The sequence below is a fragment of the Canis lupus genome, chromosome 11 (genome assembly GCF_003254725.2).
Source record: "Canis lupus dingo isolate Sandy chromosome 11, ASM325472v2, whole genome shotgun sequence".
In the NCBI taxonomy this organism is placed as follows: Eukaryota; Metazoa; Chordata; class Mammalia; order Carnivora; family Canidae; genus Canis; species Canis lupus.
In genome coordinates, this window is record NC_064253.1 from 23,157,587 (window position 1) to 23,229,675 (window position 72,089).

The 72,089-nt window shown below is 38.7% G+C and overlaps 3 protein-coding genes across 4 annotated transcripts; 1 reads left to right on the forward strand and 2 right to left on the reverse strand.

Annotated features, from left to right (window-relative positions):
- Positions 1-4,121: 4,121 nt before the first annotated feature.
- LOC112650201 (F-box/LRR-repeat protein 21) lies at positions 4,122-32,647 on the forward strand. 2 transcript variants are annotated; one of them, XM_049091807.1, is made up of 7 exons: positions 20,212-20,238; positions 22,392-22,491; positions 23,881-23,967; positions 26,255-26,621; positions 27,084-27,206; positions 30,419-30,590; positions 31,495-32,647. In XM_049091807.1, exons 3-7 carry the CDS (start codon positions 23,894-23,896, stop codon positions 32,139-32,141), a joined length of 1,383 nt encoding a protein of 460 aa, XP_048947764.1. In that variant the 5' UTR covers positions 20,212-20,238; positions 22,392-22,491; positions 23,881-23,893; the 3' UTR covers positions 32,142-32,647. The 2 variants fall into 2 exon arrangements, with proteins under 2 accessions (XP_035552940.1, XP_048947764.1); XM_035697047.2 differs by lacking the exons at positions 20,212-20,238; positions 22,392-22,491 and adding an exon at positions 4,122-4,552.
- Positions 32,648-37,139: 4,492 nt separating this feature from the next.
- On the reverse strand, positions 37,140-46,795 carry LECT2 (leukocyte cell derived chemotaxin 2). The gene is made up of 4 exons (XM_025433088.3): positions 46,542-46,795; positions 44,504-44,600; positions 42,704-42,849; positions 37,140-37,453 (listed from the first exon to the last, which is right to left on the reverse strand). Exons 1-4 carry the CDS (start codon positions 46,585-46,587, stop codon positions 37,287-37,289), a joined length of 456 nt encoding a protein of 151 aa, XP_025288873.1. The 5' UTR covers positions 46,588-46,795; the 3' UTR covers positions 37,140-37,286.
- Positions 46,796-58,382: 11,587 nt separating this feature from the next.
- On the reverse strand, positions 58,383-59,145 carry LOC112650324 (leucine-rich repeat-containing protein 14-like). Its single transcript, XM_025433086.3, has 2 exons — positions 58,877-59,145; positions 58,383-58,787 (listed from the first exon to the last, which is right to left on the reverse strand). Exons 1-2 carry the CDS (start codon positions 59,140-59,142, stop codon positions 58,586-58,588), a joined length of 468 nt encoding a protein of 155 aa, XP_025288871.1. The 5' UTR covers positions 59,143-59,145; the 3' UTR covers positions 58,383-58,585.
- Between the last annotated feature and the right edge of the window lie 12,944 nt (positions 59,146-72,089).

Genomic DNA, 72,089 nt, shown 5'->3' on the forward strand with positions numbered 1-72,089 from the left:
ACCTGCCATTTTACTTAGACCTCCAAGGTCATTCAGCTAGTGAGGAATTCAACACATTCTCTTTGCATTATTATTCTGCCTCAGAGGCCGACCATTAAATAGTTAAAACTCTACACTCAAATGCTATTTCCATCATCTAGATAATCCAGTTTGGTTAATAGGTAAAATGGAATAGAGAAAGAGAACAAAATTCCTACTATGGCCATAGTGATGACTCAAAGTGAGGGTCAAGGTAGGGAAGGTGGGCCCCAGGAATTCAGAACAATGGTGGGTAGATGCAGAAGGATGTGGGCATCGTGCCCACCTCAAAGGTTTATTTCACAGCCCATTTGGTGGAAAAGCAGGCTCCAGCTCTGGTTACAGGTGTGCTGTCTCTAGAGCACCTGGGACACCAGGCAGAGCTCCCAGCAGAGGCCCCACTCACAGACCCATGTACTTTGGTTTGAAAGAATGTGTTTTCCAAATTGATTTCAGAAAAAAGATAAGCAAAGCAAAGAAAGAAACATTGCTCCACTTCTCATGATGTTTCATAAGAAGCAGACCAAAGGATTCTATGGAGTACCTCTAAAGGTTCTCAGTAATAATGGGGGATCTCCAATCACCACTGTTCATTAATTCAATCATCCCAATGGGGTTTCAGTTTGGCTCAAAGAGCACAGCATTCTCTGAATAGAGTGTCATCTTAATTAAGAATGGTGACATAATTTTATGAAGTTTTGTTACCATGGGCCCTTTTAGATAAGGTATTATTTTTTTTAATTTATTGTCTTCATTATCCTTCGAAGGAAGAGTTGAGGGTTTGTGGCAGGGTCAGGGTCAGGATTGGAGTGCCGGTTAGGATCCCATTTCAGTCTTGACCTCCGGGGAACATTTGCTTCCTCTGAGTGCTCCCTTCCTCTGGAAGGGCTCGGCTGGCACCTCCACAGTAAGGATTTTCCCATGTGACCCTATTCATATTGCCATCCTCCCATGCCCTCGATTGAATTACATGTGTTACTTTCTTGATAGTAATTATGAACCCCTAAATCTTCTTTTTCATGTGTTCATTCATGTGTTCCTTGTCTCTCCTCGTTCTCACATGAAAAAAAGCTCCCAAAGTAGGGACCATTTCTGTCTGGTACAACTCTGCTTTCAGAGTCTCAAATAGTGAATGGCACATCTTGGTTGAATAAACCCTTGAATTAAAGAATCGGTGGTGAAAATTGCATGTGGTGCTATTGTAGGCATCTCATAAAAGGACTGCAAATTGCTGACCAGCAAAGCTAAGGTTTGAGTATTTTCCCAAGAGGCAGTATTGTGGCTCTACAGACATAAGTGTGGAAGAACAGACACCGGAAGCCAGTGAAGAGTTTGCTGGATGGCAAATCATGCACTCACATTATAAGTTTTCCAGTGATAAATGACATCAAACGTTGATGTCAGTGCCATCAGAGAATCTTAACAAAATTCATACTTAAGTTTTACAAACATTTCAAAAGTCCAAAAACAGTTACTATAATTTACTCTGCATAGAATAGAAAACTATTGATAGAAAGATCAATAAAACCACCTTATACGTGAGATTCAATCATCTAAGGTTACCATATAAATTAGACTGAACATTTCTTACCTAAAGAAAACTTTATTTTAATAAATAATTCATACAATATTCTATTTTGCTAATTCAGTCAGGGTGATAGTGAAATATCTCCCCCTTTGGTTTTCATAGTGTTTAAATTTCAGCTAAAGATAGCATGATATAAAAGATACCTCTCAGCTTGCATGATTATGATGCTGTGGAATCTTTTGCCTTCCATTACTCAATTTAAAACTAGGAAGGAGCAAGATTTAAAGTGGTGGATTAATTTTACAAGGCCATGAGAAACAGTCTTTTTTTTTTTTTTTTAGAAACACAGTCTTTTGATGGTACTCTTATTTTCTGACTCTGAAACTTTTTTTTCCTATCATTTCTCTATATCCTGTTTGTGGTTTAAAAATTCTGATCACAAAGAATGATAACACACACTAAACAGTAATTCAAACAGAATAATCTTAACATCTATTCATCATCAAGTGTTCAAGTTTCCTAAAACATGATTCACCATGTTACTAAATCCAGGAGGTAGCTACTTTCACACGGTTTGCTCCAAGGTATAGCCCTTTGTAAATGAATATTACTGATTATGACTGAATCTGTTGTAACCAGTTCACGGAACTGCTACAATCAGGGTATTGATCAAGTGTCACTATTGTTAGTTACTTCATTTGCTCCTGATATTCAGTCCTACTAAGACAGACTCATGTTCTGTGGCTCCAGCTTGAGGTTTCTTCTGTTCAATTCAGAAAAGGCAGTGGTTGCATAGTAGACTGGGTTTCATGGACATAGCATAAGATCGCTATAAGACATTATATAAGCTCTGTTGAACAAGAGGAAAACCAGTTAATTTTTGCTTGAAAAGCCCTCTACTTCTCTTTGCCTTTCCTGTTTCTCTTCCTTCTGGTCTCCCTTCCTTCCTTCTCTCCTTCCAGTACCTATTGGATTTCACCTATGCATGAAGCCCACTGTAAGGTAACTACACATGAACACATTGATGGAAGACCCTATTGTCATGCCTAGAACAAAGCAGATTGTCCTATTTGGGGGGAAAATAGAATCAAGTACATGATTTTTACCTTTGATCCTGACATAACTGAATCTTTTATTTGGACCTAACCTAGACACAAGTCAATTAGTCTAAGCTCTCTTCTTGTGTCATAGAATCCTCAATAAATGATTCTCCATCTTTTGTTCAAATGAATGAATGGATTTTGCCATGGTGCAATATGGCATGAAAAAAGATCTGTACTATCATTCAGAAAATGTTGAATAATTCACAAGACAGTATATATAAAGAATAGTGTAGTAGGAAATGCATTGGAATGGAAATAGGCCTGATTTCAAGTCCCAATATTGTCACCAGTGTCCCATGTAACCTTGAGTCAATCACTCCCTTCATATGAATCTTACTTTCCTCATTTGAAAAAATGAGAGGATTTTTTTAATCAAAAGTGACAGAAACCCAACCAAAACTAGTTCAGGCAAAAAGAAAATTTTTTGACTCAAGCATCTTCTGGCATGGCTGGATTCAGGTTATTAGGCCGTATAACAGGAACACTGTCTTTCAGCTGTTTATCTCTTTTTTGGCCTCATGTCCCCTCCAATAGATGGGCTCTGCCATGGGCCCAAGGGAAAGAGTCACTGTAACTTTAAGCTTGCATCATCCTAGGTTATTAGCTCTAGAGAAAAGGAATTTTATTTCCTATGATCTGTATACCAATCTGAGGGGAAAACTTAGATTGGGTCTGCTCTGGTCCTATGTCTATCCTTTGGACCTATTTCCATTGCTAGGGTAGTAGGTACCACTTTCTGGCTGAAGAAAGGAACTAGAAAGTCTTGGGATGGCACAAATGTACTCAGCCTTTCCAGACAGTTGGTTTCTCTAAGTCTCTACTAGGTTAGGAGATACTGAACCAGAGAGGCATTTTACCTTTAAAGCAAAATGATTGCCCATTTGCTTTGCTCATCCAACTGCCCTGTCCTAGCAGATGACAATGAGTTTGAATACTTAGTAGGAGGGTTTCTAAATTTCAAAGAGATGAAGTGCTTGCCCAAAGTGAAATGGCTAACTTATGACAAAATCTGGGCTGAAACTCACATCTGCCTTCTCTGATCCAGCATCCTCTCCATACCACCAGGCTTTTTCTTCGGTCAGTCACATAATACTGATTTACCGTCTATGCCTATGGCCATGGGGCTAGTTTAGAGTCAGATGACAAGTTAGTTCCTCCTGGGTCCCACGTGAAAACTTTATTGTAAAATTTATATTCCTAGAACATGGGCATTTTTAGAGCATCATGGTTGATGAGCTCAGTCAAATATTACTGTGTCAGTCTCAGAGGATGTGCAGAATGACTATGCTGAATTACAGGACCTTTTACAAGAAATGCAGTCCAGTCATTTCCAAGCACACACAAAATCAAGATATGGAATGTGCACTTAGGAGATCACAGGCCAGCAGTTAACTGTTTGGAACCTTAATTTCCTTATCTATAAAATGAGAAAGTTAGATAAAGTGATTTCTGAGGTCCTCCTAAAGTCTGTGAGTACCTGCCTTAAGGCCCATTGAATTTCCTTCAGACTGTAGACCCATGGATACATAATTGGATAGATTATCCAATCCATATTATCCATATCCATAAATGGATAGATAATAATTTTAATTAACTTTAATGTTAGTTAAAAATTACAGTAAATGGAGCAGCTACATGCTCAAAGTATAGGGGCCGTGAGTGTCTGTCTTGCTTGGCTTTATCTCCAGGGCATTGGCAAAATCCTGCCCCCTAATGCAGAGGCTGGGCCTGGCTTGCTGGTTCCTGATACATTCACTTTGCTTCTGGTTCGCATCTCTCCAAAAGGATATATAACAACCTAGCAAGAGGTGGCTTGTTTTAGCTGTGATCAATGGCCTTCTTGTATGTCAGTTTTGAAAGGAAGAAGAGTGAAAGTCCTGGGCTTGTAAAGAAGGGATTGAAGGTATGAGGGGGGCAGGCCATTAGGAGGCCAGGGAACCAAAGCCACTCTCTAAGCAGCTGGCAAATCGGTAGGGGCTCAGTCTCATAAAGAACACCTGTCTTTTCATTGTAAGAGTGGTCAACACAGAGTTCATGTGGCATTCACACTTTGACCTCAGGAAAATACTTTTGGTTAACCGCCAAGAGGGAGCCCTACTTCCTTCTCAGAGCCTTCCCTGACTAATTTGTTCAACTGTGACATGCCCACATAGCCTGGAAGAACTAAGTGAGGTTAGCTGAGGTAACTGACTGGCCCACAGTTCCCATGGCACTCTGTTGACAGTCTACATGTCATTTCACTTCTTTCTTATGCTAATAAGCCAGGCAGTAATAGACTTTCTAAAGCTTAAGTGACGTATTGTAAATGTCAAACTACTTCTTGGGCTCATCTTACATTTTCTGTTCCAGTACAAAGTTGTCAGAAGCTGAAAGATCTTGAATCCACTAAGACTCCTACTGGTACCTGATGTATAATAGAGATATAGAAGTATACGTAATTATGCTACTTTTTTTCTTTTTGGTAACATATTTTAAGATGTTCCAATGAAAGGTGTTATTTAATACTTAATTTCTTAGAAATATAAAATGTGTAATGATTATATGCTGTCCTTAGCCTAAAATGGGAGATTTCTGTCTATAATTCTGTATTGGTGCTTGGGCTGCCTTTCCTGGAAAGGGCCTGGGGGATGATGGTGACCAGGTCATACCAGCCTATCTGTAGGCTTATTTTTATCTATCTGTCCATCCACATCCATCCATCTTCTGTCTACTGGAACAAAATATAATGTAAGATAACAAGATATTTATTTACTCATTCAATTATGCAATAAGCATGTGCTGCATGCTGGACACCACTCTAGGTTGTGCAGATGCACCAGAAAACAAAACAGGCAAAAATCTCTGCCTCCCTGGAGCTTACGTTTTAGTGCAAGTGACAGATAAGCAAAGCATTTAGTATATCATACAGTTGTTGGTGAGAAAGTAAAATGGGTAACATTTGAGTAAGTCCTGAAAGAGAAGAGGGAGTAAGCCCTGTCAATACCTTTGGAAAGAGCATTTGAGACAGAAGGAAAAGTAAGTATGAAGGCCCCAAGACAGGAGAGTACCTGGAGGGCTTGGGGAACAGGGAAGAGGAGGTTCCTGTGACTGGAGCAGAGGGAAGGAGGGAGGGAGCAAGTAGAAGAAGGTGAAGTCAAAGAGAAGCGTAGGCAGAACAGATTAAGGGGAACTTTCTTTTTTTTTTTTTTTTTTTTTTTTTAAGGGGAACTTTCATAGGTGCTGTACAGATTGCCTTTTACTTTGAGGGCAAAGATGCCACTGGATGTTTTGAGCAAAGGAGTGACATAAGCAAACTTCTGAACAGGATGACTCTGGCTAGTATGTGAAGATTGTATTGTAGGAGTAAGAGTGGAGGTAAAGAGGCCAGTTAGGAGGCCATGGCATCTTCCAGATGATAGTGGCTAGGACCAGGATGGTGGCAGCAAAGGTGGTGAGAAGTATTCAGATTCTGGACACATTTTGAAGGTTGAACTGAGAGGATTTACTGACAGACTGTACATAGAATATGAAAGGAAATTCAGGAGTCAAAGATGATTGCAAAGTGTGCCTTAGCAATTCCACACATGGTATTGCTACTTAATGAGATGGGAAAACCACAAAGAAGCAGGTTTTGAAAGAGAAGACCTGGAAGTCACTTTGAGGAAAGTTAAACAGAGAATGGGATATAAAAGTCTGGAGTTCAAGAGAGAGGTCAGGACTGGAGATATACATTTAGGAGTCAGTAACATATAGATTGAGCTAAAAGCCACAGGAAGGGATGACTTCACCCAGAGAATCAGCAGAGGCAGACAGAAGTGTTCCTGAACTGAGCTGGGGGCATGCTAATGCTGAGAGCTTAAGGAGATGATGGGGCACCAGCCAAGGAGTGGAATGGCCAGAGCAACGGGAAAAGACTAGATATTGCATCCAGTCTTTCACCATGGAACAGGAGATAATTAAACAGTGTACTTGAAAGCTCATTTTCCATTATTGTTCTCTTGCTAGAAAAATGTCTGTGATATAGGCTGGGAGTTGGACAAATTAAAACTATAATAGGGTAATATGATGTCATCTGGTCAGAGAAATCTAACTGGGGATGCCTTCCCATTATTTCTTCCTAGTTTATAAGAGGCTGCACAGTGAAGTTTAAAAGTTGAATCATTTGATTTAAAAACCATGTGGGTATATTTTTCTGCCTAATTTAGAAGAAGTCATTAGTATTCTCAACATATTTCTATGGAATAACAGCAAACGGGATCCCTGGGTGGCGAGCGGTTTGGCGCCTGCCTTTGGCCCAGGGCGCGATCCTGGAGACCCGGGATCGAATCCCACATTGGGCTCCCGGTGCATGGAGCCTGCTTCTCCCTCTGCCTGTGTCTCTGCGCCTCTCTCTCTCTCTCTCTGTGACTATCATAAATAAATAAAAATTTAAAAAAAAAAAAAAAGGAGTAACAGCAAACAAAATAAATTTAGGCTACTTGAAAATAGGTTTCAGATAACTTCCAGAATAGAGGGGAATCTGAGTTTGTGAAAAGGAACTTTGATCAAATCCATTGACCTCATGGTTAAATTCACTACCCTTTCTGATTGGATAATGTTCTAGTTCTATACTGAGAACAATTAGGAAAAGTGCTAGAGATGCTATTAATGTTGGAAAAGAAATTCTGAGGTTTATTAATTAATGTTTTTAGCACAATTTTCTAGTTACAGGCATTCCTTGTTTTATTTGCTTCACTTTATTGGGCTCTGCAGATATTGTAGGGGTTTTTTGTTTTGTTTTGTTTTTTAGTTTTTACAAATTGAAGATTTGTGGCAACCCTGTGTCGAGCAAGTCTATGGGTTCCATTTTCCCAACAGCATTTGTTCACTTCATGTCTCTCACTTGTTGGTAATACTTGAAATATTTCAAATGTTTTCATTATTATTATATTTGTTTTGGGGACCTATGATCATTGATCTTTGATATTATTATTGTAATTATTTTGGGGTGCCATGAACAGTGCTCATCTAAGATGGCAGATTTAATGGATAAATGTGTGTGGTCTGATTGTTCCACCAAATGACCGCTTCCTCACCCCTCTCTCTCTCCTTGAGCCTCCCTCTTCCCTAAGGCACAACAATATTGAAATTAGGCCGATTAATAACCCTGTAATGGCCTTGAAATGTTCAAGTTAAAAAAGTCACAAATCTCTTACTTTTTTTTTTTTAAGATTTTATTTATATATTCTTGAGAGAGAGAGAGAGACAGAGACACAAGCAGAGGGAGGAGCAGGCTCCATGCAGGGATCCCGACGTGGGACTTGATCCCAGGACTCCAGGATCATTCTCTGGGCTGAAGACTGGCACTAAACTGCTAAGCCACCCGGGCTGCCCGCACATCTCTTACTTTAAATCAAATACTAGAAATGATTAAGCTTTGTGAGAAAGGCATATTGAAAAATCAGGCAAAAAAACTAGGTTTCTTGCATCAAATAGCCAAATTATGAATGCAAAGGAAAAGTTCCTAAAGGAAAAGTGCTACTCCACTGCATAAAAAATTGATATGAAAACAAAACAGGCTTACTGCTGATATGGAGAAAGCTTTATTGGCCTGGATAGAAAATCAAACCAGCCAGAGCATTCCCTTAAGCCAAAGCCTGCCACAGAGCAAGGCCCTCACTCTTCAATTCTTTGAAGGCTGAGAGAAGTGAGGAAGCTGCAGAAGAAAAGTTTGAAGCTGACAGAGGTTGGTTCATGATAGGTTTAAGGAAAGACGCCATCTCCAGAACATAAAAGTGTAAAGGGAAGCAACAAATGCTGATGGAGAAGCTGCAGCAAGTTATCCAGAAGATCTAGCTAAGATCATTCACCAAACAGCAGGTTTCCAACATAGCTAAAATAGCCTTTTGTTAGGAAAAAAGATGCCATCTAGGACTTTTATAGCTAGAGAGGAGAAGTGAATGCCTGGCTTCAAAGGACAGGCTGACTATCTTGTTAGGGACTAATGCAGCTGTTGATTAAGTTGAAGCTAATGCTCATTTACCACTCCAAAAATCCTATAGCCCTCAAGAAAGATGCCAAATGTACTCTGCCTATAATCTCTAAATGGAACAATTAAGCCTAGATGAGAGTATACCTGTTTACCACATGGCTCACTGAATATTTTAAACCTTCTGTTGAGACATACTGCTTGGAAAAGAAAGATTCCTTTCAAAATATTACTATTCATTGACAGTGTGCCTGAGCACACAAGATCTAGTCTGCAGCCCACGGATCAGAGTCATTTTGGCTTTCAAATATTATTCTTTAAAAAATTCTTTAGCTACCATAGATAATGATTCCTCTGATGGATCTGGGCAAAGCAAATTGAAAACCTTCTGGAAAGTATTCACTATTCCAAATGCCATTAAGAACATTGGTGATTCATGGGAAGAGATTAAACTCTCAACATGCACAGGAGTTTGGAAGAAGTTGGATGACTTTGAGGGTTTCCAGACTTCAGTGGAGAAAACCACTGCAGATGTGGTAGAAATAGAAGTGGAGAGTGAAATGTGACTGAATTGTTGCAATATGATGGTAAAACTTAAATGAATGAAAAGTTGCTTCTCATGAATGTGGAAAGAGAGTAGTTTCTTGAGATAGAATCTATCCATGGTAATGATGCTGTGGAGATTATTGAAATGAAAGAAAGGATTAGAATACTATAGAAACTCAGCTGATAAAGCAGTAGAAGGGTTTGAGAGGACTGACCCCAATATTGAAAAAAGTTCTGCTGTGAGTTAAATACTATCAAAATACAGCATAGAATGCTGCAAAGAAATTGTTCATGAAAAGAAGAGTCTATCAATGTGGCAGATAACACTCTTGCCTTATTTTAAGAAATTGCCATTCACCTCCCAACCTTTAGCAACGACTGCCCTGATTATTCAGCAGCCATCCAGCATGGAGGCAAGACTCTTCACCACCAAAAAGATGGCAACTCACCAAAAGCTCAGTCATGATGGTGAGCATTTTTTAGCAATAAGGTATTTTAAATTAAGACATGTACATTTTTTAGACATCAGGCTGTTACACACTTAATATAGTGTAACTATAACTTTTAAACAATGTAAGCAGTAGTGAACATTGTGGTGAATGCCTAGCTGTGTTGCACAGATGCTTGTGTGGCTCACCATTTGATCTCTTGTACTGTTCTCTGTCCTGGATTAGGTACCATCATCATTAATGGCAAACCTTTATGTTCAGGTTTGTGAGCCCCATTTTTTCAGTGTCCTCGATAACTTGCCCTGAGAAACCAAAAAATTCATTTGACTTAATTTTGTTTTATCACTGTAGTCCAGAACTGAACCTATACTATTTCCAAGGTATGCCTGTAGTTAATTTAAGGAAATGCAACTAAATTACATTTAGGAGTTAATGACTAAATGCATATCATCAACACCATTTGTTAAAAGCAACCTATATATGTAATTCTACAAGTTTCGTATTTGTGAATTTTTCTGGATTGAAAATGAAACATCTGTTCCTAAGGGAAACACATCAATCTAATAAGAGTTTGACTGGGTTCTCTTCTGAAGCACCTGTATAATTATCCTGCTAAAAGTAACGACTCACTTTCAGGATATGACTCAACAGCAATTTGCTCTTAATGAAACACACTTCATTCAATAGTGGACGGTGTCGTGATTTCCTCTCAAAGATTTGAAAAGCTCCCTAAAGGTAAGAAGGTGTGATGTTGATAAAGAAAAATGAGTAACAAAATTTTCTCTGAAGAAAAAACCTCTTTTATGAAACATAAGGGCAAAGATGCTTAATAAGGATTTGGGGATCTAAATACACACTTACTATGATTCAACCCAAAGGGATACATATTCTCATATTCTGTGAATCATCACTGTGGGAAGAAAATAGCTCCCACTCTCACACATGAGATCTGCTCCCTCCTTGGGGAGGAAAGTCATTCCCCTTAAACCTAGAACTTTGTGCATTCTCAAAAGACTGGGCTTTTCCCCAAATCCCATCTTAGATTCCATACTAGAAAGTACTTGAAAGACATGTGGTCAAGAAAGTGGTTTTACTTAGATTTTTATTTATACATATTTTGCATAGCTCATCCTATTTTTGGAAGGCTAAATAAGAATACTCATATGATAGATTGGAAGGTGTAACTCTCCCTGTAAATGTTGAGCTTTATACTTTTACTCAGTACAGGGAGTCCAAACAGGGAAATGGAAAAATCAGATGTGCTGTGCTCTGTTTTAATTTCTAATGTTGTAATAAATGGAATTACCACCACTGTCAAACAGCCTCACTGTAGGGATGTGTGTATGTGTGCAGCGGTGGTGTGAGTTTCTTTATGGTTGTAAGCACCTGGGTATGTTGCACAGATCACTGTGTGACTCATGGTTTGTTGTTTTGCACTGTTCCCTGTCCTGGATTGGTCATCATATTTGTTGATTGGCAAACCTTGCTCATGTTTGTGAGCCAGCTTTTCTGTGTCGCCTTTATAATTTGGTAACAAAGAGCTGCCCTATTTCTGTTTGGGTACTTGGTTAGTGTGTTTGCAGGCAGTTTATTGCTATCCTGTGGCATTTTAAATATTACGTCTATTAAATATGATAGTATTGTTTTCTATTTCTTCTGACAGTTCTGCTTTATGATCTCATTGTAATTGACTGGCAATATAGCATATTCCTTATGTTAGTGAATGATAATCATTACAAAAACACTGGAGCATTTTCTTTCTAAGACCAGTAAGTCGAATTAAATTGGTATGTACTTAACTTTCAATTATAAGATAGGTCATTTTTCAAAGATTTTGAAGTAACACAGAAAACTTGATACACATGAGGAAATTTAAATCTGTATCTTCAAAGAGTTTATGTTTTTTTATATGAAAAATAGCTCATTGTTAAAATGTTCCTTTTGTTCAAAAAACTAAAAATTTTCATTTTTGTTAATGACTCCTTTTTGAAATGCTCTCAGAAGTAGCTGATCACTATGACAGATGTAAAACGTGACCTACTAACCTGCTTTTATTAAATGATTTAGAATGACTGTCCCTGGTTCTCTCAGTAATTCCAGATTTGTGCTGACAATCAAATTAATACTAATGGTTTGCCTTTCATAAATAAAACAACTGCAAAAAAATAATCTCTAGATTAACAAAGTATTTACGTGATATGTTTAGTTAAACAAGAAAATAAATGCATTCACTTTTTTTTTTTTTTTTTTAAAGTAAGCTCCATGCCTGAGCTCAACTCAGGGCTCAAACTCAGAAACCTGAGAGCAAGACCTGAGCTAAGGTCAAAGGTCGGGCCCTTAACTGACTGAGCCATCAAGGCACTCCCATTTGCTTCTTTTTAAAATAAAATGTATTTGCAAAATTTTTTACTTGAGTTACAGCTTCTAAAACTAAGTAATACAAAGTTGATTCAGTGTTTCATTTTAAAGAGTTTGCATTGTAAAGCCTTGACTAAAAAAGTCTTAGTGAAAAGCAACAGGTTAAAAATAATTTTCCTTCTTTGCTTTAAGAAATGAAAAGTTCAGGTCCATGAAAGTGTATAAGTCAAAGCTACTTCACACTGAATAGAATGTGATGTTAATGAAAACTTGAGATCCACGCAATCCTCTTGGTTTTTTTCACTCTCCAAAACAGGGTGATGGCTTAGAATCAATGTTGTCAGTGATGACTAACCCTGACCCATTTAGAAATGCTTATTTCATAATTCCTCCTATTTACAGGGGCTTCATACTATGTCTGAACACAGTGCAAACAGCAGCAAGTTCATCCACATTTAGAGACACACTAGCTGGCGTTCGTGACTTAAAATGAATTGCCCTAAGGTGTTTGTAAAGTTAAATGTCTCCTTTCCTTTGGCAAAACTTATTCTAAAAGAATATGAAGTAAAAGCTGAATCTTTAGAAAATATTTAGACTGTTTAGAAAATAGGCTATATATCTTTTTAAATATTAAAAACCAAATTCTTAAAAAAAAAAAAGGCAGGATAGATACTCAGAGCATATTTAAATGTAGAAGTCACCTGGGACAAACTGTAACATAGCAAATTTTAGAGTATTTTTTTTTGTAGATATTGTATTTGGCAATGTGCAAGAGGAAAAAAGTGGGAAATGTACCTGAATTTTTCTCTGGCAAGTTGACAGTTTATACATTAAGGCAAATATGGAATTTTTTTTTCCTGTCACACTGTCAAAAATAAATACCAATATAAATATTATATATTATATATAATATATATATTACTAATATAAATACTTTATATTAGGTAGCAAATATTACTGATACAATTCAAAGCCATGTTTCTTTCCAGTAGGATACATAGGCAATTTCATTATAGAGTTCTGAAATCATGTTGAATTAAATATGATTTAACTCTCTGTAGTCAAGAATTATCCTTACCCAAGAATGCCTGGGTGACTCAGTCGGTTAAGCGTCTGCTTTCAGCTCAGATCATGATTCTAGAGTCCTGCGATTGAGCCCCAAATTGGCCTCCCTGCTCAGTGGAGAGTCTGCTTCTCCCTCTGCCTCTCCCCCAGCTTATGCGCGCTTTCTTTCTCAAATAAATAAAATCTTAAAAAAAAAAAAAAAGAATTATCCTTACCCAAAGAGAGGCCTGATCTTTACCCTGAGCTCCTGTGTTATGATCTAAGTCCTTGAAATGTTCTGTTGGACAAGAGTATCTGTTTATTTGGGGCTTTGGGTCACACCAAATAGTCTAACAATGTGATTTATGGTGAGGGCTTTGGGCCAGGAGGTATCATCTCAACCTCTGGAGGGGCTGGAGGCTGAAAGTCAGCCACATAGTTAGGCAGTCAACTGTGTCTGTGTGACCAAGCCCCAGCAAAAACTCTGGACACCAAGGCTCAGATGAGCTTCCTTGCTTGGCAATACTCCGTACACACTGTCATACATTGTTGCCGGGAGAAGTTAGTACTGTCCATGACTCCACTGGAAGATGACAACTGGTGGCTCACATCTGGAACTCTCTTGGACTCTGCCCCATACATATCTTTTCTTCACTGACTTCAGTCTGCATCCTTTCATTGTAAAAAAAACCATAACCGTGAGTATAACAGCTTTCAAGGAGTTCTGCGGGTCCTTACAGTGAATTATCAACCTGAGGGTGGTCTTAAAGATCCCTAGTATCTGCTGTTGGTGTCAGGAGTGACTGCAGTTTTAGGAACTGTCTCCCTCCAAAATTTATATAACCTCCCCCCCCCAATTAAGATATCATTTCATGCTTGAGAGTATTTTTTTAATGATTTTATTTATTTATTCATAGAGACACAGAAGGGAGAAGCAAGCTCCATGCAGGGAGTCTGATGTGGGACTCGATTCAGGGTCCCCAGGATCAAACCCCAGGCTGCAGGTGGCGCTAAACCGCTGCACCACCGGGGCTGCCCGCTTGAGAATATTTTTGATGAAATTTTGGTGGCATAATGTGATATCATTGCACTAATGTTGCAGTCATTATGGGTATTCTCAAATATTCCAGGTTTCTCCTTCCAGCATGTGGTAGGATTGCATTTTCTACCCCCTTAAGGGTAGGTATGGCCATTTTGACTAGTTTTTGCCACGGAGGATGGAATTAGCATTTGGGTAGAAGCAAAAGTTGCAGTATATTCATTCCACTCTCTCTTTCCCTCTCTAACACACGGACAACTTTCTAGCTACTAACTGCTCCATTATCCTTGGTTCCAGAATGAATACAACAGACCAGAGCTTTCAGCTGAATTTTGAGAGAAATGTAGTATAACTGAGAAATAAACCTTTGTTGGGTTAAATCTGTGATTTGCAGTTGTGTGTGCCTGCAGAATAACCTTGACTATCCTGATTCAAACAATCAGCATCACTATTTGCTGAAAGCATGACAAACTGACTATACAGAGGTGGTGTCTTTAAAAAAGTTACTAATTTTTAAAATAAATTTAAATATTTATTAAATATTTAAAAATAACTAATTTTTAAATTCTGTGCTCCTTAGTTTGAAATGAAGTATATCACATTTATCAGACCAACACTATTTTAGATAAAATAAATGTTTTATTTATTTATTATTTTTTTAAAAAGATTTATTTATTTACTCAAGAGAGACACAGAGAGAGAGAGAGAGGCAGAGGCACAGGCAGAGGGAGAAGCAAGCTCCATGCAGGGAGCCCGATGTGGGACTCGAACCCGGTTCTCCAGGATCACGCCCTGGGCCGAAGGCAGACACTCAACCGCTGAGCCACCCAAAACCTAAAATGTTTTAATCAGCAATTCCATTTCTATAAATGTTCTTCAGTAATATTCACAGAAATGCAAGATGTATCATCCTCACAGCCTACTTCATAATTGCAAAAACTAAATGCCCAGCACTAGTTATAGGACTTGTGATGTTTCCATTTAAAGGGAACTTCTCATTCAACCATTACAAAGTATAAGGCAACCTCTCATTCCAACCAAGATAGAGAAACAGGGAATAGATTTACCCTCTGTGAAAATACTGCCCCCCACCAAAGTACACAATACATAAAATGAGAACTTTCAAGACATAAGAGATATGAAGCCTACAAGTGCCCCCAATTGTTATAGGCTGCTATCTAGGAAAAGAGAAGGAACCCAGATTCAGTTTAGTAGACTCCCTGAAATTAGGTATCAGTAATAGGCCCCTGAAGGAGTATTTAAGGGAACACTTGAAGCACTAAAGCCCATTTAGAATACAAGAAAATATCTCAAATCAATGTACTTTGCTTCTACCTTAAGAAACTAGAAAAATATCAAATTAAATCCAATGCGAACAAAAGAGGAAAAATAAAGATCAGAACTGAAATCAGTAAAATATAAAACAGAAGAAATAATTCTGGAAATTAGTGAAACCAAAGCTGTTTCCTGGAGATCAATAAAATTGATAATCGTTTAGCCAGACTGATGAGTTTAAGAGTATACCAATATAAGGGATGAGAGAGGTGACATCCTTACAGATACTATAGACACAAAAGGGTGATAGGATAATATTATGAACAATGTTATGTCAATCAATTTAACCACTTAGATCAAGTGGAGAAATTTCTTAAAAGACACAAACTTCCAATGCTCATTCAAGAAAGAATAGATAACCTGAGTATATCTACTAAAGTAGATAACTGAATTTGTAGATAAAAGTCTTCCCACAAGAGAAACTTCAGTCCCAGATGACTTTGTTAGCTAATTCTACCAAGCATTTAATGAATAAATAATACCATTTTTACACATTTTACATTCTTCCAGAATACTGAAGAAGAGGAAGTACTTCCCAACTTGTTCTATGAAACCCATCATTACTTGATATCAAACTCTGCCAAGGATATTAGAAGAAAAGAAAATGATAAACCAATATCTTCACCCCATGAACATAGATGCAGAAATTCTAAACAAAATTTTAGCATATTGAATTTAACAGTTGGTAAAAAGATAATGAATTGTGACTGAGTGAGCTTTATCTCAAGAATGCAAGGTAATTCTCCATTTTAACAAACAACAACAACAACAAAATAAAATCAGACCATCTCAATAGATATAGAAAAAGCATTTGACAAAAATCTAAAATCCATTATTCATTTACCAAAAACAGACCTCAGCAAAGTAGGAATAGAAGGAATCTCCCCAACTTGATTAAGGGCATCTATGAAAAGCCTAAAGGTAGCCACATTCTTACTGGTTTAAGAGTGAATGCTTTCTGCCTAAGATTGGGAACAAGGGTGTCTGTTCTCACCAATATAATTCAACATTTTGCTGCAAGTATAGTGCAACCAGGCAAGGAAAAGAAATAAGAAGCTTTTATATTGGAAAGGAGGAAGTTAGACTTTTTATTCACAGACAACATGACTGTATGTAGAAAATCCAGTGAAATATACTAGGTTCCAATTGAAGTTCCTAAAACTAATAAGTGATTTTAGCAAGGTTGCAATATACAAGATCAATATAGAAAAATCAATTGTATTTCTACATACTGGAAACAAAAAATTAGAAAATAAAAATTTAAAAAGTAACAGTATTTATATTTTAAAAACCTATACAATACCTAGAGAGATATCTGATAAAATTTGCAAGACCTATATGAAAACTATAGACATTACTGAAAGAAATTAAAGACCTAAATAAATAGATATATTGTATTCTTGGGTTTGAAGACTCAATATTTTTAAGTCAATTCTTCGCATATTGATTTCTTGATTCTAGGCAATCTCTAGCAAAACCCCAGAAAGATTTTTTGTAGATATTGACAAGATGATTCTAAAATTCATAATAGAATGAATATGAAATAGCCAAAACAACTTGGGGGAAAAAAAACAACTTGGAGGGATAAAACCACCTGATTTCAATAATTATTATATAGATACAGAAATCAAGACAGTGTGACAGTAGCATAAAGACAGGCAAATATATCAATCAAACATACCAAATAGTCTAAAAGTAGATCCACACATACATGAACAATGGAATTTCCACAAAGGTGCAAAGGCAATTAGGTGGAGAAAAGGGTCTCTTCAAAAGTCTCTTCAAAAGCTATTGATGGAATAATTGGATATATGTATACAAAAAAAAAGTGAACTTTGATTCACACCTTGTATTACACACAAATATTAAATGAATCATATGCCTAAATGTAAACTCTAAAATTATAAACTGTATAGGGAGAAATCTTCATGAACTTGGCTTAGGAAAGATTTCTTAGATTTAACATCATGATCCATAAAGGAACAAATTGATAGAACTTTATCAAAAGGATGATGCTTATGCTCTTCAAAAGAAGAGAAAGACAAGCCAAAGATTGGGAAGAAAAACAGTTACAAGTCATATGTAATAAGAGAGCCAACAATACTGATTCCATCTCTTCATCTTAGCCCTCTCTTTGTTCAAGCCTGATGGCTAAACACCCACCACCACCACCACCACCACTGCCAGGCTTCTGGAACCCCTTGGAGATTAATATACATACCTTAGAAATGCCAGCCAAGGCCAAGATGGGGGTAGGCTTGCTTTGGCCTTCTGTAAATTTGTTAAAGATACCACTATCTTGCCTTCCTGGCACAGGTGGTGCCAGAAGATCTAATGGAATGTTTGATGTCAAGTAGGCACACCTGAACCCTTCTATCTCCCTACGCTGCCCTTCTGCCAATCCCCTTGCACTATAAAAATCTGGAGACTAAGGTCCCGACTTTATGGAGAATAATTGCACAACTGGATTATTACCCACCACATCTTCCTTGTCATTAAGTTACCCTGAAAAAAACTCTGTGTTAACTGTACGGGGTGGCCTGCTTTGTTTTTCAGTCTAAAAGTAAAAGCGCCTTCTTGATTTGGGGGATTATTTTCTAGTCCCTTCCCCACCTTCTAACAATCATATATCTGATAGAGGAATTGTATCTAGAATATAGAAGGAATTTTCCAAACTCAAAAATGAGAAAAACCAACCAACTAAAATTAGGCAAAAGATTTAAATAGACTCTTCACCAAAAAGATGTACAGATAGCAAATAACTACATGGGGACAAAAAAATGCTCAACATTGTTATTCATTAGGGAAATGTAAATTAAAACTGTACCATGGGGCGCCTGGGTGACTCTGTTGGTTGACTGTCTGCCTTTGGCTCAGGTCGTGATCTCGGGGTCCTGGGATCAGGCCCCCTGTTGGGCTCCCTGCTCATCAGGGAGCCTGCGTCTCCTTCTCCTCCCAGCTTGTGCTGTTGCTATCTCTCTTTCTCTCTCTCTCTCAAGTAAATAAACAAAATCTAAAAAATAAAAAAAATAATTTAAAAATCTGTACTGTGATACTCCTAGACACCTATCAGGTTAAAACATATGGGTGAGGATGTGGAAGAATTGGATCTCTAATAAACTGCTGGCAGGTATGTAAAATAGCCTCCTTGGAAACACAATGGCAGTCTTCTATAGAATGTAAAACATATGCCTGCCTTATATACAGTGCAGCTATTTCCATCCTGGGTATTTCACCCAGAGAAATGAAAGCATAACTATATACAAAGATGTATATGGGGACGCCTGGGTGGCTCAGTGGTTGAGCATCTGCCTTCAGCACAGGGTGTGATCCTAGGGTCCTGGGATTGAGTCCCACATCGGGCTCCCTCCATAGAGCCTGCTTCTCCCTCTGCCTGTGTCTCTGCCTCTCTCTCTGTCTCTCATGAATAAATAAAATCTTAAAAAAAAATGTGTACAACAATGCTCATGCTTTATTTTGTGATACTGCCAAACTAGAAATAACCTAAATGTCCATCTTCAGGTGAATGAATACACAAACTGTGGTATATCCATACACTGGAATACTACTCAGCAATAAAAAAGAACTATGATACATCCAGTAACCTGGATGAATCTCAATGCAATTATGCTGAGTGCACATAGCCAGGTAAAAAAGAGTACTACTCTGTGATTATCTGTGATTCAATTTACGTAAAATTTGAGAAAATGCAAACTAATGCATAGTGTCAGAAAGCTGGTGTTGAATGAGGGGTTACAGAAGGGGATAAAGAAACTTTTGGAAGATGTACATATATTCATTCTCTTGATTGTAGTGGTTGTTTCAAGGGTGTCAAAACTTATCAAGTTTTATGCTTGAAGTGTGTGCAGTTTGTTCATTATACCCCAATAAAGCTGTTTGAAGGGGGAAAAAAAAAAAAAGCCTCTCCAGGGGAACTGTGTCAAAATGTAACCATGACCATGATAATAAGCAAAAACAGAAGTCCCAGAACATTAAGTATAGTTTGAGCTCAGATTTTAAAAGAACTAATGATTTAGAAAAAGTAAAAATCCTGACCTCTGTGTACTTTTCTTGTGTGTAGGTATGGAAGGTCTGGTAGTTTACACAATGAACTACTGCAGTGGTTAGCCCCAGGGATTGAGATAGGGAGGATAGGGAGGTAATATAGACATATTTAACACTGACCTGTTGCCACTTCTGATATATTTTTTTAAAGATTTTATTTATTTATTCATGAGAGAGAGAGAGAGAGAGGCAGAGACACAGGCAGAGGGAGAAGCGTGCCCCATGCAGGGAGCCTGACGTGGGACTCGATCCCGGGACTTCAGCATTACGCCCTGGGCCAAAGGCAGGTGCTAAACCGCTGAGCCACCCAGGGATTCCCCCACTTCTGATATTTTAAGTTTCAACGATTTGTATATTAATAAAGGGGTGCCCTTTCCCGGGGAGGGTTATTTCCAGAAGCTGGAAGTATTAGCTTCCTGGCATTTGGCTGGCCGTCAGTTTGACAGCGCAGGTGGTCACAGAGGCGCAGCTGAAGACCAGCGGGCAGAAGGCCTCCCACTCACCACCTAAGGAGGGGCCCTCGGGGAACCTTGGAGCAGGTGCGCCCGCGCGCTCCCACCCCAGGCTGCACCCGCCCGGGACGCGAGCGGGGCGGGGCGGGGCGGGCCGGGGCCACGCCCACGGCCTCGGGGGTCTTAGGCCCGCAGCCCGCAGCCCGCAGCCGGCTCCCCGCTCCCCGCTCCCCGCTCCCCGCTCCCGGACGGCTTGGGCGCACGGTCGCGGCGGGCGGGCGCTGCCCGGCAGCAGGGCCTGCGGACGCAAGGACGCGCGCGCGGCACCCCCGCTCCGCGGCTGCAGGATTGAAGGTAGCATTTCTTTGGGAGGGTCGCGCGGTCTGCGAGGAGGGCCCCCGCCCACTTCGAGGAGGCCGCGCGGGCCGGGGCGCCGGTCCTGGCTCAGGCGGCAGGTGGTGCGCGGCCCGGGACGCGCCGCCCGCGGAGCCCCGCCTCCTCCCCGCGGGGCCGCCGCCGACCCGAGCGCCCCCCACCCCCGAGGCCGGGGGCGGTGGGAGCCCAGGGGAGCGCTCGATTTCCCCCGAGGGGGTGTCAGCCCCGCGTGGCTCGCCTCTCACCGTGCGCACATCCCCGCAGCGGCCTGCGCGGGACCCGCGCTCCCGGATTCGGTCGTTTTCTTCCTCTTTGGAGGGTAAGCGCCGTGGGGATGCGCTTTGGCCCCCGCGGCCCTCAAACGCGCCCTCGCCGCTGGGTGAATACGGGCAGTTGCAGGAAACGCGCCGCGGCCGCTGATCCACGTGGTCGCCTTTGCGCGACCGCTGCAGGAGTCACAGGTCGCAGGAGGGTAACGAGTGAGAGTTCATGTTTGCCACCAAGAGAAGGCCGAGAGGTCGACTGAAACCTTTCCCGTGACTTGGGAGGGCCTGCGCTCAAAGGTGGACTGGTTTCTGCCTTGGCACCTGTGCCCAGAAACTTTGCCCAAAATGTGAAGTTGAATGAATTGATTATTTTCCTGGAAAGTAATGCTGAGAAATGCTTTCTTGCGTGCGTTGTATTCATTGTGAGAACCCTTAATGTGTCCAGCCTAGGGTGGGACCCTCCCCAGTTCAGGCTTCCCTGGAGAGGGCCGGGCTTGCTGTCCTCAGGGCCTTTTCTTTTAAGGAGTCTGGCTGGTGGGGCTGGGAGAGGAAGAAGGAGGGGAGGGGGGGGGGTGGGCGGAGGGGGACAGGAGAGGGAAAAGATGCCTGAAAGCCTTCTAACCCCAAATCAGGGATTCTAACAGATTGCCTGGTTCAAGTTCTGTGTAACCCTCTTCTTGCATCTCAGAAGGTGTTTTCAATCTACATATATTTTGAAAATTTCAGTTTTCTATGAGTCATTAAAAGGAGATAGGCCTATTTTAAAATTTAAAGTTTTCTTTTAAAATAAACTATATCTTAATATCACAGAGAGACTTAGAAGACAGTATAGAAAACTGCTAAATCGTGGTGGAATAGGAGGACACCAAAATGCTGGAAATCCTTGCTTTAGGAAATATTTATTTGACATAATACTCTGTCGTGTTGAACCCTTGGTGATAATTGTAATTTGGTGATATTGTACTTTTTTAAAATGGCAGTTTTTGACTTAGAGGGCAACTAAGGTCATGTGAGCTGTAAAGAATGTAGTTTTTTTTTTTTTTTTCTAATTATGTTTTTGTTCTGTACTTGGGTGGTATTTATTGGGCAGAAGTGTTGGTCCTTAGTATCATTGATTCTTTTATTAGAAAGCTGTGTGTTTAAGAGCTGTATTTTGAAGCAGATCTTCAGCTCTCCTGTCCAGGCCCATACCTTCCTTGCCATTGCACCCATGACGGGGAATTCAGACCCATTAGCAGAAGCCTTCTGATCTGTGGTAGCAGTGATAAGATTGCAGTGTGCTGCTTTAGAAAGCAAATTAAATAAATGACATTTGATAATTATTTCTATTCATTTTCATTTTGGTGCTTCCAACAAATTTGTGTTGGCTTTTAGGTAGTTTTGAATCTTTATTCTGTTATCTGTAATATTTACACAACATTTCTAGTGTTGTGACAATTGAAAACTTGAAACTTTTCAGAGTACTTTCTGAGTATTCATTTAACTAATCCGGAAGAATTTGGTGATGGTGCAAAAGCTGGTTTCCACTGCTGCCACCAGGTTGGCTTTGGATGTTCAGTCTTTCATTTAATCTGTTTTTGGAAATGTTCTTCTCAAGAATACTTGTTGGAGATTATTCTTAGATAGTCTTAGAGGATCCAATTCACATAGTCACCTGTTCGACCAAACTAGTAAACATAACAAAAAAAGGAAGTTGGGTTAGGGTGGTTAGTGAAGCCACTAAGTGGACTTTGAGTCATTGTTACACTCTTTACCAAATGCTAATAAACCTTTTCCAAGCTCTAGAATTGCACTGAAGATCAGTGTCAGGCTCTCCATCACTTGATGGTGTCCCGTATTCTGGTTTTATGTTCTCCTGTCACTCAGAATTCTGGATAGTGACTCTGAAACAGCCATCAAGTTTCTTCAGTACTCAAGGAAGTAGTTCATCTGATCCTGAAGACTCCAGTGAATTGATCTCAGATAGGTACTTTCTCATCATCTTCTTAGGGGTTTAGTCATTCACTCTTTCTGTACCTTTACTAGGTTACCGCTGTATTCTCCAGCACACAGAACAGCCTGCAAACACAGGATTAGCTATTTTGATAACTCAGTAGAAAAGTTTCTGCAATAAATAAAATTGAGAAAAAAAATAAAATAAAATAAAAAATAAAATAAATAAAATTGAGTGTGACATCTTATGAGGGGAATACAAGCCCCTTAGCTTGTCTTTCCCTTATTTTGTGATGTTCTTTGAAAATGTGCCAGGAGCTCCTTTCTGCCTACTTCTGGAGTGGAATGTAAAGTGGGAGAACCAACCTTGAAATTACCTTGTAAAATTGAACACCAATAAAAAAAATAAATTTGTAAGTAAAAAAAAAAAAAAAGAAAAAAGAAATTACCTTGTAAATAGTGGTTTGGATAATAGTAGGACATCAGGTAGTGGTGGGGAAATTAAATTGTGGATGTTGAGCTCAAGTACATTATATCTGTTCTCCAAAGCTCTATGTTAGGAGTAGGATTCAGAGAGAAATTGAGAGCTTCAGGTAGTAGACAGCAGTTAAGAGAAGTTTTTAGTGGATTAATGGGTTGTCTCCTCCACCTCCTCTGTACAGTTGAATTTGGCTTATGAAGGTAGTAGGATGCATTTATTTATTTACCTTGACTTTACAACATTTATTCATGATGCCAAGGCAGTGAGTTTTATCCTGGTGTAGACCTGTTACTATTTTCTTTCATAAAAATGAAATTTCCATAGACTGCTTCTAACTTTGGCAGGTTACTTTCCCTAAAATTGGTCAGACCTCAAAGACAGTATGAATGAATTGATTGAGTATGAATGAATCAATTATATCTATCAACCGAAGTGAAAAACTCAGAAGAAAACCCCACAAAAGTATATATGTTGTGCAGTTAATAGTCAAACAAATGATTTCAATAAAATTTATATGTCTTCTTATTTAATTATTATAACTGTAGTGGCATTATGTGCTCCTAAAAACTGAAACTTAAAGTTTACACAGCCTACAAACAAATAAATATAATCTTGGACTACTTAAACTTTTTGTAATATCTCTCCATATATGTTCATTAAAATGGAAATTTACAGAGCCCTTTGACTGTTTGATCCACAGATTTCTTAGTAGAGCTTCCAGTCTGATTCCTAACAAGGGTTACAATATTCCCACTAACCAGGCCAGTTGTTTTTTGGACTGGTTTCCTCCCGAGTAAAAAACAATTGCTTGGGAATCAATAATTTCCTAACAAAATCCTTGAACAAAATGAGATGATAGGTGAATATCCTAAGCATAAAAATTATTGGATTTTTACTTATACATTCTGATGAATGTGTTTTTGTGGTATTTTGCCAAGCTAGGAAGTGAAATCAGATGGATGTTGGTGAGTACCCCATGGCAGCAGTTCGTTCGTTCAGAGTGAACTATAACTTGGAAGCCTTCTTTAGGTAAGAAAGTTGGCAGTTTGAAAAAGCAATCATCAGTTTTTTAAAATGATCATGTATGTTTAGGTTGGAATTTTTATATAAGGATTTTCAAGCTAGTAAAGATTAATTTGTCTTGCATTCTAAAGTATGTTTAACTGATTCTCATTGATATGACTTATGTTAAATATATGATTTGTAGATGAGTTTTATACTCTGAAGATGAATGTACACAAAGAAAAGACATCAAAATGTTATTTTTAATAGGGTGACTGGTATTCATTTAATGTCTTGTTTATGGTGATTCTATCAGTGAGCTGAATAAACAATTTTACAATTATTTATTTTACTGAATAAACAATTAAAACAATCTGTCCATGTTATATGGAGTCAGTTTGTATATATAATATAGTCTCTTTGTTTACAACTACAGGGCAACTTGCTAACCTGACATTTAGATGAAATCTTATTTTACTTTTGGCCATGCTTCTTTTCCAGTGAAGAATTATATTAGGGGTAACTCTTTTCGTGATAACTTAGTGAAATTGTAACAACCTATCCTATAAGGTTATTAAATAAAACACATACAAGCAAAATGTCCGTAAATGTGCTCCCTATCAGAATTTAGGATTCACTGTCCATTCTTTAATCTTACCTGGGCCAACATATTTCATTTTAGGGAATTAAAATTAAAGAGTAGGGCAACCCTTTCAAATTAAGCATATTTCGAAAAAAAAGCACACACAAAATAAGCATATTTCAAGTGTGCTTTGAATTATTAGTATCAGCATTTTGATATATTCTACATTACTGGGCCAGTTCTCAGTTATGCGTATAATTGGTTGAGTCATACTAAACATGTGTGATAGCTCTTTCACTGGATGCTTGAGGTACAGCTTTGCAACTATTTCTGTTTTCCATTTTAGTTTTCCAAACCCTGAAGGTGACCTTTCATTTTGTTCAGCAACTTTATAGGTTAGCCCTGCTTTGGTATATCCAGCTGTCTATTATGGCTAAGAAGTGATTCACATCAGAGATATATACATTTCTAACATTCAGGGATGAAAAGAGGATTAAGTAGTCAACCAAAGTTTAATAAAGTTGAGAATCACTCTTACCATGATTTTGTCTCTCAAATGATTGTATACTTAAAATACTTTGGATTCCTATGTAGAATATATGTACAAGATAACCCTATATACTTGGGTACATCTGGACCTGAAATTTGTTGTAACTTAGTTGTGTCTCAAGCTGGCTCCTACCTGAAGATTCATCATATCTTTTGTTGGGGAAGAATGACCATTCCTTTGCTTTTTCACATTTGCTAGTGAGCGTCAGGTGTGTTCTTTAAACAGGCTGTATCCCTGCTAGGTCCAGCTTCTCTAGAGCTCCTGTGTCCTATGTGTCACCTGAAAATTGTGCTTCAAATTAAATAATGAAATTAGTTCATAAAAATGCATTGGACAGTTTAACACAACAAGAATGCAACATTTATTAAGCCTTTACTATGTTCTGGTACTTAGATGCTTTAATCCTCACAACTGCCTTATGTGATTAGGTACTGCTATTTTCCCTGCTTTTCAGACGAGGAAGCTGAGGCTTACATTTGCTCAGACAAGATTGCATGGTCAGTCAACGGCTGAGCTGGGGCTTTTCCAGGCCTCTGCTTTTGATAACGATTTACTGTCTTTCAGGACCCCAGGAGTTGTTAGCACAATTGCTATGTAATATTTCCTAATTAACCAGGAATGAACCTGGGAGACACAGTGCTTCCATGGATGTTCCCTTCTGGAAGCCTCCCCAACAATTCTCTTCCACACACAAGCTCAATCACATGTCATGGCTTTATTCTTGCAGTGCAGCTTGTCCCAATGTCAGGGATGGCACTTACCATGGTATTTCACCATTTGGCCATAGCTTTTTGAGAGCAAGTTCCCTCTTACTTACCTCTGTATGCCTAGCATATGGCAGTACCTATCAGTGTGTGAAAGTGGAAGATTACTATTAAAATTTAACTGTTTTTGGGGATCCCTGGGTGGCGCAGCGGTTTGGCGCCTGCCTTTGGCCCAGGGCGCGATCCTGGAGACCCGGGATCGAATCCCACATCGGGCTCCCGGTGCATGGAGCCTGCTTCTCCCTCTGCCTGTGTCTCTGCCCCCCTCTCTCTCTCTCTCTGTGACTACCATAAATAAATAAAAATTAAAAAAAAAATTTAACTTTTTCATTTTCTAGTGTTATTTTGTGCAATCAGAGTATAGATGTCTGAGGGAAATGTGGAAAATATAATAACAAAATCTTTTAATGTTTACAGAATGAAGAGGAACAATTTATCTGTTGTGAATAAGATTGTCCAGTATTCATCAGCAGTGAAACAACCAAAAGTTGGGTTCTACTCTTCTCTCAACCACACCCATTTGCCGGCTGTCCTTCTAGACTGGGGGAGTTTGCCTCACTATGTAGTATTACGCATTTTTCAGTATCTTCCTTTAATAGATCGGGCCCGGGCGTCTTCGGTATGTAAGAAATGGAATGAAGTTTTTCATATTCCTGACCTCTGGAGGAAGTTTGAATTTGAACTGAATCAATCAGCGACTTCATATTTTAAGTCTACCCATCCGGATCTCATTCAGCAGATCATTAAAAAGCATGCTACCCATCTCCAATATGTCAGCTTTAAGGTGAGAAGAGTAAGCATTAAATAGAAACAACTTACATTTTTGTTAGTGTCATATTTGTGTATCTAAATCATTATGCTGAAGCAGTCAGTGAATTTTGCAGAATCTTTACTCCAAGCTATTTCCTGGGGGTTTTGTTTTGTTTTTGTAATTATTTGCATGGACTGAGATATAGAACTTACATATAACTTAAACCTCAGTTTTCTTCATCTGGATGGTACTACTGAAATTCAGGTCATTATAAAGGATTTGAAAATATGAAACACTTAGAAAGTTACTTTGTCCTCAGCTCTATTTATCATTTTCTTGTCTGAGATCTTTTATATAAAGAAGAAATATCAATTTGATACATAGCTTGACAGGATAAATAAAGTGTTGCAGTTGAATTCTGTTCCATAGTTATATTGCCAATAACTTTCTGATAACTTACCTTCAGGAAATAAAGATTTAAAATTGTCTTTATAGGTTGATAGTAGTACTGAATCAGCAGAAGCTGCCTGCAATATACTTTCTCAGCTGGTAAATTGTTCTATCCAGACCTTGGGGTTGATTTCAACGGCCAAGCCAAGTTTTATGAATGTGTCAAAGGTAAAGATGCTAGGCTTTTATGTGATATATACAAAAATTCTCAAATATTTCAATCTAGGCAAAAGGATTCTTCCCCTAAAAACATGCCATGTCCTCCTTATGTTCAAAGAATTACTTAAAGCAGTTTTCTATTGACTAGCACTTTGTTTTGTGAAATAGCTTATGGATGGTTTCATCCTTTAGATATACTTTGTAATTTTAATAATTGTTTCTACAGTAGCCATCATTAATATAAAATTTAGGTGTTATACTTAGGATTTTCAAGTGCAAGTTTACTTAGTTTCTTTGAATATAGAGTGTGTATGGCCAGTAATGCATGACTTTCTCTTTTTTTTTTAAGATTTTATTTATTTATTCATGAGAGACACAGAGAGAGAGAGACAGAGACAGAGACAGAGACACAGGTAGAGGGAGAAGCAGGCTCTATTCAGGGAGCCTGATGCGGGACTCGATCCCGGGACTCCAGGGTCACACCCTGGGCCAAAGGCAGGCACTAAACCGTTGAGTCACCCAGGGATCCCCAGCACATGACTTTCTTGTAATTCTGCAGCCTCTCTATTGGAGGTAGAACAACATAACACTAAATGAACTGTACCAGTTAGGATGATGTTGGATTCTGTATAGTAGAAATTCCAAAGCAATAGTAGGTTAAACAATGCGGCTGGAGTTTATTTCTCTTACCTGAAAGAAATCCATGCATGAGCATAGCTGGTATGAAGTTGTTAGTACTCCGCCGAGCTCCTTCCAAGCATTCCCTGCTCTTAAAGGCATTTAAGATGGCATTACATCCTGTCCTGGGCAGGAGGGTGGAAGAAATGGGGAAAAAGGGTAGGCCCCCTGCTTTTCAAGGACACTAGCCATGAGAACCACGTAATGCTTCTGTTGACATCTCATTGGCCAGCACTTAACAGTGTGGCCACACCAGGTTTCTGGGAGATCAGAAACGTTTTTTAGCTGACTGGTAAAGTGCCCAGCTAAAAATTGAGACTCGATTACCAAAGAAAGGATGAATGGCTGTTAGGAAGCCTCTATAAGCATAAACAAATAATTGTCTTCATTCAGGCTTCATTTGGAATGCCATCCCCAGACAGACCTTCCTTGACCACTTTTGCTAAACCAGCGCCCCCTTCTCCAGTTATACTCTGCTGTATTATAGTATTTTCTTTATGTCACTCCTGAGTACTTGAAATTACCTTAATTATTTAACATATTTATTCTTATCCCCTATAGCAAAACACAAAAGTCTTTGAAGGCAGGGATTCTATTTTGTTTATTTACCATTATAAACCCAGAGTTAGAGTAGTGCCTGATATATAATAAACACAGTTCTGATTGTCAGTAAAACTGACTGATGGAAACCTTCCTGTTGAAGAGGAAAGAGGAATAGTAGCATCTTCTCTCTCGTAAACTGGGTCATGGTTCTCAAGTGTTTACACTAGCCTGTTTATCTTTTTAAGAGATAGTCAGGGAAAATGGGTCATTTGGGGATTGAGTAATATAAGCAATCAGATGAAAACTTAACTACTTCTAAATAGTTATTTCCTTGCATATGAATGATGGAATCAGCTTAGCTTGAAATTCTTAGCTTCTAAGCTATCTCAAATGTTACACATCAGCTTCAGTCTGAGTTAGCTGATGCAGGCACCAGGGTGAGGACTAGTGATGAGCACACTTCCAAGATCTGCCTCTACAGTTAAAAAGAGTGTAGTGGCTTCTGGCAAAGTCGTGCATCGCTCTGAGTGTCAGTTTTTTCCACTTGTAAACTGAGGAAAGATAAGACAAAAGTACAGTATTTTGGTAGTCATAAAGAATGCTAAAGGAATATGTGGATACCATGATGAGGTACGTCCTCTAATGCTGACGTACATCCTTCAGGACTAAAAGAGTCCATGTGAGTTGTTTAAAGGGAAAATAAACCTTATATTTCTTAAGGAAAAAGTGATGTGGTTCTCTAATTGTTTTTGACACCATAAAATTTAGTAAAGAGATCTAACCATCTACCATTTACAAATTTATGTAAATCAATTTACAATGAATACAAACCAGTATACTTTTTAATAAATGAATTGAGATTTTTAACCAATTTGGTCATTGTCATAGGAGTAATAGAACCTTTGGTAGAACCCAGATTGACTTTGACAATGGAAAAATGATCATGGAAGAATTTGGTTTTCAGATTGCTTATCTGTGTCAAAAAATACTGGATCTGAAAACTTGTTAAATTGTACCCATTTTGGAGTCAAACTATAAATAAAGTTTTGTTTGTCAATCTTCAAAACATTTAAAGTTTTAAAAACGTATCTTTATTGGGACACCTGGGTGGCTCAGTTGGTTGTCTGCCTTCGTCTCAGGTCATGATCTCAGGGTCGTGGGATCAAGTCTTGTGTTTAACTCCCTGCTTAGTGGGGAGTCTGCTTCTCCCCTCTGCTTGTGCACTCTCTCTCTCTCTCTCGAATGAATAAATTAAAAATCTTAAAAGTATCTTTACTTAGATAACTTTCTAGCAAAAGCATATCACTGAAGAATAAGATCATTTAGTTATGGACAAGTATTTATTGATCTCCTACTATGTGCCAGATATTATTTTAGGTGCTGGAAATATAGGAGTGAATAAAACATGAAAATTCTATTTATTCTATGACAGAGGTTGAAAAGGTTCAGACAGTAAGTATTATGGGTTCCACAGGCTATAGTTTGGGAGCTACTCAACTCTAGCACTATAGTGTGAAAGCAGACATAGATAGACTGCATGTAAATGAAGTAACATGGCTGCATTTCAGTCAAACTTTAATTGTGGACACTGGAAGTTTCTTGTAATTTTTATATGTCACAAAATATTATTCTTGACAAATTTTTTCCAACTATTTACAAATATAAAAATCATTCTGAACTCAAGAGCCATACAGTAACAGACAACACTGGATTTGTCCAAATAATAATTTGCCAATCCCTATTTTAGGAAATAAATATAACTATATCCTTTTAATATTGAAAATCAGATCCTTAGGATTGAAAATAATTGGAAGGTGTGTGTATTAAATCTTTGAGAAATTATTTTGACTGGCTATTGGTGTCATGAAAAAATGCTAATTTGTTGATTGCTTTTAGTATGTTATTGTAGCATATGTTGATAGAGTTTCAATGAACTATTTGATTGAAGCTGTAGATTTTTAAATAATGCTTTCATAATTCTTTTCTTATTGCCATGCAAGTCTCATTTTGTGTCGGCACTTACAGTTGTCTTTGACAACTCAAAATCATTATCATCGATCAAAATTGAAGACACACCAGTGGATGATCCTTCATTAAAGATTCTCGTGGCCAATAATAGTGATACTCTAAGACTCCTAAAAATGAGTAGCTGTCCTCATGTTTCCTCTGATGGTAGGTTATATCTTTTTAATCTTGCATAATGTTTTTTATTATACTAGTACTATAATAGTACATATTATATATATTATATATATTACATATAATTTATATTATACTAATTGTAACAATGCAATTTCATATTGAACAATTTATGCTTATGAAACATAATTTTTAAAAGTAATCTTTTTTGAAAGAAGTCTTAATCCATAAGGTAGACATAGTTTAAGTTACTTCTAAAAGTATTTTAGTCATATGTATATTTTATTATACATATTTATTATTATTATATATAACTATATATATTTTGACATCGATCTCCTCAGAAATCATTTGATGTCTATTTTATTATATTTAATTTTTAAGCTATCTTCTTTTTTTCTTTTTAAAGATTTTATTTATTTATTCATGAGAGACACAGAGAGAGAGAAAGAGAGGCAGAGACACAGGCAGAGGGAGAAGCAGGCCCCATGCAGGGAGCCCGACGTGGGACTCAATCCCAGGTCCCCAGGATCACACCCCGGGCCAAAGGCCGCACTAAACCACTGGGTCAAAGGGGCTGCCCAGCTATCTTCTTTTTAAAGATGTATTCTTTATTTCAGAGAGAGAGAGAGAGAGAGAGAGAGAGAGAAAGAGAAAGAGAACGTGCCAAAGAGAGCTAGTGAGTGGGGGGAAGGGGCAGAGGGAGACAGAATCCTGAAGCAGACTCCCTGCTGTGCACAGAGCCCAACCTTGGTTCCATCCCAGGACCATGAGATCAATGCCTCAGTTGAAATCAAGAGTCAGCTGCTTAACTGACCAAGTTTGATGTCTATTTCAGCAAATAATGAATAACTAGTGTCAGATCTAAATTTACAAAATGTTATATTAGTATCAGGGTGATTCTTTGTTCTTAAGGATTTTTCCCCATTTCCCACAGGAATCCTTTGTGTAGCTGATCGTTGTCAAGGCCTTAGAGAACTGGCATTGAATTATTACATTCTCAGTGATGAACTTCTCCTAGCACTTTCGAGTGAAACTCATGTTAACCTAGAGCATCTTCGAATTGATGTTGTGAGTGAAAATCCTGGACAAATTGAATTTCATTCTATTAAAAAACAAAGTTGGGATGCGCTTATTAAACACTCCCCTGGTGTTAATGTTGTTATGTATTTCTTTTTATACGAAGAAGAATTTGAGGCATTCTTCAAAGAAGAGACCCCTGTTACTCACCTTTATTTTGGTCGTTCAGTGAGCAAAGCGGTTCTAGGACGGATAGGTCTTAACTGTCCACGACTAGTTGAGTTAGTGGTATGTGCTAATAATGGTCTTCAGACTCTCGATACTCAACTTATTTGTATTGCTGAACACTGTAAAAATTTAACAGCCTTGGGCCTCAGTGAGTGTGAAGTCAGCTGCAGTGCATTCATTGAATTTGTAAGACTGTGTGGGAAAAGACTAACGCAGCTCTCTGTAATGGAAGAGGTTTTGATCCCTGATGATGAGTATAGCCTTGATAAAATTCACACAGAAGTGTCCAAATACCTGGGAAGAATATGGTTCCCTGATGTTCTGCCTGTCTGGTAATTGGCTACTAAAGTTTCTTAATTTTTTTTAAATTGTTAAAGATTAGCTTCTTTCTTTCTATGCAAATATACATTTTAAGATACATTGCTGAAATATTTTAGGGTAAGGTATCATTTGCAAACTATCTTCATCAATTGCAGCAGAAACATATGAGAAAATGTAAGAGATTTAAAAAGCCAGAAATTTCTATAAACAGGGTGTGGACCCTATATTGGGGAATAGGTAGTTGATAGGCTAAAAACTATACATGATTTGTAGATGAGTCCTTCAGCCTTCATTGAAGGCATATTTTAGCTTGCTAAATAAATTTATAATATTGAGCTTTGGATCCCTAAATATGACATTTATAGCTTTATACTGCTTTAACTGCTCCTCTTTCATCTTGCTATTCATATATTTTACAAGATATGTAGTATTAAAATCAGACCCAGGGGCTGACTTACTTGTACTTAATTTTTAGCACAATATAAGACCATATTATAACTCAATAAACAATTTCTAATACACTTTGAATTCTACTTTATTACATTACCTTGGGGGAAAATGAACACTAGGTTAAAATTAATACTGATCATTTTATAAAGATACTGAAATTGTTAATTGATTAATATGCTACTGAGATTTGAAAAAAGTAAATTTTGCCGAGTGTTTTGGGGAGGGAATCCGCATGTACTGACCTACTACTCTGTATCTGGAACCATCCTACAGATCCTTTGCAGGAGTGATCTTACAATTTAATTAGTAACACAGCTAAAACTCTTTAGTACTTATGGATTACCTTTAGGGTGAAGCTATATCCTCAAAATGACCTATGGAACCCTCCGTGGTCTGACGTCTCCCTGCTTTTTTTGCCATCATTACTCCCCTAGCTTCCCCTTGGCTTTCTGCTCCATTCACTTGTAGTTCCTTAAAGACTGCCGTGTGCCCTCTACTCAGAGTATATGATGATATCTTATTTCTACTTTGATTGCTGTCTTTGCACCGTCAGATCTTTCCTTTAGCTATCATTTCCTCATGGAAGCCTCTGACTCTCAGCACTCTGTGACTCCCACTTACTTGTAGCACTTAACACTATCATAATTTGCCGTTTACTTATATGATTATTCTCTGCTAATTCCACTGAATGGTGAGCTTAATCAGTGCAAGATCACTGTCAGGTTTTGCTCACTGTTGTATCCCCAGCATCTAGCATATTTAGCAAATAGTAGACACTCAATAAGTTTTATTTAGGTACTCTCATTCCCAGAATTGTTCCTTTAACATTTTTCCTCAATATCTTAATTTTCTTTCTAAGAAAGCAATTATGCTAAAAAATAAAGTTTATTATTTTCAGTTTTGAACATTTTTTAATCAGGAAAAAACTTTGAATATTCTCACCTGTTAAAGAAAGAATACCTTGTGGTTTATAAGTGGTAATTTTTAAAAAGAGCATATTTTATATCCCTTTTTCAGAGAATGTACTTATGCAAGCACTGTACCACATCCATCCTCATGGTGAGCTCTGTAAGAACGCACATCTTCCCTTCTTCTCCTTTGTGTTTGAGACTCTCAGACCAGTGTGTGGCATATTAGTATACCCTCAATAAATGTGAGTGGAACTGATGTACTGGTTAAAAAATCAGTTTCTTAGAGACAGTTGTTACTATTGCATATCATGTCATTTATACCTGAAGATTTCAGGAGAATATGGAAGCAACATAATAAGGGTACTCAAGGTCTGGGCAGGATAACACAACAAACATAAAGGAAATGGGATAACCGAGATGGAGAGTCCAGCTGGTTGGAGGTCAGAGCGATGGTGGAGATACTGAAGAGGTGAACCTCCAGTCTCACTGGGTATTACTGTAACATGATGTATAGTGGAGGAGTAGGGTGGAAGTATATATATCTGAATGTTTAGGCGCTGGGATACCAGTAATGGTCTCACTAAAGAGCAAAACAGAGAAGAACTGAAGAAGATATCAGGTGGAGTTTCTCCCTGTTACCTGCTAGCACAGAGCGATAATAAGTACCAGTGGCCTCCTGAACATCGAAGGACAATTTGCTGCTCTAAATGTTGGCCTTTAGTTGTGGGACCTAGTGAATGAAGCACTACAATAACTCAAAGGAAAATGCAGTAAAATTGATCAGCTCAGTTACATGACCCCAGTTGGCCTAACTTCCTGGGTTTATAAATTGAATAGCAAACATTTTGAGGATAGCCAAAATCAAGACATGAAAATACATAGTATTTTTGATGCTTTATCAAATGAAAATGTCTCCATTTACTTTGGAAGTCTCTGAAAAGTACTTTTTACTTAAGATGAAAGGATGCTAGATTAAAATGGCCACTTGTTCTTACATTAAATTGCTTTTCTGTGGAAAACTCAAAACATTTTATAAATAAAACTTAATTTTGTTTGCATGATTTACAGTCATCAAACCTAATACCTGATACAGTCTTTATATTTTGCAGTCACTTTCTAATGAAAAATAGGTTAGTACTGTCACCTCTCTGTCATTCGAACCTTAACAGCACTTTAAGCTGAACATTTTGACCCTCAAATCTAAAAAGAAAAGGAGGGCAGCCCCGGCGGCGCAGTGGTTTAGCGCCGCCTGCAGGCCGGGGTGTGATCCTGGAGACCCGGGACTGAGTCCCACATTGGGCTCCCTGCATGGAGCCGGCTTCTCCCTCTGCCTGTGTCTCTGCCAATCTCTCTCTCTCTCTCTCTCTCTCTCTCTCTCTCTCTCTCTCTCTCTCTCTGTGTGTGTCTCAATGAATGAATGAATGAATAAAAAATAAATAATAATAATTAAAATCTTTTAAAAAAATAAATAAAAAGAAAAAGAAAAGGAAATTAAAATTTTTAAAAAGCCCTCTGGAGAAATGCACCAGAGGGCGCTGCATTTTGGCTCTTTCTAAAAGCAGTCCCATTAGTCTGAAGTTTGTATTTCCATTCAACAGATATGAAAGTGCTTATGGGGTCCTAAAGCAGAAGGCAACGTTCTTGCTCTACCTTGGGGAAGTTCTCTGTTCCAGGTAACAAGTCTGGTTTTTAAAACAATCACTTAAGAAGGTTGATTATTGTTCAGACATTTTAGAGCTCCTTTCAAAATTGTCTTCACAGAACATGAAAGACTCCTAACTCTGGGAAACGAACTAGGGGTGGTGGAAGGGGAGGTGGGCCGGGAGTGGGGGTGACGGGCACTGAGGTGGGCACTTGACGGGATGAGCACTGGGTGTTATTCTATATGTTGACGAATTGAACACCAATAAAAAATAAATTTATAAAAGAAATAGAAAATATCAAGTGTTGACAAAGATGTAAAAAAAAATTGTCTTCAAAGTCTCTGTACTGTTTCCTATTTTGTGTTCTCAATGGGAGCATAGCCTTTGTCATAGAAAGCAAATTGAATTCTGGAAACAACAGAAAGCTATTTGGCAATAAGGTAGATGATCAAACCAGACAGTATTGGTTATAGTTTAAAAAAAAAACACTAAAAATTAAGTTTTAATTTGCTAGCCTTACATGAGATGTTATGATATGGTAGAGAATAATATATAATTGGTTATGAGAATATACCAGTTGTGTTGTAAAGACCCTGAACTGAGGTTATCATTAACTCTTTCTTCTTCCTGACCACCCACCTGCAAGTCTTGTTACGACTATAACATATATCATATATATCATAAATACTCATGAAATCACCTCCTAGCTGTGAAGTGATAACATTGACTTGAAAATAAATTTTTCTGTGTGGCTTCCCTTATTTATTACTTGCTTGATTTCCTTTTCCTATACATTTATCACATATCTGTGTGTTCATAAAAATTACATTTTGGTTTTAATTGTTTTGACTTTATAAAAAGAATCATACTGTATATAATCTTTAGGCTTTTTTTGTTTTACTCAAAATTATATTGCTATGACTTATCCATTTTATTATGTTTAGCTGAGGCTCATTTATTATAACCACTGTATACTATTCCATTCTGTGACTAAATCACATTTCATTTGTTCATATCAACTCTCGAGCATTTGAGTTGTTCTAGGGTTTGCCATGACAAAGAGCGATATCATGAACATTCTTATACATCTGTCCTAGCGTACAAATGCAGCTACTTCTCTAATAATAAAGCTCAGTTAATTATATTTTCCTCTAGCATATCTGTACTAAGAATAGAATCTTTCTCTAGAGTTTTCTACATTCCAAAAGGATTTAAGCAGAAACTCATGGTAAGTTTCCAGAATGATACATTCAACTTACTCATTTCTAACTAAAACCTAGGGAGCCAGTTATTTCTGCCTTTGAACAATTTGTATGGTCTTACTTCCCCGTATTACCTGTTGTCAATGTAACTAGGAAAGAATAATCTAGATTTAAAATGATGTGTAGACATAAGTGGCTGTGGTGTGCATTTGGCTAGATGAGTCTGAGTTTCCATGAGATACTTGGTTTCATGAGATACTTCAGTTTAAGACAGATCCTCTTTCTGATCCTAGTACTTCCTGTAATGCAGTCTTACTGAAATGGAGACTACTGATGTATCTTCTTGAACTGTCATCATTTATAATTTAGAAAATGTTCTGCTCATATAGTGTGGGGAAGTATGGATGTGAAGACCAGCAAATTCTCTTATCCATGCAAACAACTCACCGTTTGACCAGTTTGACAAACCTGAGGATGTTGCTGAAACTCTTCCTTACCTGTACTCAACGTTTAACTCGTTTTTTCACTTCATATTTATAAAGTATGTATATGTGTCTAGCATGGAACAACACTATATTCTTGTACCAGGAAAACAGCTTCAAGCTTTTTCTTATTTTCAGGCAGAAAGGTAGCTAGTTTTAGAAGTGTCAAAAATGCAGTCCAGAGAGGCTGGAGTTCCTATTTTTTTATCCTATGTATTGAGGACTGAGAAACTTTAAAAAGCAAAGAAGTAAAACCTGTCAGATCCCATAAATGACAGAAAAATCAGAGAACCCTCAGAAATTAGTTGACAATCAAACATCCAAGTGACAATGAGTTGAAATAAAAATTCTATTTTCTTTCTTGCATTCATCATGTTTTTATTTGGACGTAAATTTATTGAAGGTAGGATATGCATCCAGATTTTTAAGAAGATGATTTTTAACTTGAAACATCTGGTCGTTTGTCTTCTACTTAGAGGTACATAGTAGGATCGCTCAAGTCACAGTTCTCAATGTGTATGTGGGACTGTATGCCAGGATAGACTTTCTGCAAGGGCAATAGAGTTCCCAGTTTTTCTCCCTTCTTGATAGAACCTTTATATTTAACAGGCTTAATGTAGAACATTTTAATACAGAAACCTAAAAGAAAGGAAATTAAATTAGTTATTTTCTGGGTTTCAGTAGCCTTGAATCAGAAATTCAAAAAAATAACAGAAATGGAAGAGAAGACAAAAAGAACTGAGACCTGATTGAACTCAGTAAGGGAATAGAGGAAGATGAAAAATCATATCAGAAATGAAGACTAAAACTGCAAGGTGCCCAAGGGAGAATAGATTCAAATGAACATTTAATGAAGGCATTGAGAAACAGCAGAAAAACACCAGGTTGCTGAGAAAATTGACACTATTAACATATTTTGTTCTCAGAATAATTTCAATGCCAAGACCTATTCTAATAAAATAATTAGACTTTAAAGACAAAGAGAAATGGTCATAATTGGCACACGAATGCAAATCTTACTAACACTAGAAGGGAAAAAAAGTAAAAACAAAAACCCACCAAATAGAGAAGTAGAGTTAATTTAGTACTATATTTATGACAATGTTGGGACCACATACATGAGGCATATCTATAAATCTTAAATCATCTGTTTATTTTTTTAAAAAAATTTTTAAATACTTTATTTATTCATAGAGACACAGCTAGAGAGAAAGAGGCAGAGACACAGGCAGAAGGAGAAGCAGGTACCATGCAGGGAGCCTGACGTGGGGCTCGATCCCGGGTCCCCAGGATCACGCCCCGAGCTGCAGGCAGCGCTAAACCGCTGCACCACTGGGGCTGCCCTTAAATCATCTGTTTAAAAAAAAATTCCTACTGGCTTGAAAAGCAAAAACCAATTCTATGCCATATTCAGTAAAACAATGCAAGGGACACCCAGGTGGCCCAGTCAGTTAAGCATCTGATTTATTTAGCTCAGGTCATGATCTCAGGGTCCTGGGACCAAGCCCTGCGTTGGGCTCCCTGCTCAGCAAAGAATCTGCTTCTCCCTCTCCCTCTGCTCCTCCCCTGTTTGTGTGCTCCGTCACTCTCTCAAATAAATAAAATCTTTTTTTAAAAAGGTGAAAAATTAAGGGCTGGACCAAGATTTGTCAAGCAAATGGAAATAAGGGAAGCAAGGGTTATGAATCTGTTATCAGAGAGTAGAACTGAGGCCAAAAATCACTGAAACAAGACAAAGGAGGGCAATGTATCCTGCTAAATACAAGGAAGATACAGCAGTTGTAACCATCCATGCACCAAATAACACAGAAACCATGTATATAAAGACTACCTGAGATACAGGGAGAAATAGAAACTCACTAGTAATAGAAGATTTTAACAGACATCAGTGAAAACAGGTCACGTGGACAGAAAATATATGAAACGCCTTAGAATTGCACTGTCCACCATGGTAGCCACCAGTCACATGTCAGCACTTGAAATGTAGGTAATCTTTTTTCTTTTAAATGATTTTATTTATTTATTCATGAGAGAGAGGCAGAGGGAGAAGCAGGCTCCCTGCAGGGAGGCCTATGTGGGACTCGATCCCGGGAATCCAGGATAATGCCTTGAGCCAAAGGCAACTGCTGAGCCACCCAGGCATCCCCCAAATGTAGCTAATCTGAATTAGACTTACTTTAAGTATATGATACATGCTGGATTTTGAAGATAGTACCAAAAAAGTAAAATATTAGTAATTTTATGTTGCATTTTGAAATAATAATAGATAAAATACATTTTTAAAGATTTTATTTATTTATTCATAGAGACACAGAGACACAGAGAGAGAGAGAGAGAGGCAGAGATACAGGCAGAGGGAGAAACTGGCTCCACGCAGAGAGCCTGACGTGGGACTCGATCATGGGTCTCCAGGATCACGCCCTGGGCTGCAGGCTGCGCCAAACCGCTGAGCTACCGGGCTGCCCGATAAAATACATTATTAAAATTAATTTTCCCTGTTTTTTAAAATGTTCTTAGTATAACTACTAGAAAATTCTAAATTACATATGTGGCTTTTATTCCTATTGGGCAGTCCTATACTAAAAATCTAAACCAAAAAAAATTTTTTTTCTAAACAAAATCAATACAGTATTTCTGGGATCCCTGGGTGGCTCAGCGGTTTCGCGCCTGCCTTTGGCCTAGGGCGCGATCCTGGAGACCCGGGATCGAGTCCCGCGTCGGGTTCCCGGCATGGAGCCTGCTTCTCCCTCTGCCTGTGTCTCTGCCTCTCTCTCTCTCTCTCTATCATAAATAAATAAAAATAAATTAAAAAATAAAGCTACTAACTTAAAAAAATACAGTATGTCTAATGTATATGTTAAACACAACATGTGCATAGCCTCAACACTGAAACCAGTATAACACCTACTAATATAACAGTGCAGGAAGACCAAAATAAATGCAGGATATAACATGTTTATTCATTGGAAGACTCATTACTTTTAATATATCAGTCCCTTTTTTTTTAAGATTTTATTTATTTATTCATGAGAGACAGAGGCAGAGACATAGGCGGAAGGAGAAGCAGGCTCCATGCAGGAAGCCCGATGTGGGACTCGATCCCAGGACCCCAAGATCACGCCCTGGGCTGAAGGCAGACGCTCAATCGCTGAGCCAGCCAAGTGTCCCTGATATCAGTTCTTCTTGATCTTGATTTGATCTATATAACCAGTACAAAACCAACCAAAGTCCCAACAGAATTTTTGGTGGAAATCGATAAACTGATTCTATTATGTATCTGGAAATGCATATGAACAAGAATTCTCAAGGCAGTCTGAAAGAAGGACAAAAGTTGAAAGATTTATACTAGCAGATATCAAGATGTATTTTAAAGCTACAGCATATTTTTGCAAGATTGACACACTGACCAATGAAACAGAAAGACCAGAAACAGATGTATGTATATTCTGACCATGATTTATGGCAAAAGATACTATGCTGCAATACAGTAGGGGAGGTAATGGTACTGAATCAGTTAGTTACCAATATGAGAAAAAAGATCTTGATCCCTATCTCATTCCTTACCAATCCCAAAGGGATCATAAACCTAAATATGAAAGATGAAACAACAAATTTTACAGATGAGAACAGTATTTTTATGACATTAGGGTGAACAATGGATCTTAAGGAAAAAATGTGTTAACAGTAAAGGAAAATATTAAATTGGACTGCACTAAAAAGAATTTTTTTTTATTAAAAGAAAGCATACAGAAAGTAAAAGGTAGCCCATGAAGTGGGAGAAGATATTTACAACACACAGATCTAACAGAGGACTCATATGTACAATATATAAAAAATATATAATAAGAAAAAGAAAATACAGGGCAAAATACTTGAATGGCACCTCACAGCAGATAATATCCATGTTATCAATAAATATGAAAAGGTACTCAGTTGTATTAGCCATCAGGGAAATGCAAATGTAAGACAATGAGATACGACTATGTACTTATCAAAATGGTTGACATGATAAAGGTAGATAGATAGCACCAAGTACTGTGACTGGAGCAACTGGAACTTTCATCTACTCCTGGTAGGCATGTAATTGGAAGTACTACTCTGGGAAACTGGCGGTGGCTGCTAAAGTTGAAGGGGAACATACACCAAGTGACCCAGCGCTCCCACTCCTACAGCATTCCCGAACTGGGAAAATTGCTGCAGAGTGGATTTGTGGACACACTGGGATCACTGTCAGATGGACCCTGATGAAAAGCTACGTTGATCACTGGACCCTAGAAGCCTGTAGTCCAACTGGTTGACCACAGCGGACTTTTGGGTGTCTAGAATTAGTGTCATTTTTGACTGGGTGTCCAGTAACCTCTGAGAAGCCCAATTATTTTGTCTTCCCCAATGTACAGCCATCTAGCTAAATGGCTGCAGGTCCCTTTGAGGATAGCTGGAAGTAAGGTTTATGGTAGAAATTTTTGGCCATGTGACAGAGCCCTTCCTCAAAGGGACTCAGTCCCGTTTTCTTTCAAGGAGCTCTGGGATTGTGAACTGGCTCAAGTCTGGGAGGCCGGGGGAGGTTTTGTGACCCACTCTTGTGATGATTGAAGTCACAATTTTGTTCATCAGTGTTCCTGTTTATACAAATAAGGCTTTAGTGGGCTGCCCATTTGTTCAGCTCTCAGGTCACTGTGATTAACTAGACAATGCCCCAGATCTCTGTGCTTCAGATGGTTCTGATTACCACTTCAGCTCTGCTGCCTGTTGGGTAACCATGCCAACCTTGGCCTTGCCTACTAAGTGGACGCTGTCCGGTGGCAGCAGTTTCCCTTGTCATTTTGGGCCTCCAGAGAACAGCCACCAACCATAGAGCTCTTTGAGGATGCGAGGTCCTTCACAAAGTGTTTCTCACAGCTGGGGTGAGGGGAGTGTCCTCCGGGACCACTCCCACAGGAATGCACATTTATGTTCATTACAAACATGTGCAGGGAAAGTTCATAGTATTTTCATCATTGCCTAGGCCCGGATGCGACTGAGATGTCCATCTAGGGAAAGATGATTACAGAAATGAAGATGTATGTGTACAAAGGAACAGCCTACATCATTGAGACCAAAACTGCATGCAAAGCAAATCTTGTAAACATTATGCAGAGAGAAGCCCCACAAAAAGACTGCATACTGTTTAATTCTGTTTATGTCATTTCCCAAGTCAAGTGAAACTAGTGTATGGTGGGATGGTGATTATTGTTGCTGGGAAGAATGAGTATAGGTAGTACAGGAGGGTCTCTGGGATGCTGTTGAATGTTTTTTTTCTTGATTCGGGGGCTCGTTACACAAGTGTATTCACTTTGTGAAAGTTTAAGAGCTGTATTCTTATGCTTTGTACACTTGCCTGTGTGAATATTTTACCTCAATGGATTAAGAAAAAATAAAAATAAAAAACAATAAACAACAAGCCCAACACCTGGAGTACTAGATGACCCAGCTTTACCTAGAACATACAGGCCTTTGAAAATATTTTTCCAGTTACCTTTTGCAGAAATGCTAACATCCTGAACTGTGGGATTTTGGTAAATGAAAGTATCTATTTATTATAGTAAATACTGTTGACAGTGATTTTGTTTTTAGACTGTTAGGCAAAACCGCATGGGCCACAAGAATAAAGTCCTTCAGTCAGTTGTGGGGTTAGGTAGAGAGTGTGCATCAAGCAGATGATTTCAGAGGAAGAGGTGGAACATCTTTGAAAACCCATTAGCTGTTTTAGTTTGGTATCCTATGTCCTTTCTAGCCTAGATGCTATCATTGTAGAGGAAGTATGAAACTTTGGTGTACGGCAAATGCATTAAATAAATAAGCATCAAACATTTTCCAGTATGTGTCCCAGGTGTGTACAACACCTCTTACCTCTTCCAGATATCCGAACACCATTATTAATGGCATTTTTGTTTTTATAAGGCTTCTCCTGGCCCACAATCATTCCGGTGAAAGGTGCATACACAGTAGATCCATCAGAACACAAGACATCCACACCCTGGTGAAGCCTGTGATTTCTAGAATGTAAATAGGAATGAACAGACTGAGGAACTGTCCTGGGAACTTTATTTCTCAGAAATGTGGTGTTGGACCATTGTTCCCAGACTAGGATGTCAAACCACGAAACTACTAGAACTTGTTGGGATGTCCTGAGTTTCCTTACTCTTCTTTATCTCAATTTTAACTTCCCTCCGTGCAGGTAGTAATAACCATATTGTAAAGATTAAAACATTTAAGATAGTATTTGGTATATAGAGAGGCTTTAAGAACTTAGTAACTATCATATGGCATTTTGGGGAAATGAGACAATCTATGTAAGCATATTTTATAGATATATGAATCTTGATCCCTTCAAGACAGCTTATCTTGGGATAAGCAGGGAATCTTCTCATAAAAGGATCACATTACTTTCATTTTTGTCTCAGTAATTCAGAAGTCATTATAAACGATTAAGAACCTGTCAAGAGTAAACGATTGGGGAACCTGGGTGGCTCAGTCAATTAAGTATCCAACTCTTGGTTTTGGTTCAGGTCATGATCTCAGTGTTGTGGGATTGAGCCCTGTGTCGGGCTCTGCTCTCAGCATGGAGTTTGCTTGGGATTCTCTCTCCCTCTGTCCTTCCCCTTTCTCTCTCTCCCTGTCTTTCTCTCTCTCTCAAATAAATAAATCTCTTAAAAAATAATTTACTATATCATATTTTAATACAATGAGTAATAAGTCCTGAGTTATTAAAGTGAATGGAACACAAACATTAAATGATCCCAGCTTATGAGATTTGTCTCTGACAACCCTCCCTGTTGTCTTTATGCTTGCTCTTACCAGCCTCTTCTCCTTTCTAATTAATAGGCTAGTGCCTGAAAAATTAGATTGATGATAATTGTTAGAATTATGTGTAAAGCAACACTGAGCAGGTTCCAAGTGAAGAGCCAATAACTTATTGTATAAGTCAAGGGCATAAACTTTAAGGTATGAACTAATTGAGCCTGAATTCTGGGAATTCAGAGGCCACTTTTCCATATTTCCTATCACAACCTTGTTCCAGGTATTTGAGATTGCTTTGTAAGTAGTATCGGTTTAAGTGAGAATTCTAGTATAATTAGGATGCAGGCCAATTATGCAATTGGACACATGGCTATTTCATCAGAGAGTGGCACCCCCAAGGTGGTGCTGTACATTACTGAAAATTCACGAATGTATCCCTTATTGTCTGAAAGAAATTGCCTGTTGAGGCCGCCTCTGATGTTGAACTCCTACATCCTGGGTTGGTAACACTACAATATGATGGGAGGAGGAGCCAAAAACCTAAATCTTAGTGCAGCCATCACCACCTCCAGCTGTGTTTGGCAAGTCCCTTAACCTTTTGATACCTCAGTTCAAGTTCGTCTATAAAATGGTATAGTAATGTTGATTTTTATCTTGGAAAAACCAACAGGATACCATTGAGACGGAAAACACACCCCCCCCCCCTTTATTACATGCTATTTTCCCAATTCAGAGCCCGTACTTGAAGCAGAGGCCTTGGAAGCTGCTCTAGAAAGACACTAGTACAGCTGCATTAATCTCTGAATCCTGCTGTCAGAGGGAGATGATTATGAGTGCTTGAGACAAGGACAGAAAGCAAAGAGGTTAAGAACCATAATAATTTATGGGTGTTTTTGTGAAACTCCGTACCTTTGGGCAGTGTACTGGCCACAACCGTGGCTGTCACATGTCCTGATCTCATTGGAAGACCTGCCAGCACAGATATTAGCCCATGGTCCAGCCAGTGCTAAAAAAGAGAAACATGAGAAGCAAATTTTCTCACTTCATTTATTTCCAGTCTCTGTTTACCTTTTATGTCTCTCAGTAGATTCAAAAGTTCTGTTTTCACTATTGTTTTTCTCTAACTTTCTGTGGGTTATGGGCAGGTTTTCCTTTAACTCATGATTCAGATGTAAAATTAGCTTTTCCCCTGGCCATAAAAATGTGTTTTATTACACACAGAGTATTTGCAAAAGTGTTTATTTATAAGCATTAATCTCCATCACTACAGTTTGTTTCAGATTATTGACTAATAAATGGCATACATTGTGCTTTTCAGATTTTCTTTGCTTATTACTTGGGACCATTATGTTTAAGTTAAGCCAATATGAACAGCATAGCTCAAAGAAACAATTATAGAAATTCCAAAGTAACTTTGAAATGTTCCTTTATTATTAGTCCTGCTAATCAAATCCAAGAAAATGTTTGAAGAAGAAACAGATTCTGAACTAGCAAAATGTATTTAGCACTAAAATAAATCTTTTTCATATTTGCAAAAATAGAAGCGAGAAATTCCTAGAAATAAGAACATGTCTATCCAATTTAGCCTAGAGAGAGAAGATAAAGGAAGGAAGGGAGTAGAAATAATTATATGAAAAATTATATAGCAGTAAAGTATGGAGGAGGGGCTGGCTCAGTGCATTTTGTGTATACTTGTTTTAGGTACATCTTCTCTGTAGGTAGCAGTAGATAAATACTTAATTGAATTAAATTTCCCGGATTTCCAATGTTAACATTCACAGAGAGATGCAGTTAACAAACTCATCCTTTTATTTTGAAATACACTAACAAAACAGAAGCAAAAACAAGACCAGTTAATTTGATTATTGATTTTATTTAAAGATATTTTACTATTCATTAATAAGTGCTATGAGAGGAGCTACAGAATATGGCCACTTAAGTATATTCTTTTTTTTTTTGTATATTTTTTATTGGAGTTCGATTTGCCAATATAGTATAATACCCAGTACTCATCCAAATATACTTTTTTAGAAGATGAGTTTCACATTATATGGTCTCGTTCATTTGGGGAATTTAAAAAATAGTGACAGGGAATAAAGGGGAAAGGAGAGAAAATGAGTGGGAAATATCAGAGAGGGAGACAGAACATGAGAGACTTGTAACTCTGGGAAACGAACAAGGGGTGGTGGAAGGGGAGGTGGGCCGGGGATTAGGGTGACTGGGTGAGGGGCACTGAGGGGGGCAGTTGATGGGATGAGCACTGGGTGTTATGCTATATGTTGGCAAATTGAACTCCAATAAAAAATATACAAAATAAAAAAAGAAAAAGAAAAGAAAGTGAAAAGACAAAAAAAGAAGATGGGTTTCAAATGTCTTATACTTTCAAGACAATATATTGATTGAAATATAATACCATCACTTTGGTACTAATATTTATCACTGGGGATTGAGGCAAATGTTAGACTATTTATTTATTTATTTATTTATTTATTTATTTATTTATTTATTTATTTATTTATGTTAGACAATTTATTAACGTATGCATCTTCCTCTCCTGCTACGACTCTTAAGGGAGTGCTCCCCTTGTCCTAATCCATACCAGTTGCTGTTATCAGGAATTCTCGAAATCAAATTCTGACACAAACTTTATTTTCCAATTATGTTTCAGTTAAATCCTAGACCAATTAAATCCTAGACCAATCCTGTCCAATTAAATTGACAGACTTCCCTTAAAGTCCTCCATTCTACTTTTATGTTTCCCTCACTAAAGAATCATAACATTCAGGTGGAAATCATGGAGAACCCCGACCATGTAGTCTTCCTAGCCCACTTTCAATAATCAACTACATAAGTATCTGTTGTGATTGTGATATTAATAACTTTTAAATCTTTTATTAAAATTTGCTTTTTAAAATTAGCCAAGATTTTAAAATTGTTTTTGACTTACCAGTCGAAATCAAGACAGCACAAAGAAAGACTCCTGTGGAAAACATTTGGCTTTTGCTTTCTTTAGGATGTTTCTTCCTCTGGTAATTTGAATTGCCCCCTCACTCTTTGAAAAAGAGCCAGGTTTGAATTATTTAGCCTTAGGATCTTGCATCTCTCATTTCTTTAATTTAGTGATACACAAAAAATACGAGAATGAAGCAAGTCAAAGTTGAATATTGGGTTCACGTGTAGGACTTTTGTAAAAGTGATCTGAAGGAGAAAGTAATTTTATTGGAAATGCTGACTAAATATTAACAGAAAATGATAAGACTGGGTGACTGTCTTCTGGGCTGTGGCTTCATGAATGGCTGTGTACATAGGAAAAGTATAAAAATATGCACAAATTAACTTTAGGATAGTAGGTACCTTTGAAGAGAGAGGGAAATAGAATTATAGAGAGGCGTACAGAGTGCTAAACTCCAAAGTATTCATATTTTGAAATTCAATATTTAATATTTAAAATATTTAAATATTAAATTATTTCAATATTTAAAATTCAATATTCAATTTAAGATTCAATATTCATATTCATAAAAAATACGAGAAGCAAACGTGTAAAAGTATTAATTTGTTAATTATCAGAGGTAGATACATAGCTATTATATTAATATATGTGTTTTTCTGTATATTTGAACATGTGTTAACACCTCCTTCTTGTTATGTTTAATGCTATATGAAGCCCTGGGATTTTCTGTGGAAACATCCCCATTTAAATAATTTGTTGGGAGCCGTGGGAGACTGAGATTGATTGTGCTTCCAGTTCTTTTCTCCCTGCATCCACACCCTCCCCGGGTCTCTGTGGAGGCAGAGGTGCTTTGCCAACCTTTGGTGTGTGCTTCAGCTATATGACCTGCCCTGACCAATCAGATGAGACACAAGTGATAGTTCATGAGTAGAGCTCTCAGAATTATTGAGCACAAGAAACTCCATTGTGTTTATGGAAATATTACGGGAGTGAAAGCAAATATAAGCCAGCTAACCGAACATACGTGCTGCAAGAGGCTGCCTGATGTCCATTTTGAAGTGGTAGCCTGGGGCCGGAAGGCACCTTCACTGTTTCTTGTGTATTCTCAGTGACTGTAAGGTGATGGCCACATGTGAGAGGTCTCTCGATTAGAAACTCTGACCTGTTAATAGACAACTCTGAGTGAGACCTTTATCTTCTTTGAGCTGTACGTCCTCACAAGGAAATGTATGTGGAATATGGTTACTTGTTGGGCTACAGTTACTGAAGGGTGTTTAACATTTGCAAGATAAGGTCAACTATGAGCATTAAGTTGACCTCTTGTGTCTCCCCCATGCCTCATGCCCAGGCCATTTTACTTTTTGATTTTTTTTCTTAAAGATTTTATTTATTTGTTCATGAGAGACAGAGAGAGGTAAAGATGCAAGGAGAGGGAGAAGCAGGCTCCATGCAGGGAGTCCGATGTGGAACTCCGTCCTAGGACCCCGGAATCATGCTCTGAGCTGAAGACACTCAATCACTGAGCCACCCAGGCATTCCCCATTTTATTTTTATTAGCACTTTCACCAAAGGTAGAGGGGCCAGGAGTAAGGGGAGAAATTCAAACTGTCTGTAATTCAAGTTTGAGGGCAAGCATACTAAAAACTACTTCCTATATCAAGATAACTACAAGTTACTTGCCTTTTTTTTTTTAAGATTTTATTTATTCATGAGAGACACACAGAGAGAGGCAGAGACACAGGCAGAGGCAGAAGCAGTCTCCCTGCAGGGAGCACAATGCAGGACTCGATCCCAGGACCCCGGGGTCATGGCCTGAGTGGAAGGCAGACACTCAACCACTGAGCCCCCAGGTGCCCCTACTTTTTTCCTCTTTCAACACATTGTTCTCCTCTCCTGTTAGAAAAGTTTGACATAAAATAATGTGAAAGCTCACGCACTTGCAAGGCTTGATATTTCTTCTTGTCTCCACCCTGTATCTCTGTATCTCTGTAACTGTTTCCTGCTTCCTTTGAGGTCGGTGGTGAGCTCACCCTGAAATGCCACAGTGAGACGACTGGCTGGATTCCAGGGGTTGGTAAACAAATGGGTTCTGATAAAAACCTCTGAGTCCTATACTTTGCTCCAATTAGCCAAAGAAAGCACTTGATTTTCTTCTTTAGGGCTAATTCTATCCTTTTGTTAATAATTTCTATGATTCTTAAGAAGTAGCTATATTTGTTCTTCTGATTATGCAAGGAATACATTCTTTTTTAAAATTTATATATTTATTTATTATTTATTTATTTATTTAATTTATGAGAGAGAGGGGGCTGGGGCAAGAGCGGAGGGGGAGGGACACCATGCTGAGCCCCGAGTCCCACAAGGGCCTTGATCCCACAAACCCAAGATCATGACCTGAGCTGAAATCAAGAGTCGTGTGCTTAACCGACTGAGCCACCCAGTCTCCCCAGTAATACATTTTTATGGCATAAATTACATTCCAAAGGAGTATGAAAATTTCCCACTAGCATTTTTTAGTATATGTGTTTCTCTTTTAAATTTTATCTTGCCTCTCTTGTTCAGGAAAATATCCCTGTCTTATTAAATGCTCTCTTCAGCTGAGTATAGCACTAAAAGTTAAATGCAAGAGAAGACTACAGATTTTAGTAGAACACTAAATTGTGGAAAAGTTGATATTTGGGGTATGTCTGAATACTTCTATTTGGGTAAGATTTACACGAAACCTTTTTGGTTTCCCTTAGCTATGGGAATAGTGGGTGAGAGGGTGAGGATACAGTTTCTCAGTAGTTTTGATCTTTGATTCCATCTGCAGTTTGGAGGCCTTTGTGAAAGGGATGAGGCCAGTGTGCTTTGCAGAGGGTTGTTGGCCTGGGTGACCTGACCAAACACACTGTGTTTCACTGGAACAAACCTACCTACAAACAGCATGCTGTGTTAAGCTGCTGATTGATTAAACAAATGCATTCAGAAACCTGAAATAAGTCCAAAAACTGCCCTGCTAAAGTCAGTCCTAGTCATGATTAGAATGAAGAGGCATTAAATACATGTTTTGGCTAGTAGAAGCCTTAGCTTCAGGGTGAGGCCCCATTTGGCGTCTTCCACCTGATTCAAGAGTGCTGAGCGAACATTTAAATCTGTTCTACCTTCTTCAACTCTGTTCTCCCCTCTCCTGCCATCCCCCACAAATCCTCCATGTAGACAGAGAACAGTGACAATGTAATTATGTGAAGTCAGTCACCACAGCGCGGGGAGGTGAAATTAGCAAGGGGATGGGACTTGATTTCAAAAATAACTATTTATTTATAAAGATTTTATTTATTTATTCATGAGAGACACAGAGGCAGAGACACAGGCAGAGGGAGAAGCAGGCTCCATGCAGGGAGCCCGATGTGGGACTCGATCCCGGGTCTCCAGGATCATGCCCTGGGCCGAAGGCAGCACTAAACTGCTAAGCCACCCAGGCTGCTCCAAAAATAACTTTAATGTGGAGAATGTTTCCTAAGTTTCCTAATGTATAGGGTGGTTGACTTATCCTTGGAAACAGGAACTTAGAGAAGCAGTTTCTAATAAGCCATTTACTTTTTCACTGATGGAGTAATGGAGGGGACAGGCTGTGGTCCTTACAATGTAGCATTAGATTTTATATATTTTAAATTGAGCTTTCCACTTTCAGTAGTATAGAACTTTATGAAATGTAGACATAGTACTTCAAGGTTAGAGGGATGTGGCCAGGAGGTTTTCTGGCTCAAGTCCCCTGAGGGAACATCTATGTCAGAGTGGCAACTATGCAGTATAGTTAACATTACTTTCCTGCCTGCGTCCAAGGTGGACAAACACCACCTATCAGGCACGATTGTCAAACTCTACTCAGACATGCCCTCATGATCTTGCTCATCACATAATCTTTCCCACCTGTCAAATTATTAAAATAAGCATCTGGATTAAAACCACTTGTCATTCTTGATTTAGGTGATTTACCTTAATACATTGTTTGGCTCTTATTTCTTAGTATCCCAGACTCTGGTGCGGGACAAGTGATTCAAGTTCATCAAGTTACTAGAAGTTAAATAAATGAACCCAAAGGTAGGTAGGTAGGTAGATAGATAAGTAGGTATGATTTTCACTGGAGGCGATTTCTCCCTACCAATAGGATGTGCTCCCTTCTTGACATTAGAACCTTTAAGAAAGTGGTTTAATGAATATAGAATGAAAGCAATAAGCGATAAAGAATTTTAAAGGCTTTTCTGACCATGTGAAATCTTTTTTTTTTTTTTCTCTTGATTACATGGATTAGAAAATGTTTCCCTTTTGGGTGACACCAAATGGGGCCATGAACCTCTGTCTCATTGATTCCCTTTCTGGCATCCTGGGCCCATGTTTTTCAACTGGGAGTACCTGGAGGTAGGCCAGGTAACACAAAAGTGGTGACACTTGGTATCAGGTGTTTTTTTAGGATTTGGGAATGAGGCAAGAGGAATAAATACTGTATGTAGTAAATGTGTATGTTTTTTATATCTGCTAACATATGAAATCTTTTTATTTTTTTTTGAAATCTTTTTAAAATTAATATTTAATTTACATATTATAAAATTTATCCTTTTAAAGTAGTTCAGTAGTTTCAATATATTTACAAAATTGTGTAGTCATTACCACTATCTTATTCCAGAATACTTTTATCACCCCAAAATGAAAAACTGTACACATTAGTAATCACTCCTCATTCCTACTATCTCCAGCTTCTGGCACCTATTCATCTTCTCCTCTTTATGGATCAGCCTATTCTGGACATTTCATATAAATGAAACCATACAATATGTGACCTTTTCTGTCCAGTTTCTTTCACTTAGCATAATATTTTCAAGGTATATCCATGTTGTAACATGTATCAGTACTTTATTCCTTTTTATGATTGGATGATAGTCCATTTCATGAATATAATATATTCTGTAGTTGGTGGACACTTGGCTGGTCTCACTTTTGGCTGTTATAAATATTGCTATTATGTACATTCAGCTAAAAGTTTTTGTGTGGACATGTGTCTTCTGTTCCCTTGGGTCTGTCTCTAGGACTGGAATTGTATGTTTAACTTTTTTGAGGAACTGTTAAACTATTTTCCAAAGCAGCTACATCAGTTTACAGTTGCACCAGCAATGCATAAAAGTTCCATTTTCTCCAAACCCTGACCAACACTTGGTACTATTTTTCTTTTAAATTATAACTATCTGAAAGGACATGAAATGGTACCTCACTGTGGTTTTGATTTGAATTTCTCTTGTAATCAGTGAGGTTGAACATTTTTGCATGTGCATTTTGCCCATTTGTATATCTTCACTGCAGAAATGTCTAGCCCAATTTTTAATTATTTATCCTTTTATTGTTGAGTTGCAAGAGTTTATGTTCTAGATACTAATCTTTGTCAGATACTCGATTTGCAGATATTTTGTCCTAACGTGTGTTGTCTTTTCACTTAAAAAAAAAAAGATTTTATTTATTTATTCATGAGAGACACAGAAAGAGGTAGAGACACAGGTAGAGGGAGAAGCCCGACATGGGACTCAATCCTGGGTCTACAGGATCATGCCCCAGGCCGAAGGTGGTGCTAAACTGCTGAGCCACCCAGGCTGCTCATCTTTGCAGTTTCTTGATGGTGTTCTTTGAAGCATAGAAATTTCTTATTTTAATGAAGTTTACTGTATTTCTGCCTTTGGCTGCTTCTGTTTTAGGGGTCATATCTAAAAAAATCTTTGGATCCAAAGTCATGAAGAATTATGCCTTTGTTTTATTTTAAGAGTGTTAGAATTTTGCATTTAGAACTTTGATCCATTTTGAGTTAATTGATGGATATGGTGTGAAGCAGGGGGTCCAGATTTATCTTTTTGTACATAGATATCGTTTTCCCAACACCATTTATTAAAAACACTGATTTCCATCATTTAATTTTTTTTGGCACTCTGTTGGAATTCTGTACTATCAATTCTGTTTCATTAATTTATATGTCTATCCCATATCAGTACCACACAGACAGACTTTATTACGATAGCTAGTACATTTTGAAATCAGGATGTGTGAGTATTCCAACTTTTTGTCCTTTTTCAGAATTGTTTTGGTTATTTTGGATCCCTTGCATTTTCATATGAATTTTAGAATTAGCTTATCAGGTTCCAGAAAAGCAGAAAGGCAGTTGAAATTCTGATAGAGATTGAATTGAATTGAATCTCTAGATCTATCTATTGCCATCTTAATGATGTTCCCCAAGGATTTGAACATGAGATGTCATTCCATTTATTTAAGTCCTCTTAATTAATTAATTAATTAATTAAATTTATTTCAGTAACTTTGATAGTTTTCAAAGGATGCATTTGCACTTCAGTAGTTAAATGTGTTACTAAGTATTTTATTGTTTTTGAGGCTGTTATAATGAGGAATTGCTTTCTTAATTGTGTGTTCACATTGTTCCTTCCTGGTATATAGAAATACAACTGCTTTTTGTATTGTATATATATATTGTATATATATATGGATATGGATATATACACAAAATATAAATTATATATTTAATATATTGAAAATAATATACATATATTTATATACACATAGAAATATATATACAAATATGTATCTTATATATACATATATGAGATATATATCTTATAGCCTACTTTCTTGCCAAATATGTTTATTTGCTCTAAGAGATTCATTTTTTGATGGATTCCTTAGAATTTCAATATACACACTCATATTGTCTGTAAATAGGCTTTTTCTATTCCTCTGTTCCTCTAGTACTGCCTTCTTTTGGATTTAATAGGTATTTTCTAGTATAGAAAATTTTTATTTCCTAGTCATTTCCTTTACTATTTATTTTTCAGTTATTTTCTTACTGAGTATCCTGGTGATTATAATGTAACTTCTAACAATATAGTTCAGTTTAATACCAACTGAATTACAGCAATATATAAAAAGTTTCCTCCTGTATAGCTCCATTCTGTCACTCCTATGCTTTCTCATACACATTATACCTGTATATATTGTATGCTCATCAACACCCAGATATATAATTATTGCTTTATTTACCTATGTAGTTACCTTTACTGGTGCTTTTATTTTTTTGTACAGGTTCAAGTTATTATGCAGTGTCCTTGCATTTCAGCCTGAAGGACTTTCTTAGCATTTCCTGTAGAGCAGATGTGTTAGCAACAAATTCTCTTAGCTTTTGTTAGCTGGGAAATAGCTTAACTTCTTCATATTTGAAGGATAATTTTGCCAGATGTAGAATTCTTATCAGGCAGGTGTTTTTCTTTCAGTACTTTCAGTTTTGTTTTGTTTTATTTTTCTGTACTGTGTCATCTCATTCATTGTCTTTGGCCTTCACAATTTCTGATGAAAATTCAGCTGTTAAGCTCATTGAGAATTCCTTGTATGTGATGAATATTTTCTCATTCATTGCTTTTTAAGGTTCTGTTTTTGCCTTTGTCTTTTGGTAGTTTGGTTATGATGTGTCAAATCTTTTAAGTTTTTTAGTTTACCTGGATTTTGTTGAGTTTCTCAGTTGTGTAGATTAATGTTTTTCATCAAATTTTGAGAAGTTTTCAGACATTTTTTTAAATACTCTTTTTTTTTTTTTTTTTAGACAGAGAGAGAACATGCACATGAGTGGGGGTGGGAAGGGGCAGAGTGACAGGAAGAGAGAAAAATCTTAAGCAGGCTCCATACCCAGTGTAGCACTCAATGTAGGGCTCAATCTCATGACCTAGAGAGCAGACCTGAGATGAAATCAAGTTTGATGTTTAACCAACTGGGCCACCCAGGTGCCTCTCTTTAAATATTCCTTCTGCCTTTTTTCTCTCTCCTGTCCTTCTGGGACTCTGTTATGCATATATTCATAGTCTTGAGGATGCCCCACAGGTCTCTGAGCCTCTGTTCATTTTTCTTCATTGTCCACTCCCCCCATTCCTGAGACTAGATAATCTTCATCAACATATCTTTAAATATGCTGATTCTTTCTTCTCTCTGCTCAAATCTGATGTTGAGCCTCTCTAGAGAATTTTTTTGTTTCAGTTATTATGTTTTCCAACTCTCAAATTCTTACTTGGTTTATATATGTACATAAAATTACTGTCTTCTTTATTGAAATTCTCTACTTGATGAGACAGTTTTCATTCTTTCAGTTATTTATATGTGATTTCTGTTCTTTGAACATATTTAAATTAGTTGATTTATAATCTGTCTAGTATATGCAACATGTGGTTTTCCTAATGACAGCTATTGGCTGCTCTCTGTGCTAAGTCCTTACATGCAGTTGTGTGGCTTTATCTGGCCATCAGAGCTGTGATCCCATGGGAAGTGCTTATACCTATATAAAATGCAAATGTCCTCTCTCTTTATACTGCATGCTAAGGACGGAGGGTCAAAAATATGGAGGTTATGCCTTACAATTCATCAAATTACATAGTCTATTTCACGACTTATGACCACTAATATTTTACCTGAGGTTGCTCTCATGAAGTCTCAAGAACTGATTAACTCTCCATCTGACAAACCTTTGTAGCTAAAAGACATTGGGGGCCATCTACATAAATAATAAGATCACTCTAGCCTGTGAGATTTAAATCATACATGAACTTTTACCAATAAAAGTTTCTTTATCTCACTGGGTGCAAATATACAATCCAGAAAGACTCTACACCTACTTTTTATTTAAATCCACCTTTTTTTTTCAGGGATCCTGGGTGCCTCTGCAGTTTAGCGTCTGCCTTCAGCCCAGGGCATGATCCTGGAGTCCTGGGATCGAGTCCCATATCGGGTTCTCTGCATGGAGCCTGCTTCTCCCTCTGCCTATGTCTCTGCCTCTCTCTCTCTCTCTCTCTCTGTGTGTCTCTCATGAATAAATAAATAAAACCTTTTAAAAAAGAGTTGCCTGCTTTAAAATAAATAAATATAAATAAATCTGCCCTTTTTTTTCAAATGAGAGTCTCTTGGTTTTAAAATCCTCCCTGAGAATTTTGTCTCACAACTGACCGTTTGATTATAAGATTCCAGAATGTACTAAGCCCTATTCAGTAGACAACTCTCACTCTATCAAAAACCTGCAGACCCACAGTAGGCATATTTCCTCACCCACTTTCACCATCTGCTAGTACTTTGACCAACAGAAAGCAAACAGCCCAGGGCCACCTAGGGAAACACAGACTGAGATTACCTCAAATCATGGTAAACAGATGTAATTGGCCCAGTGAGCTTTGAACCCCAAAATTGCACCACACACAGACATGGTCTGAGCATTGCCAGAGGTTACAACACACACATTCTTGGCACCATTGTTCTAATTGACTCAGACCAGCTGAACGTCTTAAACTGAATGATAAATTAATTATAACAATGCAAGGAATAATGCTCTTCAGTTCAGGGATTAAAATGTTTCTCTAGCTACTAATACCTCCTAAAAAAGAAACTGTCTATATAAATGATTTTCAAAGCTACAATCCTACTTTCCTGTCCCACAACACAAGCCATCCCACATCTGTTGAGCAGTGTGTACTGGCCACCAAATGCAGAATTGTGAGGATGGAAGATGAGTCAGTAGGCTAGCAAGTCGGGAAGGACTGAGAACCTGGGAGGGGTTGACCCTGGACATGGAAATGAGGATGAAAATGGGCCAGGATGAGCGGAACAGGTAAAGGGTATAGTTTGATTGCCCTGTAGCTGCCTGAGCCCATGAAGAGTTGCAGAGGACCTTCTAAATCAAGCCTAATCCCACTGTTCACTTGTTTCCAGCACTGGAAATGGAAGTTTTGAATTTCACTTGACTCCAGGGAGATCTGGAACTGCTCCAGGAATATTTGTGTTGGATGCTATGAAAGAGAATAGGGAAGTCATTTTGGGATGTGTAAATACAATTGTGCAAGGACAAGGTACGTTTGTGTTTCTGTCTTCAAAGTTTACTTTTAAGTTTTATGAGAAGTTATGTCAGAGATATAAAACAATTTTTTTGTGTGGTGGCTAAATAGAAACTATCAAGGAAAGAAATACAGTTGGACCTTGTGGACATAAAAGATAGAATGTGACTTTTAGAGTAGCTCGCCCTACCTAAACTGAGCCTTAGTCAGCCAGCAGGGTAAACAGAAGTTTTCAGGGAAAATAGTTCTAGGCTGGAAGTATCTTTGCTAATTCCAAATTCAGATACAGTTGACCCTTGAACAATAGGGAGGTCCATTGCAGGTCTACTTATATGCAGATTTGGGTTTTTTCTTTTTTTATCAATACGATACAGTACTATAAATGTTTTTTCTCTTCCTTGACTTTCTTAATAACATTTTCTTTTCTCTAGCTTACTTTATTAAAGAATACAACATATGAAAAGAATGTAAAGTATGTGTCATTTGACTGTTAATGTTAATAGTAAGGCTTCTAATCAACAGACTATTCATAGTTAAGTTTTGGGTGAATCAAAAATTAGACATGACTGCCCAGGGCATCAGCACCCTTAACCCCCCTGTTGTTCCAGGGTCAACTGTAATTTCTTTCTGCTGGAGATGTTTTCTTTTTGTGGTTAACAAAAGAGTACCCATTTGTATTCATCAGAGTTCTCCCCAAGAAACAGAACCAATAGATGTGTGTGTGTACACAAAATCACACTATTATTTTTGTATATATATTTTGTATACATATCATATATATACAAAAATAACCCTCTGTATACTAAAGAAAGAAAATACGCAAGAAGAGTTATTTTAAGAAATTGGCTCATGTAATTTTAGAGTCTGGCAAGCCCCTACAGGGCAGGTAGGCAGGATGAAGACCCAGGGAAGAGTTGATGTTGGAGCTTGTAGTCCGAGGGCAGTCTAGAGCCAGAATTCCCCCTTCCTTGGGGGACCTTCCATCTTTTCTCTCTTAAGATTTAAACTTGTGGAGAGTAATTTGCTTTTTTCAAAGTCTACTGATTTAAATATTAATCTAAAAAATACCTTCACAGAGACATTTAAACTGGTGTTTGACGAAATATCTGGACACCATGGCCTAACCAAGTTGATCCGTAAAATTAACCATCCTACTTAGTACCTTTGCTTTGGAAATAAGAATTTAACTGTGTACTTTGACTTCAAGAGTTGAACTAGAACAAGAACAGAACTTGGCATGCTGTGGGAGCCAGTGACTGTGGGAAGCCTTCATGGGACTTCAGGAAATTTCATTTTATTGCTTTAATTTATGGAAGCTTTGTGTCTCTTAATTACATTGTCATTGAAAACTTTCCTTCTGGTCTGTCCAATTTAAAACTTTTGATGAGGAGTTAGAAGAGAAATAAGACATAATGAAAATGATGGAGCCAGGGAAATCTCCCTAATTCCCACATTTCATTAGCATGCTTTGCATTTTGAGAGCACTCTGCACATCTCTTCTTATTTCACCAGTGCCAAACCATACAGAAACAGAAGGGCTGTCAAGGAAGAGCAGAGAGTGGGTGGTGTGCTGGAGCAAACAGAGAATCCCACAAGGGAGTATGTATTCAGGTTAGCTGGAGGCCCCCACATTTTCGAGAGCCAATAGCACAGACTGTCCCAACTCATCATTTCAGAGCAATGTTAGCTGGAAGAGGAATTTCTGGCCATGGTTTTCGAAATAAAAATCACCTACTGCATGACTTAGTGCATTTGTTGATCATTATTAAATATTTTGAAACATCTTTTCATCATCGGAAGTTAGTTTGTCCATTTCTTCCCTAAAACTTGTTGTAAGAAAAGAAAAGGAAAAAAAGGTGTTATTTTGCCAAAATTAGAAGGGTTAGGCAAGAATCCTCCATTTAACAATTTTTTTAAAAGATTCTGTTTATTTATTCATGAGAGACAGAGGCTGAGGGAGAAACAGGCTCCCCGCAGGGAGCCTGATGCAGGACTTGGTCCCAGGACCCCAGGATCACGCCTTGAGCCGAAAGCAGACGCTCAACCACTGAACCATCCAGGTGCCCCATTTAACAATTTAGAGGACTTCATTTCTTGGTGCGTTTCTTCTAAAAAGAACAAAGCACTTTTTTGTTTTTGCATTTACTATCTCTTTTGTTCCCACTCCTGGTTTCTGCCGAAACAGAGGCTCGGCCGAGTTAAGTAATAACTGTCTGGCCTTGACTCCTGAGAAGGTCTCCTCTGAATCCAGTGTCCTCTAAGGATGGCTTCTCCGGGATGGCTGCTTATTCCTAGTCTCTTGGAACCATGGGAGCTCTCCAGGCTCTCCAGGGTGCTCTGCAGGGTACTACAGGGGACATGTGCGGTGACAAACAGGCAGGGCCAGGGGAGGATCTCAGGGGGAGGAGGGGCAGGGTAGCAGTGGGGCTTGCTCACCTGAGCAGCTGGTCCAACCGACCCGAGAGGAGAGAGGAGCCCATGCTGAGCTCCTGCAGACAAGTGAAGCAGCCCATCTGGGCCAGGAAGCAACGGAAGTTGTCCTCACCATCCACAGAGGGCCGCCTGGAGTCCCCGTGCACGTAGTACAGCCGCAGGCTGGCCAGGTGCTGGAAGCGGGCCACATGTGGGATGATAACAGACAGGCCACGTAGACCCAAGCAGCCCGCGTCCAGCAGCTGCAGCAAAGCCACAGTGTTGAGCATGGGCAGGTCCTCCAACGCAGATTAAAAAAAAAAAAAAATGTGTATGTAGGACGGAGATTTTCCCTTGTATGTCTCACATTCACCTAAAGCACAGAATACCCCAAAAGCAAAGATAGTGCTCTCTCCTGCAGGACACTGAAACTGTGAGAGTCAGGGGACCTAATTACAGCATGTTATCTGAGCTGGCGTTGGAGGAAGGTGAAAGCGTGGTCTGGAACACAGATGGAGAATAAGTGACAATAAAGAAACATCTTAAAGTGGTGATGGGGTATGTTGGGAAGTTCATGTAGAATAGCTTCACAGTCTTCTGAGAGGGGGGTAAGTAGACAATACAAAGATGGTGAAAAAATGACCATGAGCTTGAGATGAAGCATGGTTGGAACTGGCCACTGTAGCTGAGAAATGAGAAATGAAGAAAGGGATTGCCAAGCAGCTGGGCCCAGGAAGCAGGCACTGTGGTTCTCCAGGAGCGTGTGACTACCCAGGAGTAGGAGCAAGAGGACATGATAAACAGAGGAGGTCGAAAGGTAGCTAAGCCCAGAGTTGACAAGCTTGAGTGCAAGTGCTGACCATGAGTTCTAGGCAAGATGGAGAGACAAGGAGACCAGTTGTGAATATGGAAGAGGATTGAGGAGTTAAAGTCATGGGAGGAGCCCTGTGAGAAATAGGCTGAATACTCTTTGTCCATGGAATTCCTTTGTGCATCGGTCATCGCCATTAATCCTTATGAATTTGCCTTCCCTGAACGCTTTTTGGTTTCCCTTCTACTGAAATGTTCTCCTCCTTCGGGTTCAGGTCAAGTCTTGCCTGCTCCAAGACATTCTCTTTGCTATTCCTAGTTTTGTCGGCATCCTTTCTCAAACCTCCCTCAGAACTTCTTCTGGGGCAGCCCCGGTGGTGCAGCGGTTTAGTGCTGCCTGCAGCCCGGGGTGTGATCCTAAGACCCTGGATCGAGTCCCACGTCGGGCTCCCTGCATGGAGCCTGCTTCTCTCTGCCTGTGTCTCTGCCTCTCTTTCGCTCTCTCTGAATGAATAAATAAATAAATAAATCTTAAAAAAAAAAAAAAAACTTTTTCTGGGACATTTAAATTACTTCAGAATTCTAGTCATCAATTTTACCCATTGTATACATCTTATCTCCTTGTGAAGACTGGCAACTTGTCCTGGTGTAAGAATTGAGTCATATGCTACTTTTATTTTTCTAACATGAGAAAATGCAATTTAAACACAACCGTGCTTAATATAAAAAAAAAAGTATTGGTTGATTATCCAGTGAATGGCGTTACCACCATATACTTATTTTGTCAGATTTTTTTTCTATTTGAGAATTTGCAACATACTGACCTGATCACTCATGAGAAGTTCAGAATATCTGTCAAATAATTCTTACTTCCAATGTTAATTGTCTCTATGAACCACTTGATTCCAACAAAATGCTCACGGAAGAGAGGATCCCAAGCACTTATTTTAAATTATTAAATTATGATAGAATCAAAAGAACTAAAACTCTCTCTAGATATTTTATATTCCCTTGAATTAAGAGTAGAGCAGCTTTGTGCTTTGTTTTTAATATGTAACAAAGTGACTTGTATCTAGCACAACAGATAAATACACGGTGACTTGTATCTAGCAACAAATAAATATTGAATGATAGAGTATGATAGAGTATGATGAACATTTAGTGTAATGAATAGACGATGACTTTTCTGCATGGACCAAAATTGCTACCAACAGGTCAGCCCTACCTCTAACTAGCTGATGACCTTGGACAAGGCACTTCCTCTTTCTCCTTCAATTTCCTCCCACCCATGAGATGCTTGAGTGGACTTTAGGCTCAAGCAGTGTAGGGCTGACTGTAGGAACCCCGGCCACCAGCTCTTCTGCGTGGCTACATTGTGGCCTTCCACTAGTGGGCGCCATTGAGCAGACTTCAGAGCCTCTGCCCTCCAGAGCGGCCCACACAGCATTTCCCATCTTCACTGACGCATTTGGATCTGAAATGATGTATGATTATGAAAGTCATTGGCATAATTCGATTCCATCAGCTATTCTTAAGGTCTTCCCTGGCCCTCTGGTTTTGAGTCATGCCACACTGGAAGCTTGCAGTTTTGCCTTCGGAGCCTGTTGCCATCGAAACAGTTCATCCTCTATGGAAAATGCTGAACTTCATAGTGCTTTGCTCTTCCTCTTCATAGGCAATTAATCTCTTTCTGCATATTGAAGACAGGCATCAACCTCCCTGAGCTCGTGGCCTAAATTTCGTGGGCAAAACCTTAGAGATGACTTAAGATGTAGAGGTTCAGAGCAGAGGGAAAGTTTAGGAATCATTCTAGTCAAATCCTCTTGTTTTACGGAAGAAAAGTCAGGTCCAGAGAGGCGAAGTGATTGGTGGAAAACCACCCTGCCCTTCAGGGTATAAGGCAGGGCTGGAACCCGGGGACAATTCTGAACCAGAAGTAGAACCATGACTGCGTGGTTCCTCTTACCTTTCATTACCTGCCCTTTCAGACACCCTCGATGATGTGGAAGGTATGTGAGCTGCAGCTTGCATTAGTCTGGTTTTGTATAAACGTCCTTCATTTTGCCTTTATTGGCAGCTCATTATATGCCAAGTGCTGGGCTGAGCTCCCAAAACACGTTATGTCTCTAATCCCAGGCCATGCAATCTAGGCTCGCAAGGATGGTCTCTGAAGCCTGCCACCTCTGAAGTCCCAGCTCCGCTTCTCAAGAGCCATGTGGGTTAGGGCAAGTGATATACGCTCCCTGTGCCTCATTTTCCTCTGCTGAATCTGGGAATGATAATAGAACCTCCTTCTATTTAGTGAGATAAAGCACACAAGCTACTTAGCAGAGGACCTGGCCTGTGGGAAGCACTCCAGAAATGTTAGCTATTGTTTTTATCATTTTTAATCATTAGTGTCCTTCACACTGATATTCAACACAAGAACTATCTATGTACTTTCACATTTATCATGTAAATGGAGTTTTAAAAGTGTGTACATAGCTGTCAATGTGTTAATAACTGTATATGTTTCTCCATCATATAAATAATGTCACTGTGAAATGAATAAATAAATAAAACCAAAGTGGTATAATTATCCTAAAAGAAAATAAAGCTATGATAGGGGCACCTGTGTGGCTCAATTAGTAAAGCGCCCGACTCTTGGTTTTGGCTCAGGTCATAATCTCGGGGTCCTGAGACCAAGCCCCACATTGGGTCCATGCTCAGCTCAGACTCTGCTCTTCCCTTGCCTTCTGCTCCTCCTCCAGCTTGCACGCTCTCTCCAAATAAATATACATACATAAAATTTTTAAAACTCTGTGTTAGTCTTCAAGCCCATTTTATTTTCTTGTGATGTCTCTCTTTACCCTCATATTTAAAGAGATCAAAACAAAAACAAGAAAACACTCTCCTTCAAAGGCATTATCACACTTCTTCCTAACGGTCTCCCTCTCTCTATTTTTTCTTTTAAGGATTGGCACTCTGACCCAAAGTCCCTTTTGGCTTTGGATTTTTACACTTTTTGATCAGTAGGAGATAATTATGGTTCACTTTTTTCTTCACAGAAGGGGACAGTGAAAGGCAGTGGAGACTTTGATTCCCCACACTGGTTCATGTGGCGGTGGTAGTGTCTGAACCGTGCATTAGATCCCCATAACAATAGCCCCTCGTGTTTACAAGTTACATAAGTACATAAGTTCCTGCCTTCCAGACAGCCATCAGAGTTAATGCATCACAGTCCGAGGATTCTGCTTGAATTCTTGACAGGCTCATCATTCAAAGCAATCGTTGTGTTTAGTTTGTTGCATTATAAACCTGAAAGCCAGGGTTCTAGATATAAATAGTGTGCACAGTTGGACAACAGCATTGCCATCAGGGTGAGATCACTTCCAGGAAAACGCTGAAATGTAGCAATGGGAATAACATCTGGCCTTTCCACAGTTGCATTTGATTTAGCCTTGGACATCCTACATAAAATAGAGGCTGTATTTATTAATGACTTCAGTTTCCATAAAGGTCACTCATTTTAACTTGAAAAGTAAGACCTCCATAGCTATTTGTCAAACGTACTATGTTTAGGGTATAGATACAAAGCTCATTGGGTTTTATAATTGTTTGCTTGCCTGTTCCTCTCTGGTGTAATCATCCATTCCCACCTTACACCATACCAAAGGAATACAGGCAAAGAGGACCCCAGGGAGCAAAGTTTACCGATTTTTTTGGGGTCGTGGTGGTGGTGATAGACTGGGGAAAAAAGTGTCCATTCAATAAAATAAGCTCAAAATGGAAATCTTTTGTTTCTCGCTTTCCATTTCAGTATCTGGATATCATTTTAGTTTTCCCTGTGTAACAATGAATCTCTCTCTCTCTCTCTCTCTCTCTCTCTTTCTTTTTCCAGGTTATATGGCCAACCAAAATAAAGCCTCCCTTCCCAGCCTTCTGTGAAGCTAGATGTGAAAGTAACCAGTTCTGTCCAATGAGATATAAGCAGGAATAGTACTTGCAAATTCTGGAAAGTGTTTCTTAAAATGAGCTTGTGAAATCCCTTTTCTTCTTCATCCTGTGTTTGGAATGTGATTCCAACAGCTGGAATTTCAGCAACCATTTTGAACCAGGAATGGCCTTGAAAATGGGAGGTCCGTGTAGTGAAAGCACGGAGTAGAAAGCCTCAGTCTCTGACACCATGGAGGATCTTAATAATCCTGGACAGAGAACTTCCAGATTACTGTAGAAAAATAGTATAAAAACAATAATGTTGAAAAAAGAAAAATATACAGTTCAATGATCCATCAAAAGAGAAAGGTCCATTAACTACCAGTTGATCAATTTTTGTAAATATTCCAGTTAGACTTGAGAAAATAATGTATCCTTTGTGGTTTGGATGGAAGAAAATGGTCAGTTTGCTAATCATGTTGTTTACATTTACTGTATTTCTACTGGCTACTTGCCTGCTCTCTCAGTTATCCAAACATGTGTGTAATAATCTCCCATTATGATTGCATTTGACACTTTATTCAAGAGTTTATAGTTTGAGTCTATTTTATTAGATGCATACAATGTTAGAATATCATCCTCTGAATTGAGCTATTTGTTAAAAAGTGTTTATCTCTGGTAATGCACTTTACCTTCAAGTGTCCTTTTGTCTTTGGATATTAATCTAGCAAAACCAAATATATTTAGTGACTTCCATGTAAATCATCTTTTAATCTTTTGCTTTTAACCTTTCCGGATCCCTATGTTTTTTGAGACACGTCTCTTGTAAATGTATGTGGTTGAGGCTTGTATTTTTTTTATCTTTACTTATTTTTAAAGATTATTTATTTATTAATGAGAGACACACAGAGAGAGAGAGGGAGAGAGAGGCAGAGACACAGGCAGAGGAAGAAGCATGCAGGGAGCCCGACGTGGGACTCGATCCCGGGTCTCCAGGATCAGGCCCTGGGCTGAAGGCGGTGGTAAACTGCTGAGCCACCCTAAAGAGCCCCATGTTCTTTTAATTAGAACATGTAAAGTGCCTTAGCCATACTGAAGAAGCATGATAGACCCTACCCAATATGCATGGGATGTTGAGGCTGATGATACCATGCATACACTCCAGAGGATAGGAAAAGATTTATTACTTATGTCATTGAAGCTGTCTGGGAAAACAGGTCAGGCTCCCCGAGTGGGCCTGAAATGGCTTAGGGAGAACAAAGAAGGGAGACCGTGGTTAGGAGACTATGGTTAGGGGATTGGGTTGGTGACTTGTGTGGTCTGAATCTCCTCTTGGTTCCAAAGAAGGGAGCTACAAGCTTCTCACTTTTCCTGGACGTGATGTCGAGAGTGAAGATGGAAGAGGCTTTTAAGAACCGTGAGGGGTAAAATACCCCAAAATGGAGGTAGACTCTCTTTATTACCTAGACCAACACGTTGAATGTAAACTCTGATACTTTCATTTAAATTCATTGTCTTAATTGCTTTCTACTTTTCTTACCTGTTCTCTCCACTCTTGCCTTCCTTTCGACTATTTTTATATTTATATTAATCCCTTCGTTAACTGGTTTATATGATTTTTAGTCATTCTTTTTCTCTTTTTTATTGAAGTGTCAGTGACATACAATGTTATATTAGCTTCAGCTGCACAACATAGCGATTTGACAATTCCGTACGCTACGCAGAGCTCAGCACAGTAAGCGCAGTTGCCCTCTGCTGCCATACAACCCTATTATCATATTATTGACTGTATTCCCTATGTGATACTTTTCATCTCCATGATTTATTTATTTTATAATTGGAAGCTCGTATCTCTTAATTCCCTTCCCGTCTCCCCTCTGGCAACCACCAGTTTGTTCTCTGTATTCATGTTGGCTTCTGTTTGTTAATTTGTTTTGTGTTTCAGATTCCACATGTAAGTGAAATCATGTGATACTTGTCTTTTCTTTGCCTGACTTATTTCACGTAGCATAGTAGCTTCCATGTCCATCCGTGTTGTCACTAATTGCAAGATGCCATCATTTTTTTAAATGGCTGAGTAGTATTCCATTGCATATGAGCACCACATCTTCTTTATTCATTCATCCATTGATGGATCCTTAGGCTGCTTCCATAGCTTGGCTACTGTAAATAATGCTGCAATAAACTTGGGCACATATATCTTTTCAAATTGGTGGTTTTGGTTTCTTTGGATAAATACTCAGTAGTGGAATTACTGGATCGTATTGTATTTCTACTATTAATTTTGTAAGGAACCTCCACACTGTTTTCCCAGTGGCTACCCCAGTTTGCATTCCCACCAACAATACACAAGGGTTCCTCTTTCTCCACATCCTCGCCAACAATTGTTTCTTGTGTTTTTGATTTCAGCCATTTTGACAGGAGTGGGGTGATAGGTCATTGTGGTTTTGATTTGCGTTTCCCTAATGGCAACGCCCATCTTTTCATGTGTCTGTTGACCAATCTATAGGTCTTCTTTGGAAAAATGCCTACTTGGATCCTCTGCCCATTTTTAAAAAAAGATTTATTTTTTTACTTGAGAAGAGGGAGGGGCACAGGGAAAGGGAGAGAGAATCTTAAGTGTGGAGCCTGATGTGGGGTTCAATTTCATGACTGAAATCACAACCTGAGTCAAAACCAAGGGTTGGACACTTAACTGACTGTGCTACTCAGGCACCCTCCTGCACATTTTTTGTTACATTACTTGAGGTTTTTTGCTGTTGAATTGTGTGAGTTCTTTGTATGTTTTATTTATTTTATTTTTTTTTTATTTTTTTTTCTTTGTATGTTTTAGATATTAACTCCTTATTGGATATGTCATTTGCAAATATCTTCTGCCATTCAGTATGTTGCCTTTTCATTTTGTTGATGGTTTTCTTTGCTGTGCAGAAGCTTTTTATTTTGACAAAGTCCCAGTAGTTTATTTTTGCTTTTGTTTCCCTTGCCTCAGGAGGCATATCCAGAAAAATGTTGCTAGGGCCTATGTTCAGTGGGTTACTGTCTGTGTTTTCTTTAAGGAGTTTTATGGTGTCAGGTCTTACATTTAGCTCTTTAATCCATTTCGAATTTATTTTTGTGATGGTGTAAGAAAGTTGTCTACTTTCATTCTTCTGTCTGTAACTGTCCAGGTTTTCCCACACCATTTTTTTTAAAGTTTTTATTTATTTATTCATGAGAGACATATAGAGAGAGAGAAAAATGAGGGGGGGGGGCAGAGACACAGGCAGAGGGAGAAGCAGGCTCCACGCAGGGAGCCTGATGTGGGACTTGATCCCGAGCCTCGGGCCAAAGGCAGGCGCTAAACCGCTGCGCCACCCAGGGATCCCCTTCCCCACACCATTTGTTGAAGAGACTGTCTTTTGGCCATTGCATATTCTTGCCTTTGTTGAAGATTAGTTGACCATATAATCGTGGGTTTATTTCTGGACTCTCTTTTCTGTTCTTTTGATTTATGTGTCTGTTTTGTGCCAGTACCATTCCGTTTCGGTGACTACAGCTTTGTGGTGTATCTTGAAACCTGGGATTGTCATACCTCCAGATTTGTTCTTCTTTCTCAAGATTGCTTTGGTTGGTTTGGGTCTTTTATGGTTCCATACAAATTTGGGAATCATTTGTTCTAGTTCTATGAAAAATACTATTGGTATTTTGATAGAGACTGCAATGAATCTGTAGATTATTAGTCATTCTTTTAATATTTATTCTGGAGATAATAGCATGCATTATGACTTATCAAAATCCAATATTAATTGATGTTTCTATTTCTTTCTGGATAAAGCAGTGATTTTATTTAATGCTTTAACTCTCTGCTATTGGTTGTATTTTAATTTTTGTATCTTTTAAGCCCATAATATGTTATTATTATTATTTTCTGCCATTAAATCATTTAGATTTACCCACATATTTTCTACTTCCATTGTTCTTTATTTGGTTCTGCATCTCCAAACTTCCATCTGGGATCATTTTTTTTCTTCCACCTGAAAAATACTTTTTAGTATTTACTACAGTGCAGGCCTACTGGAGAAAAATTCTCTCATTTTTTATTCGCCTTCATTTTAACATGTAACTATCTATGAATAATATTTTTGTGGAATTCTAGTTGGCAGTTACATTTCTTTTTTTTAAGATTTTATTTATTTACTCATAAGAGACACACAGAGAGAGAGGCAGAGACATAGGCAGAGGGAGAAGCAGGCTCCCTCCAGGGAGCCTGATGCAGGACTCAATCCTAGGACCCCAGGATCATGATCTAAGCCAAAGGCAGATTCTCTTCAGAGCCACCCATGTGCACTGCAGTTACATTTCTTCAGCACTTTAGAACTATCCTTCCAACACCTCTTGGCCCCAGTTATTTCTGTTTAGAAGTCTGCTCTATGTCCAATAGTTACTCCTTTCCAGGTAACCTGTTTTTGTGTGTTTATTTGGGCTGCTTTTACAATTGTTTTTGTTTGCTTATTTTTGTCTGTGGTTTTCAACAGATTCGCTGTGATGGTTCTAGTGTGGATCTTCTTTAATTCCTGTTTAATGTTCCTAGAACTTCTAGAATCTGTGGCTTGATATCTCGTATCAGTTTTGGAAAGGTCTCAGCCACTGTCTGTTAACATATTGCTTCAGATCCAGTCTCTCTGTAATCTTGTTTAGAGGGATCCCTGGGTGGTGCAGCGGTTTAGTGCCTGCCTTTGGCCCAGGGTGCGATCCTGGAGACCCGGGATTGAATCCCACGTCAGGCTCCCGGTGCATGGAGCCTGCTTCTTCCTCTGCCTGTGTCTCTGCCTGTCTCTCTCACTGTGTGCCTATCATAAATAAATAAATAAATTTAAAAAAAATTATTAAAAAAAAATCTTATTTGGAGATTGCACATATGCTTATGAAAGACTGGGATCTCATTGCTTTCGCTCTGCCCCTTACATTCCCTTCTGTGTTTTTCATTATTTTCCCCCAATGCTTCATTCTGAAAAATTTCCTTTTTCTGACCAACATTTCTCAAATTTTAATGTCTTTATTTTTTTTTTTTTAATTTTTTATTTATTTATGATAGTCACAGAGAGAGAGAGAGCGCGGCAGAGACACAGGCAGAGGGAGGAACAGGCTCCATGCACCGGGAGCCCGATGTGGGATTCGATCCCGGGTCTCCAGGATCGCGCCCTGGGCCAAAGGCAGGCGCCAAACCGCTGCGCCACCCAGGGATCCCTCAAATTTTAATGTCTTTAAAATCACCTAGGGATCCCATTAAAATATAGATTCTGATTCACTAGGCCTGTGGTGAGGCCCAAGATGCTACATTTCTAAAACCCTCTGGGACATAAAGAGAACATTACATAAAAACTCAGGAGGTATGAATAAAGTATGTGGTTTAGTTAATGACAACATAGGAGTAAAGGTTTATTAATTGTGACAAATATACCATATCACTGTAAGATTTTACTGACTGCAGGAATTAGGTATGAGTTATATGAGAACTTCCTGTTCTATATTTGCAAATTTTCTGAAATATAAAACTATTTTAAAATTTAAAAATCTACTTTAAAAAACATTCCCAGGTTATGTCAATGCTACTGGTTCACAAATCATAGTTTAAGTATAATATTCTAGTCTATCTTACCAATTTTCTCTTTCATTGTATCTAATCTGTTAAACATACCTATTGAGTTATTAATTTTTTTTAATTTATTTATGATAGTCACACAGAGAGAGAGAGAGAGAGGCAGAGACATAGGCAGAGGGAGAAGCAAGCTTATCTCATCTTTTCGAATGTAAATAGCATAGTTGCTTTAAAGCCTGTGTTGTAACTCTAACATCTGAAAGCCCTGTGGGCTTGTTTTCTTCTCTCTATTGTTTTCTTATTTTTTCTCTCATGCTGTCATGTCTTGGAGTGGCTCTGGTCATTTTTAATCTTGTGCTGAACATCCTATTTACAAAATATTTTTGTAGAAATAGAAGACTGAACTGATGTTATAATTCTGGAGAGGAATTGTGCTTGCTTTTGCCAGATCCCAAAGCATCCCAAGAAGCCAGGACAAGCTCAAAAGAACTCTAAGATTGGGAGGAGCTATTGTCCTTGCCAAGGCCTACCTCCTTCCTTCCCTCCTACTCCCTGGGGAGCAGCTCCTCACTGTCTTGGCCCAAAGCAAGGCAGGTGACTTCTATCTTCCTCTAGTTGACAGGCCCTGGATTCCACTGCTTGATCCCCTAGGCTGCATAAATCTGTTTAGACTCCAAGTCTAAGCAGTAGGTTGCATCACTTCAACCAGGAGCCACTGAGTCGAATGCCCTTCTCTCATTCAAAATAATTCCTGTAATGCTAGCAATATACTCCCTCTCTCTCAAGTCCCTCACTTAGCCCAAGAATCAGTCTTCAAATGGGAGAGTCAAGAAAACCGTGGGCTTTATTTTACATCCTCTTTCTCCCTATACTAAAAAGGTACAAATTCAGGTTGAATAAAATTGGAAAAGATGTGACCTTTCAAGGCAAAAAGTTAAGTCCAGCTATGTGGTTCTCAAAGGTCAGTGCACATGAGAATCCTTGGTAAGGTTGTTGAACATGCTTATGTCTGGGTCCTGTCCCCAGGTTTTTGAGTCAGGGTGTTTCCCCCAAACTCTGAACGATTTTGATGCAGATTTTATCACAAGGTGTTCTCAAACTGCCTCCGTGAACAGATTTGTGCCACCCTCCTCCACCCAGCTCAAAGCATCTAGTGGCTTCACAATGCATTTACACTGATCTGTGTGATGTGACCCCAGCCTACCTGTTTTCTTAATCCCACCCCACCCACTCATCTCTTCCACGCTACTGCACTCTTCAGCCATCTGGACTTCTTCCTATTTCTTTAACATGCCCAGTTTAGTTCTGCTTCAGGGCCCTTGCACTTGCTGGCTCCTCCATCTGGAATGCCCTTTTCACTGCCTCACTTCTTTTTGTCCTCAGATCTCACTTTAAAGGACATAGGTCTTCCCTGACCCCTAGTTCTCTGTCATCCTATTTTCGTTCCTTTAACAACTGCTGCCATATGGTTTGTTTTGTCGGTTGTCTATTTTCTGCCTCCTCATTATATTTAAACCCCTTGTGGGCAGGAATCTTATTTGTCTTGTTCACTGCTGTATCCTCAGTATCTGAAAGAATGCCTGGCACAAAGTAGACGCTCATTAAATATTCATCAGTTAGCTGAACGGAAGGCACACAGGCCGTTTGGATGGACAGACACAGCCTGTCTTCTGAGGAATGCTGTCCTCTCAGCTCCTTAGCAAAGTCTATGGACTGGGCTTAGCCAATCCCTGCTGAGCATACACTCAGCACAGGCTCCATCTGAGGTGAGAAGTGGACATGGTTCTCAACCTGCAGGAGAGACTGATGGAGAGACAGACACATGGACAAATACAAGACAGTATGAAAAAATGCTGTGATCCAGCTGGGGAAACAAAGAGAAGGTACAAGACCGTTGCACCTTGCACTGTTGGGTACAAGACCTTCAGGCAGTGAAGTCAGGGGAAGCCACAGAGAAGGATCCCTTGGGATGTGTGCATTTCCCTCTCTTGCAACATCTCATAATATGAATTAAAAGACGATCCTCCCCACTCTTCCCTCTCCCTCAAGTGTGGGTCTATGAGAAGCACCAGTATGAGCAATTTGTCTTGAGAGAAGGGGAAGCTGCAATACCAAGTGCAAGGGAGAGCTTTGGATTATCTATTCTGTTTGCATGTCAACAGCCAATTAGGTTACTCACACCCCACAAGTGGATTTTTCATTAACCTGAATATCTGGTTTTGGTAGTGTCTTATAATCTGCTCAGTTAGCTAAGTGCCCCTCCTGTGCTGGCTAGGGGTAAGGAACTCTCACAGGAGGCACAGTGGAGAGAAACAGGGCCCCCTACTCCAGGGGACAGCCAGCCAGCTGTGTCTCCATGGGGAGGACTTCAACCCACGGCCCTAAGGTGGGGGGAGGCAAGTCACACCCAAGACCAGCCTCCTTAGACAGCAGGGTGCCACCCTGCTCTTTACCATGGGTGCTGACTCCCATCTGTCTATCAGACATTCAGAGAGAATATGGAATTCTGAACACAGGGAGAAAATCCCCCTGGAGCAGAGGAGTCTCCAGGACAGGTCCCGAGGTCTCTGCTTACCCTGACGTTGCAGGAGTTACTCACTTGAGCCTTAGACTCTCTGTTTAAACTTGGCCTGACAAAAGGGTCAGGGCACATTGTCAGAAAGAAGCAACACCCAACTTTTTATGGCTAAATTATGAATCACTTATAATAGGAAGAATGGGCTTCTCCATTTTATAAAGGGGCTGACAATCATTTTCTGCTACATTGAATACACATGCACACACTCAGAATGATTCAAACAGACAAGACCTTTGGAAACCACATGCTCAGATCATTTACAGGCCATTTTGTGTAAGGGAATCTAGCAGGCAAAGAGAAAAGCAAGAAAGGCTGGAGCTGAGCACTCCTGGTTGGATGCGGGGACTCTCGCATCC

Bases quoted from the DNA above. Each gene is read 5' to 3' on its own strand.
- LOC112650201 (XM_035697047.2), top strand. From the start codon at position 23,894: ATGGATGTTGGTGAGTACCCCATGGCAGCAGTTCGTTCGTTCAGAGTG. The intron at 27,207-30,418 runs GTAAAGATGCTA...TTGCCATGCAAG, and splicing joins GTTTTATGAATGTGTCAAAG to TCTCATTTTGTGTCGGCACT. The intron at 30,591-31,494 runs GTAGGTTATATC...CATTTCCCACAG, and splicing joins TCCTCATGTTTCCTCTGATG to GAATCCTTTGTGTAGCTGAT.
- LECT2 (XM_025433088.3), bottom strand. From the start codon at position 46,587: ATGTTTTCCACAGGAGTCTTTCTTTGTGCTGTCTTGATTTCGACTG. The intron at 42,850-44,503 runs GTACGGAGTTTC...TTTACATTCTAG, and splicing joins GGCCAGTACACTGCCCAAAG to AAATCACAGGCTTCACCAGG. The intron at 37,454-42,703 runs GTAAGAGGTGTT...CCTTTCTTTTAG, and splicing joins TGTTCGGATATCTGGAAGAG to GTTTCTGTATTAAAATGTTC.
- LOC112650324 (XM_025433086.3), bottom strand. From the start codon at position 59,142: ATGCTCAACACTGTGGCTTTGCTGCAGCTGCTGGACGCGGGCTGCTTG. The intron at 58,788-58,876 runs GTGAGCAAGCCC...TGTCCCCTGTAG, and splicing joins CGGTTGGACCAGCTGCTCAG to TACCCTGCAGAGCACCCTGG.